This window comes from Salvia splendens, chromosome 19 (genome assembly GCF_004379255.2).
Source record: "Salvia splendens isolate huo1 chromosome 19, SspV2, whole genome shotgun sequence".
NCBI lineage: Eukaryota > Viridiplantae > Streptophyta > Magnoliopsida > Lamiales > Lamiaceae > Salvia > Salvia splendens.
The window spans coordinates 21,990,399-22,051,346 of NC_056050.1; the positions used below are offsets into that span (position 1 = coordinate 21,990,399).

Consider the following 60,948-nt stretch of genomic DNA (forward strand, 5'->3'; position numbering starts at 1 on the left):
TGCTTTACACTTTTCCATGATATGACTCCTCCAGCCATAAGAAGAATGTAATCAAAAGTCGATTTTCTAAAGTCAACACATCAATCATAATCTGAATCAGAATATCTAATCACTTCTAATTGATCAGATTTCCTAAATGTGAGCATATAATCTTTTGTCCCCTTTAAGTATCTCATTTTATCTTTGCAGCTCTCCAGTGTTCAATGTCAGGGTTACTTTGGTAACGACCAAGCATTTCGAGTGCAAAGCTAATGTCTGGTAGTACAGACTTGAGCATACATCAAACTTCCCACAATAGATGCATAAAAAATATTTTTCATCTCGTTACGTTCTAATTCAGTTTTTGGACATTGATTCAAACTGAATTTGCCACCTTTATGAATTGGAACAACATTTGGAGAACATGTACTCATCCTATATCTCTCTAAATTCGATCTATATAGTTTTTCTGAGACAATCCAAAAGTCCACGTGATTGGTCACGAGATATTTCTATCCCTATGACGTAGGATGTCTCACACATATCTTTTATGTTGGAATTTTTAGAGAGATAATTTTAGTGTCATGTAGTAATCCAATGTCACTACTAGCAAGCAATATATCATCAACATACAGAACGAAAAATATGAACTTGCTCCCACTAACCTTGAGGTATATACACCGATCAACGGTGTATTCTTTAAAACCAAAAGCAGTAATAGTGTCATGGAATTTAAAATACCATTGTCGAGAAGCTTGTTTCAGTCCATAAATTGATTTCTTAAGTTTGTAGACTAAATTTTCATTCCCTTTCTTAATGAAGCCTTTAGGTTGTTCCATGTAGACTTCTTCTTCCAAATCACCATTCAGAAAAAGAGTTTTCACATCCATTTTATGTAGTTCCAAGTCAAAATGGGCTACAAGTGCCAAAATAATTCTAAGTGAGTCCTTCTTTGATACAGGAGAGAAGGTCTCTTTATAATCAACACCATCTTTCTTAGTGTAACCTTTGGCAACAAATCTGGCTTTAAATCGTTCGATTAAACCGTTCATGTCGAATTTGGTCTTGAAGACCCATTTACACCCAATGCACTTGTGTCCATCAGGCAATGCGACAAGGTCCCAGACTTCATTAAAATCCATAGATTTCAACTCTTCTATCATGGCATCAACCCATTCATTAGAATTATGACTTTTAATGGCTAGTGAATATGAAATTGGATCGTTGCGTATTCCTATATCACATTCAGATTCTTGGAGATAAACCAAATATTCATCAGAAATGGCCGATCTTCGTTCTCGTTGAGAACGCCTTAGTGGCACTTCTGGAGGTGGCTCTACCACATCTGTTTCAATGATTTCGACATCATCATTAAGTGGTTGGTCATTCAAGTGTTCAGTATTGTTAGGTTGTTCAACAATATTTGGCACACTTGATTATTGAGGAATTAAGGGAAGAGGGAATTCTACCCTTATTTCACTAATGATCGCATTACTAGTGTTAGTACTCCCACTGATCTCACCATTCTCAAAGAATCTTGCATTTCTAGTTTCAACAATTCTCATGCTATGATCAGGACAATAAAACCTATACCCTTTGGATTTTTCTGGGTAACCAATAAAGTAACCACTAACTGTTCTAAAATCCAATTTATTTTCTTGCGGGGAGTACACTCTAGCTTCAGCTGGACAGCCCTAAACATGAAGGTGTTGTAAACTGGGTTTCCTACCTGTCCAAAGTTCAAAGGGAGTCTTTGACACAGCCTTACTAGGAACCCGGTTTAATATACACACTGCAGTTCTTAGAGCATACATCCACAACGATACGGGTAAGGTAGAATTGCTTAACATACTTCTAACCATTTCCATGAGGGTTCGGTTACGTCTTTCAGCAACACCATTCTGCTGAGGCGTACCAGGCATTGTGTATTGAGCACAAATGCCATGCTTTTCTAAGTATTTGGCAAACGGTCGAGGTAATTGACCCATTTTAGTGGTACGACCATAAAATTCACCACCTCTATCAGTTCGAACAATTTTCACCTTTCTATTTAATTGTCTTTCAACCTCAGTCACAAAATGTTCAAGTGTTTCTGCTGCCTGAGATTTTTCATGCAATAAATAAATATATCCATAACGCGAATAATCGTCAATAAAGGTGATAAAATACTTTTCTCCACCAAAAGTTGGGACATCAAAAGGTCCACAAATATCTATATGTATAATTCCAAGGAGCTCAGTGCTTCTTGTGGCATTTTTCTTATAGTGTTTGGTTTGTTTACCTTTAATACAATCCACACAATTAGTAAAGTCTGTAAAGTCTAAATTCGAAAGAATATTATCCTTTACAAGCCTCTTGATTCTTTCACTGGAAATGTGACCCATTCTTTTATGCCATAAGAATGATATTTGAATGAATATTATCCTTTAGACGCTCCTTTAGTTGCAATGTGAGCATGAGATGCACGCTCAAAGAAGTTAGTTCCATTAAGTTGGGGAACGAATGAGGTAAACATACTAGTAGAAAAAAAAGTTTTTACATTATAAGAGCAATTAAGAGATGAATGCTCACATATAAAAGCTTTGAATAATAACACGAACATTAATTTGAAAACCCATATCATGAGGCATTTATGAAAACTCCTTTGGGTAGTCTTCATACAATAATAAAAATCATGCTTTTAATATCCATATCTTAATTCAACAATTGAGTAATAATAAATCGGCGTTACCTTTGGGTAATCGACACCAATTTAAATTATTAACTCCATTAGTGTTCATTATGTCACGCCCGCATTTCCTAAGGATAGGAAGTACGGTGGACCGCGACTAGGGGAGGAATAAAGAAGCGGGGAAGAAAGGGGGGAACAAGAATACCTGACCCGAAAACGTTTAATTAGAGGAAGTTCACTTCAAAACAATGTACTGTAGCGACATTCCTAAAGTTAAAGTAAACAGAGTTTAAATGAAAACATTGTATCGGATTACAAAGCAGCGGAAAAGACCAAGAGATAGATAATGCCGGGTATGACGACACGACACCATCCAAAAGGCAAAGTAAAAACACAATTTTGACTTTAATTGCTCAACATCCGTCATCCCCATCGTCGCTCAACCTGCACATTAAGAAAAACAACATGCCGGGCTGAGTACTTATTGCACTCAGTGGACACACGCCAAAATCATAGTTTGTCATGCCATATCAGTGTAACCTTGGGGTTTTAAGTGTAAGAAAATAACCCAAGTACTCTAAAACATATTTCATAAATTCGACTGCGCAGTCATTTTCAGATATTGCCACCCTTATTCCCACCATCATACACTATCTGATCCAACGGGTGACAAGGGGCGTGGCCACACCCCAGGTCAATTAGACCGACCAACTTGCTCTCAGATGGCTCCCGATCTCGTGTACACTAGCCTGAGGGTTCGCAGCCCAACAGACCCGAATTCGATTAAACATATGTGGTAAACCACTTCAGATAGGTTTCAAAACAAAACAGTTGGCAAGACAAACAGTTCATCTCCATAAACATTTCCGGAACAGCGTCCGTATTAAAGATAACCCACAAAATAGTAGGGTAGAAAAGCCCACCTCGATTGCTTAGCTTTTAAACAGTTTCCTTCTTCAACCACAATTTCCTCGTAAAAGATCACCCTTTTGAAAGATAAATAAGTATCATAATTAGAATCAGGAAAGACGGGGTTTAAACGACAATGCATGAATCCTACGTGGATGACTTCGACATCTAGCACGTTACACGTACGCACACTTAACAACATCTTATAAGTCAATCACACAAAAACACACGTCCGAAACACACCCCGCACGCACCCGACACGCATACAACGTACTCAAGACGCGCACACGACACACACGCAACACTCATACCCCCGGCATACCCTCACTGTGCAAACGGCTCACTTGGCTCGGAAAAGGTTCGGAAAAAGGATCGGCGTCTCGGCCTGGCTCGGTGTCTCGGCCGCCTGGCTCGGCACCTCGGCCGGCTGTCTCGCCGCCTGGCTCGGTGTCTCGGCCGACCGTCTCGGCTGCCTGGCTCGGCACCCTCGGCCGACTGTCTCGGCCGCCTGGCTCGGCACCTCGGCCGACCGTCTCGGCCGCCTGGCTCGGCACCTCGGCCGACCGTCTCGGCCGCCTGGCTCGGCACCTCTGCCGACCGTCTCGGCCGCCTGGCTCGGCACCTCTGCCGACCGTCTCGGCCGCCTGGCTCGGCACCTCGGCCGACTGTCTCGGCCGCCTGGCTCGGCACCTCGGCCGACCGTCTCGGCCGCCTGGCTCGGCACCTCGGCCGACCGTCTCGGCCGCCTGGCTCGGCACTGGCTCGGCGTCTGTCTCGGCATCTGGCTCGGCACCTGGCGCGGCACCTGTCTCAGCATTGGCTCGGCACCTGTCTCGGCATCTGGCTCGGCACCTGGCGCGGCACCTGTCTCGGCACTGGCTCGGCACCTGGCCCGACATCTGGCTCGGCGTCTCGGCCGCTGGCTCGATCACGTGCACACAAACTTTCCCCCAAACAACGATTCTCAAACCTTATACGACAATCACAACACACATTCCACAACCCAAAACACACCGGAAAACATGAGATCAACCCTTCAAAACTCCCCACAACACTGCCCTAGGCCGAACCCCAAAACTCTCGGCCAACACACACAAACCACCCGAACCAAACGCTGTTTTCCCCGAGCCATCTCTTGGCCAAACACACCCACATACATCCCAAAGACCACACACTCAGATTCACACCCATTGCACATAAATACATCACCCAAAAACATACATCCATCAGAAAAGCGCAGTTCACTTACAAAAATCATTATAAAATCACCAGACCTCCAAAGAAGCTGAAATTTTAACACCACACAGAAGACACACCAAGGTTTATACAGTTAAAATTTCGTACCAAAAGGAGATCGTTTGCTCAGTCAAAAAGGGTTCGGAGCCCACTGTCGGTCACAACCAAAATCAAACTCACACCAACACATAGCCACAAGTCCTATACGGCATCTAAACAACTCAAAAACGTCCTATATGCATGTGTTTTCGAAATTAGCATGGGTTAGGGTCTTGGGTTACCTTTCCCGGAGAGTTCAAATAAGGGTCGAAAGCTTTCCCTTCTCCGACTCCGATTCAAAACGAGAGGAAGTAACACCTTGATGAAACCAAGAAACCGATGAGAGGGAGTGAATGGGGGGAAAGGTGAGAACCGAGAGGGAGAAAGAGAGAAACCTTACCGTGATGAGAGAACGATTGCGAGAGAGAAAAGAGAGAAACCGATGTGGGGGAGAGATTGGAAAGGAGAGAGTGTATCGGTTAAGTGGGAGTGGGGAGAGGTTGAGGAAGTAGTGGGGAGAGGGAGAGAAACCGAGAGAGAGAGGGAGAGAGAGAGAGAGAGATTTAATTGTTAATTAGGATTTTATTTTGTTTTTCAATTAATCATAAAAACTAAATATCCACACACATAAATAATATAAATCAATTAAGACTTTCCACACATATCTTAACCAAGATATTCACAAAATCAAACCTTAACTAACAAGAAATCAAAATTTTTTTTTTTTTTTCGGCTATTACATTCCTCCCACCTTAAAAGAAATTTCGTCCCGAAATTTTTCCTAGATTACTCAAACAGCTCCGGAAACTTCTCTCTCATCTTATCTTCTAATTCCCATGTTGCTTCTTCGACCCCATGATTCCTCCACCGTACTTTCACCGAAACAATTGACTTATTCCTCAATTCTTGCACCCTTCGATCCAAAATGGCCTCGGGCTTCTCCTCATAACTTAGATCGGAATTTAGGACCATCATCTCTTCTTGGTGAACTATGTGTGTGGGGTCAAACACGTACTTCCTCAATTGTGACACATGGAAGACGTTGTGCACATTCCCAAAGCTTGGTGGTAGGGCCAATCTGTATGCTACCACGCCGACTCTATCCAAAATCTCGTACGGCCCGATAAATCGGGGTCTCAGCTTTCCTTTCACTCCAAAACGAATTATTCCTTTAGAAGGGGAAACTTTCAGAAAGACCTTTTCTCCGACTTCAAATTGTAAATCGGTCCTCCGAACATCAGCATATGATTTATGTCGGTCCTGTGCTTCCTTGATCCTCCCACGGATTTGTCGGACAATCTCTATCATCTCTTCTACAGAGTCTGGTCCGAGAATTCTTCTCTCACCCACTTCATCCCAATAAAGTGGTGATCTACACCTCTTCCCATACAATGCCTCATATGGAGCCATGTTGATAGTCGCCTGGTAACTATTGTTGTAAGCGAACTCTACCAATGGCAACACTTCTTCCCAACCTACGCCTCGATCTAGCACCACGGCTCGCAGCATATCTTCTAAGGTCTGTATCGTTCTCTCTGACTGCCCATCGGTTTGTGGGTGGAAGGCAGTACTAAAATTCAACTTAGTCCCCAACTCGCGCTGCAGGCTCGTCCAAAATCTAGAAGTAAATTTGGCATCGCGATCGGATGTAATTGTCGCTGGTACTCCATGCAAGCGTATAATCTCCCGTACATATATCTTAGCCAACTCGTTGGATCCATAAGTAGCACGAACCGGTACAAAATGAGCAGATTTGGTGAGACGATCTATAATCACCCAAATCACAGTGTTTCCTCGCTGGGATTTTGGCAGTCCTGTCACAAAGTCCATTGCAATATGTTCCCACTTCCATTCTGGAATCTCAAGGGGTTGCAATCTCCCATAGGGCCGTTGGTGTAGCGCCTTTACTTGTTGATATGCTAGGCATCTCTCCACAAATGCCGCAACATGCTTTTTCATACCGTTCCACCAAAATTGCCTCTTCATGTCCTGATACATCTTGGTGCTTCCTGGGTGAGCAGCGTATGGGGTTTCATGTGCTTCTCTCATGATTTCAATCCTCAGGCCTTCATCCTTAGGCACACACAACTTTCCCTTGTATGTGAGACCATTATCCGCTGCCTCACGAAAGTTTTCGAGTTCACCCGCCCTCACTTCTGAGCGAATCTTCTCTAATAACGTATCTCGCCGTTGAGTTTCCACAATTCTGGCTCTTAAGTCGGGTTCCATCACCAACGTGGCTACTATTCCTTCCACAGTCTCGGGCATTCTCACTACTTCCAACCGCATCTTACTGAACTCTTGGATTAGACTCTCCTCGATAGTAAGAAAGGTGGCCAGCTGAGATTGAGACTTCCTACTAAGAGCATCGGCCACTACGTTTACTTTTCCCGGATGGTAGTTTATACCACAATCGTAGTCCTTCACCAACTCGAGCCATCTACGTTGGCGCATGTTCAACTCCTTTTGCTCAAAGAAGTACTTTAGACTCTTATGGTCCGTATATATCTCACAACGGACTCCATAGAGATGATGTCTCCAGATCTTCAGTGCATGTACCACGGCTGCCAGTTCTAAGTCATGTGTCGGATAGTTCAGCTCATGGGGCTTCAATTGCCTCGATGCATATGTAATCACTTTCCCCTTCTGCATAAGCACACATCCAAGTCCCACCTTCGACGCATCCGTATACACCGCATAGTCAGTCCCTGACTCCGGCACAGCTAGAATTGGTGCGGTGGTCAATTTCTCCTTCAACAACTGAAAGCTCGCCTCACATTCTGGTGTCCAATTCATCTTGACTCCCTTTTTCAGTTGTTGTGTCATTGGCCTTGCTATCTTCGAGAATCCCTCAATGAATCTTCGATAATAGCCTGCCAGTCCTAAGAAGCTTCGAATTTCATTTTGTGTAGAAGGTGACTTCCATTCCTGTACAGCTTCCACCTTGGCCGGGTCTACACGAATCCCATCTGAGGTTACTACATGTCCAAGAAAGTTCACTTCCTTGAGCCAAAACTCGCATTTACTGAACTTGGCATATAATTTCTCGTCCCTTAAAGTTGCTAGGACGGTTCTCAAGTGCTCTTTGTGCTCCTCCACGTTCTTCGAGTAAACGAGCACATCATCGATGAAAACTAGAACAAACCGATCCAAATACGGATGGAACACGCGGTTCATAAGGTCCATGAACACTGCCGGGGCGTTCGTCAGTCCAAAAGGCATCACAACGAACTCATAATGACCATACCTTGTTCGAAAAGCCGTCTTGGGTACATCTTCTCGCCGAACCCTCAGCTGATGGTACCCAGACCTCAAATCCATCTTAGAGAAGACTCCTGCCCCTCGAAGTTGGTCAAACAAGTCGTCTATCCTTGGTAGTGGATACTTGTTCTTCAGCGTCAGTTTGTTTAGCTCTCGATAGTCGATGCACATCCTCATCGTTCCATCCTTTTTCTTTACAAACAACACTGGTGCTCCCCATGGCGACACGCTAGGTCTAATGAATCCCAATTCCAGTAGCTCTTGTAGTTGCACCTTAAGCTCCTCCAACTCTTTTGGCGCCATCCTATAAGGTGCTTTGGATATTGGTGCCGATCCGGGCTCCAGATCGATCGTGAATTCTACCTGCCTGTCGGGTGGGGGTCCCGGCAAAGCATCGGGGAAGACATCGGGATATTCACTCACTATCGCCACATCTTCTATCTTCCTGTCTTTCTTCTCCTCCCCATTCAAATAAACAAGGTACGCTGGACATCCCTTCCTCATCATTGTAGTGGCTTGCAGCGCGGAGACAATGGACTTGCGTCGGCTCATTGAGAAACCGTAAAACTTCGTCGGCTCTTTTCCTGGGGTTTCAAACGAAATTTCCCTTTCTCTACAATGAAGGGTAACGTGGTTCTCCGCTAACCAATCCATACCCAAGATTATGTCTACGCTACCTATCGTCATTACTTGCAAATTATGAGCCAACAAACTGAGTTCACCTATTCCAAAGTTCACACACGCACAAGATCGGGATATATCTATAGTCCCGCCTACCGGTGAGGTCACACTCATAGTGGGTTCGGTCTTAACAGTAGGTAATCCTAATGTATCCACACAAGAAGTTGATATAAAGGAATGCGATGCACTCGTATCAAACAAGACAACTATAGGCATGTTGAGAAGGGTGCCCATACCTGCCAAGTTTCCTTGCCCAAAGGTTTCTTTCCCGTTTGCCGGCTGCTTCCCCTTCAAGGCGTAGGCTCTTGCTTGCGACGGCAGTCCTTGGCGGCGTTGTGGCGGTTGAGGTGCAGGTAGTGCCTGGGATGGTGGACGGATGCCTAACTGGTTCTGTCTCGTCCCCGTTCCCATGTTCTTATTTGGGCAACTTCGGAAGTAATGGCCACTTCCACCACAGCTGAAGCATCTAGGGTCTCGACACTCTCCGGTGTGGTACTTGAAGCATCTTCCACATTGAGGGTTCCTCGGCGGAAAGCTTGCCCTCGGGTGATAGGTATTCTGTCTCCCGCCATTGTAGGGTGGGTTCTTCATGTGTTGTGGCCTCTTGCCACCATACTGAGTGTGATCACCATCCCACCTCCTCTTCTCTTGATGACCTGACTGAGCTTGTAGGGGTGTCGCGTTTGTTGTCGCCACCACTTTTGGTTTAGGGAGTGCATCTTCCACGTCCAGTGCACAAGTCAAGATCTCCGAGTAGGAGAGTTCTCCTCGACAAGCCAATGCGGCCTTTATCTCATCCTTGAGCCCGGCCCGGAACTTCACCGCCCATTTCTCGTCGGTGTCCATCAACTCGGGCGCATATCGTGCCATCTGCGCGAGGGCTCGGTCGTACTCAGTTACAGTCATTCGGCCTTGGCTCAGCGTGTGGAATTCTACCACCTTGGCCCGTCTGTACGTCTTTGGGACATACTTGTTATCAATCTCCATTTTAAATTCCTCCCATGTTAACGCTTCCAAGCGTGCAAGATTCATAGTTCTTTGCCGAGTCTCCCACCAGTAATCGGCATCACCTGATAGTTGAAAGGTGGCGCAAGCAATGCGCTCCCTGTCTGTGCACTCCATGACCCTGAAAATACGCTCAAGGCCGCGTATCCACTCCTCAGCTTTTGATGGATCTCCTTGTCCCTCGAATTTAGGGGGGTTCTGCCTGGAGAACGTCACTATGAATCTTTCCTGCTGAGGCGGGGGTGGAGGTGGTGGTGGAGGCGGTGGTGGAGGTGGTGCCTCAGCGTTGGGTCCTTGTCGTGGTTGGCGTACACGTCTTGGCGGCATTCTGATTCAATATCCAAAAAGTGTTACTACAATTCTCATCCAAAATTACCACTTTCTCAAAATTTTCTCATAATCTTCATGTAGTAAGATGCAACACATAGGATATATATCAAAATCAAATTCTCATTAAAAGAAAGGAGGTCAAACGTTGTTTCCCAAGAGCAGATCGTACTAAAAACAAAACTAAAAAGACATCAACTATTCTATTTCTAGGCTACGACTCGATCATCCTCATCCATAGGCCCTTCCTCCGGGTCTTCGTCATCGTCCTCCTCGGGGTTCCCTTGCGGAGCCACCTCGAGTTCCTCCTCATAGTCTTCTTCAAACCCTTGCTCACCCTCGTACATGCTCACGTACTTGTCCTGATACACGATCCTCTCTTGCACATCCTGTGGGGGCTGCTCCTCTCGAGAGTCTACCAGTGCACAATACACGGCCTTCCGAAAGCCAGCCATGTCGCCCACCATGTCATCGGTAACGGGCTCATGCCACGTGTACCTCCTCGCCGTTCTTTCAGCCCACTCCTTCCAGCTGTCAGGGAGCAATTCTATTAGCTTCTCAATGCCGTCATGCTCTGTCACTCCGAACTCCTGAGCTGCCCTCCAGAGGGTATCGAAGTGCGCTACGAACTCAATCAACGGTATGTGATCCTTCTTCCGGCACACTCTATACTCCCTGAGCACCCTCTGTGCCCTAAGTCTATCACGATCACTCCGTCGCGGGGTTCGGAACATACGCGCCATCTATAGAAAAACAGAAACAATCGCCTCGCATATAAAAACAGGGTGCATAACCGAAGAAGAGAGAGATATGTGTATGCAGACGTATCGCTGTTCTAATTCCAAGCCCGCTGGTGTTCAAAGGCCATAAGTCCTTATCTACTATAGGTACAAGAAGCACTAGTGAAACCTCTCACGTCTAAGTTCAAACATTCAAAAGGCCAACACATTCACACGTAACAGCTCACATCAACATTCACGTCATCATAGCATCACACATCAGCCACATGCTTTCATATAAATTCAACACACAAAAACAGTTCATAACTCTCATAATTTCCAACTTTTCACATCACTTTGTACCCTTCCACATGCATCAATATTTACTTACTTTCCAAAAATCATTTTCAAAACCCAAAATCACAATTTCCTCCACTTCCATATACTTTCCAAAAATTCAAAATTTTCATTACCTCATTTCAGGTTGAGTGCGATGAGTCGGATGTTGAGCCAATGACACTTTTGAAAACTTACTCAAAACAGAAAAAGACTCTTGGATCCAGAGCAGAAAGAAAACCCCTGCTCTGATACCACTCTGTCACGCCCGCATTTCCTAAGGATAGGAAGTACGGTGGACCGCGACTAGGGGAGGAATAAAGAAGCGGGGAAGAAAGGGGGGAACAAGAATACCTGACCCGAAAACGTTTAATTAGAGGAAGTTCACTTCAAAACAAAGTACTGTAGCGACATTCCTAAAGTTAAAGTAAACAGAGTTTAAATGAAAACATTGTATCGGATTACAAAGTAGCGGAAAAGACCAAGAGATAGATAATGCCGGGTATGACGACACGACACCATCCAAAAGGCAAAGTAAAAACACAATTTTGACTTTAATTGCTCAACATCCGTCATCCCCATCGTCGCTCAACCTGCACATTAAGAAAAACAACATGCCGGGCTGAGTACTTATTGCACTCAGTGGACACACGCCAAAATCATAGTTTGTCATGCCATATCAGTGTAACCTTGGGGTTTTAAGTGTAAGAAAATAACCCAAGTACACTAAAACATATTTCATAAATTCGACTGCGCAGTCATTTTCAGATATTGCCACCCTAATTCCCACCATCATACACTATCTGATCCAACGGGTGACAAGGGGCGTGGCCACACCCCAGGTCAACTAGACCGGCCAACTTGCTCTCAGATGGCTCCCGATCTCGTGTACACTAGCCTGAGGGTTCGCAGCCCAACAGACCCGAATTCGATTAAACATATGTGGTAAACCACTTCAGATAGGTTTCAAAACAAAACAGTTGGCAAGACAAACAGTTCATCTCCATAAACATTTCCGGAACAGCGTCCGTATTAAAGATAACCCACAAAATAGTAGGGTAGAAAAGCCCACCTCGATTGCTTAGCTTTTAAACAGTTTCCTTCTTCAACCACAATTTCCTCGTAAAAGATCACCCTTTTGAAAGATAAATAAGTATCATAATTAGATTCAGGAAAGACGGGGTTTAAACGACAATGCATGAATCCTACGTGGATGACTTCGACATCTAGCACGTTACACGTACGCACACTTAACAACATCTTATAAGTCAATCACACAAAAACACACGTCCGAAACACACCCCGCACGCACCCGACACGCATACAACGTACTCAAGACGCGCACACGACACACACGCAACACTCATACCCCCGGCATACCCTCACTGTGCAAACGGCTCACTTGGCTCGGAAAAGGTTCAGAAAAAGGATCGGCGTCTCGGCCTGGCTCGGTGTCTCGGCCGCCTGGCTCGGCACCTCGGCCGGCTGTCTCGCCGCCTGGCTCGGTGTCTCGGCCGACTGTCTCGGCTGCCTGGCTCGGCACCTCGGCCGACTGTCTCGGCCGCCTGGCTCGGCACCTCGGCCGACCGTCTCGGCCGCCTGGCTCGGCACCTGGCGCGGCACCTGTCTCGGCATTGGCTCGGCACCTGTCTCGGCATCTGGCTCGGCACCTGGCGCGGCACCTGTCTCGGCACTGGCTCGGCACCTGGCCCGACATCTGGCTCTGCGTCTCGGCCGCTGGCTCGATCACGTGCACACAAACTTTCCCCCAACCAACGATTCTCAAACCTTATACGACAATCACAACACACATTCCACAACCCAAAACACACCCGAAAACATGAGATCAACCCTTCAAAACTCCCCACAACACTGCCCTAGGCCGAACCCCAAAACTCTCGGCCAACACACACAAACCACCCGAACCAAACGCTGTTTTCCCCGAGTCATCTCTTGGCCAAACACACCCACATACATCCCAAAGACCACACACTCAGATTCACACCCATTGCACATAAATACATCACCCAAAAACATACATCCATCAGAAAAGCGCAGTTCACTTACAAAAATCATTATAAAATCACCAGACCTCCAAAGAAGCTGAAATTTTAACACCACACAGAAGACACACCAAGGTTTATACAGTTAAAATTTCGTACCAAAAGGAGATCGTTTGCTCAGTCAAAAAGGGTTCGGAGCCCACTGTCGGTCACAACCAAAATCAAACTCACACCAACACATAGCCACAAGTCCTATACGGCATCTAAACAACTCAAAAACGTCCTATATGCATGTGTTTTCGAAATTAGCATGGGTTAGGGTCTTGGGTTACCTTTCCCGGAGAGTTCAAATAAGGGTCGAAAGCTTTCCCTTCTCCGACTCCGATTCAAAACGAGAGGAAGTAACACCTTGATGAAACCAAGAAACCGATGAGAGGGAGTGAATCGGGGAAAGGTGAGAACCGAGAGGGAGAAAGAGAGAAACCTTACCGTGATGAGAGAACGATTGCGAGAGAGAAAAGAGAGAAACCGATGTGGGGGAGAGATTGGAAAGGAGAGAGTGTATCGGTTAAGTGGGAGTGGGGAGAGGTTGAGGAAGTAGTGGGGAGAGGGAGAGAAACCGAGAGAGAGAGGGAGAGAGAGAGAGAGAGATTTAATTGTTAATTAGGATTTTATTTTGTTTTTCAATTAATCATAAAAACTAAATATCCACACACATAAATAATATAAATCAATTAAGACTTTCCACACATATCTTAACCAAGATATTCACAAAATCAAACCTTAACTAACAAGAAATCAAAATTTTTTTTTTTTTCGGCTATTACACATTATGTCACAAAGACTATTTCCTTTGGGAATCTAGACCTTTTATAACAAACTATTTAGATAATGAATAGCCACAACAAGCATGATGATTAATTGCATACATAGATTTTTCATATTAACTTGATTATAAACTCTTCTTATTTTACCTCACTTTGGGGATTGTAAAATAAATATTATATAATCAATAATGTATAATGATTAATTGTTTAAGCAGATTTTCACTTAGTTTGATTATAAACTTCTATTATTTTACCTCACTTTGGTGATTGTAAAATAAACATAATATAATCATAAATGTATAGTGATTAATTGCTTAAACAAATTTTCATATGAATTTAATTATAGACTTTACTTATTTTGCCTCACTTTGGTGATTGCAAAATAAACATAATATAATCATGATTGTATACATTAAAACACAAATTGAATTATGTAATCATTTATTCCACCGTCTCGATAGATTCATAATCATGAAACATTTAATTGAAATCTCAATTCACCCATACACACATTCAAACATAATTTACATGCAGTATACACAATCAATATACCCAAATCAATTCCATATAGATAAATAGAATCAATTTGGGAACAAATATTTCAAACATGGAAACCATTGATTCTCGGTAGTGAGCATACAAATATGAATTGACAATTCATCAATTAAAAAATATCCAAAACCTATGATGCCGTGCACAACAAAATTCAAAACATACACTTAATGTATAACATATTCTCTCGAAGAATCTATGGCATCAAATAACCATCATTCAGTTTAATAGCCATTTTTAATTGTAAGTATACACTACTACATACGCATATTTTATGTAATTTCATAATCACACAAAATAAACAACCTTTAATTAATAAAGTAATTAACTAGTTCAATTCACAAATATATTATGCGAACAAAATTAAATAAACTGAATTACCAATCCTTTCACCCACTGTCTCGATACTTGCATAAAATAAAAAAAAATCCATAAAGAGACAATCAAAACATAATTATTTAATTTGATAAGTGTGCGTAATTAGTCAATAGAATTAAATCCATAAAGGCGTAAATAATTAATACTCCCATAATATTAGGCATATGAATTCATTAGTCACGTTACACATGAATAACTGAATCAACAAATCTTGAATTTATAATATGCTGATCATATTAAAATAATCGATTCAATCCATAATAATTTATCAAAAAATAAATTCAAAAAAAAAATGGTTTCAATAATACGAAAATACATGAGTTATCAACCATGCTCTGATACCACATGTTGGAAATTATTTATCATAATATATTCAAGAATACATAATTGAATATGAATAAAACAAGATCTTTGAACATTATGTATTTCACGCATTAATCATAAACATAATGGATCGAAAACTTACCTTTATGATCCATAGCGGAAGCGATTGGGGAAGACGGAGAGAACTTCCTCGGACTTTGGTGTAGTGGCGCAACTCCAAGGATTTGTTTATCTCTCTTTCCCTCGTTTATGTGTTCTCTGTAATGTGTGCGTTTTGATGGGATCACTACACTTGTATTTATAGGCAGAGAGAGGACAAACCCTAATTATCAAACATTAATGCCCTTTCCATCAAAGTGGCTAATATGAACGTTTCTTATTGATCAAGAATATAAATTGATACTACTAATTAATCACAATCAATTCTAGTCAAATCATAAATATATGTACACACGTTCCTTTCCTTAATAACCAAGGGAATGAAATATTCATTCCAATTAATGGCAATCAACGACATACATATATATTCACATATATTCTCTTTAGGTATTAGTCAATTATATAATGACTAATCAAAATTGACAACGTCCCTTATTGATTAATGGCTAATTTCCATTCCAATTAATACAATAATTAATTGATAGCCAATTAATTAGGGTAAAATGTGTCTTATACCAAGTTAATATATTATATCAAAAATCCAATTCTATTTAGGATTCTATCACATGTCACATATGTGAGACATAAAACTTACACTTACAGGTTTGTGTTTAGGAGGAGGCAGCATAGGATGAGGCAAACTATCTGGGAAGAACGCGTTTTCTTCCGGTGATATGTAACGACCAGCCTACAAACGGAATCATCATAAGCTTAAGTAAAAAACCAGTGGTCCAGATATATCGACATAGTATATCTAGCCTAGACGTCACCACGGTTCAGGAACCGACGGTTCACGGTTCGGAACCGCCGGTTCCGGTTAAAAAAATAAGTGAACCTGAACCGGCCCGGCCAAGGTTCGGCGGTTCCGGTTCCTGAACCGTGAACCGCCGGTTCAAGTGAACCGCCGGAACCGTCGTTGCATGTCCGGTTCCGGGCTGATTCGTCCGGTTCGGCGGTTCAATTTTTTTTTATACATTGTGAATTTGTAATTCAAGTAAAAATGTAAATATATTTGTATAAATAAAATTAGAATAAAGCGATGTACAAATGCAATTTTATTGATACAAATTACAACTTTAAAATTGCAAATTCAACTTTAAAATTACAAATTACAACTAACAATTTACAAATTACAACTTTAAAACTACAAATTACAACTTAAAATTTACAAATTACAACTTAAAAATTATAAATTACAAAAGACTTAAAGTCTTGATTACAATTTACAAATTACATATTCGAAACAAAGGGGGAAAAAATAAAGGAAAAGGACTTGAGCTCAACTTAAATTTAAAATTTAAGTTGAGATGCATATGTATCCTCAATGCTCAATTGCATTTTGGAATCAAAGTCCACGTAGTTCTCTTACCTTGCTTACCTATTTGGCTTGATCGTAGGAATTGGCGGCGCGCCTACTCTTCTTCATCGGGGAAGTAGTCTTGGTCGGGTTGTACTACTTGATTGTTCCAATCCGGTTCTTGGTCTCTAATTTCGGCGGAGCACCAATCATCAAGTAACATGGTGGCTTCTATGTTTTGCCCGGTGAGTCTACTTCTTCTGTCGTCCAAGACGTTGCCTCCAACACTAAAGGCGGACTCGACGGCGACAGTTGAAGCCGGAACCGAAAAGATCTCCTTGGCCATTGATGCAAGGATGAGAAAATCTTTCTCGTGAGATCCCCACCAATCTAGGACGTCGATTTATTGGGGAACGGGACCTCCTTCTTCCTCATTGAATGAAAAGTGTGAGTCAAAATATAAGTCTAACTCACTTGTCGAATTTGCCGTCCTTCCTCCGCTGCTGAAGCCGTATAGGTCCGTCAATTGGGATTGGGCGTCGGGGTCATCAACTTGGAAGAAGCCAAAGTTATGTGTTTGACGGGGGGGTCTAGGTCTCACTTGGTGGGTACGGTTGTACTTGGCTTCGTAATCGTGAAAGAGAGCCCGCAAGTCGAACTCAAAACTTCTTTGGAGGCTTGGGAGGTGGGGGGTTTATTTGGAATGTTTGGGCTAGGTTTATGTAGTTGTCATCCTCGTCAGTTTGCAAAGCTCGGAGTGGTTCAAGATCAATAGAAGTCAAATTGTTGTAATAAAATTCTAAAATTTTGAAAGTACCAACTAGTTTCCACTTTGGATCCAAAACTTTGGCAAGCAAAAAAACCGTGGGGATCTCGTTGAAATACTTGAGCCATTTTTCAACCATGTAATATAAAACACACATTAACTCAAGATTGTTTGTGGAATTTTTCATTGCAGTTTTAAAACCAAGTGATATGATCATGCAATGTTCTAAAACACGAACGGATGTGCAATAATACACACCCGATAACTCAATAGTGGCATTTCGAAAACCTTTGAATAACTTAAACAAGCTCATGCATTGATCCCAACAAGAAGATGTTAGATATAAATCATCAACAGGGTAAGTTCTATAAAAATCAACTAAATATTCAATATGCTCCAATGTAGAATGCAACATATCATATGTAGAGTTCCATCTAGTAGACACGTCTAAAGTAAAAGTTGTGTAGCTTATTTTCTTCGTGTGGCAATACTTCTTCCACGCCTTGCCAATTTGAGGCTTCCAGTGGATCAAGGATACAGCTGTAGTAATAGGTTGAATATGTCTTTGCCATAAAGACAAAGCATCTTGTACACATAAGTTTAAAATATGACAAATACATCGTTGATGAAAATACTTACCACTTATCGCCGGGGAGCAAGCTCAATTAAATCGGATATACTTGCGGTGTTAGCGGTTGCGTTATCAAAACCAACCGAAAATATCTTGTTGCATAACTCATACTCATTCAAAACTTGAATAATTAAAGATGCAATTGCTTGTGCGGTGTGTGGGGAAGGAAATTGTCTAAAACCAATTAAACGTTTATTTAAAGACCAACTATTGTCTATAAAATGACATGAAATTCCCATGTAAGAATTTCGTTGGAAAGAATCCGTCCACACATCGGAGCAAATATTAACTTTGTGCCCCAAGGTGGATAGAAATTTTCCAACCTCTCTTTTTTTGTCAAAAAACTGACGGTTGTTAGATCTTTGAGCAGTAGAGGGGGGAATTCTCTTTGTAGCAACATTAAAAGCGGTTTGCATAGTAACTTCATATTTTTTGTCATTAAAAAAATTGAACGGCAAATGTTTCATTGCCGCCCATCTTACCATAGCATCGGTAACATTTTTCAGATCATATTTAAATAGCGGCGTACCTGTTTGAGACGATGAGCCGGCGGGGAAGTTTATTTGGCTTTGGGACTTAGAATGCCCATATTCCACGGGGTGTTTTGCCTTCAAATGGCGATGGAGAGTACCATATCCCCACCGATAACAAATGGATAGACTTTATCGCAATAGTTGCAATATGCTTTGAACTCACTTGTCTCAACGGTAGTGGTCGGATCATTAGGATTTGAAATTACCACCGGGACCTTCTTGAAATGTTTGGTGAAAATCTCGGATTTCAACTTGGGAGGCATCTTTTTCTTTTGTCGTCCTGCGGGAGGAGGAGCATCGGCCTCCTCCTCATCATTGTCGTCAACTTGGCCGGTGCTAGAAGGGGGAAATTGATGCGATCCATCATCGCCTTCGTCCGACGATAGATTCACATCGTACTCGAAATGCGAAGCCGAATGTGAATGCCCCCCTTGTTGGTCGTCGTCGGCGAGGGCAAGTAACAAGGCCGCATTTCGATCTTCTTCCTCCTACGAAAATTATGCAACTAAGTAAAAATACTAACACAAAAATAAAAACACATAGACACATAGATGTTGAAAAATGAAATTATGAATTGAATAAAAATGAATTAACAAAAAATTAAAACATATTATAACTTACTTGAGCTCGAAGAGCGGCTAGCCTTCCCACCTCCTCCGCAACTTGTGCTCTAGAAGGGGCACGTCGACGACGAGTATCACTTTGATCTTGGGCAATTCCCTTGCCCCGATCACCACCACGACGAGATGAAGACATGATATAAATATTTATGGAAATTGAAAGTGGAGAATAGAGAGTAGTGTGATTGTGTGAAGATGATAACGTGAACAACGTGAGTAAATTATGAGCGCAAATAACGTAAACAACTTGAGAGAATGAGGATGGAGAATAGAGAAATTGAGATTGATAGAGAAATTCTTATTAACACAAGATTGGGGCGAGTAGAAATGAAGAGGATGGGGGTATTTATAGGGAAAAATTGTGATTTAAAAAAAATTAATTTTTGAAAATAACGGCCGAACCGCCAGTTTACCGCCGGAACCGCCGATTTTCGGTGGAAACCAGCGGTTTTTCGTCAATTTCAAATTTTAAATTTTTAAAAACCACGGCGGAACGGCCGGTTTACTACCGGAACCACCGGTTTACCGCCGGAACCGCCGGTTTTTCGGTCGAAACTGGCGGTTTCGTCAACGGTTTCTGCCCAAACCGGCGGCCGCGGGAGCGGTTTCTGAAAAGGCTAGGAAGTAGGCCTGAAAAGGTGTCGGGAGTTGTCGGGAACCGCCGAACCGGCGTTTCCGGCGAGACCGGCGGTTCGGAACCGCCGGTTACGGTTCTTCAAAATTCGCAAACCTGAACCGGCCCGTCGGAACCGGCGGTTCCGGTCCCGGTTCGAACCACCGCCGACGGTTCCGGTTCAGAACCGCCGGTGACGGTTCCGGGCCGGTTCGTCCGATTCGGTTCGGTTTGGAGACCTCTAATCTAGCCGATCATAACGATGGAAAACTAGAGAAAAAAGGAGCAAAAAGCGGTTTCTACTCCTTATAATTGGTTGGACAAATCAGGTGTCAATATATATATATATATAGGGTTTTGATCTATGCAAAACTAGATTTAAATACAGAAACGCAGAACAATATCATAATTAGGTCACTTTTAGGTCATAATTAGGTAATTTTTAGGTCATGCTTTGTTAGCATGACCTAAAACGATCTTAGCATGACATTAAACCCAAATATTATAATATGACCTAAAATTGTTTAATTATGACTTTCCGTGTTTTTGGTTAATTATTGACCATTAGATCATCTAATCCTAGGGCCAAGATTTGGTCTGCATTTCTGGATTTAAACACATACTTATTTTGATCATCTCCATATATATATATATATATATATATATATAAAAGTAGTTATAGAAGTTATGTAACTAAATCACGAATACCAAATTTGTGCGACATTATAGTTTTAGGATATTTCAATTGGTTTTGCATAGAATATTTAATTTAGTTGTTTGAATGTTTATTTGATGTGAATTGGAGTAGTACTTATTCTAAGCTAATGCCATATATAACTCTACTATTTTTGAATAAATTTGATCAATTCATTAGGATATTGGGGACAACTAGAATTTGCAATAGATAATTTATAGGGTTAGGGTTGAAAATTTTTAGCCCGATAAAACTACAACCCGATTAGCCCGCACCCGATTAACCCGCAACCCATTAGGGTCAGACCCGAAAACCCGATAAAATTTCTATTATTCGATTTGTTTGACTCCTTATTGGACAATTTCATTAATTATTTTTATAATATAGATAACTAAAAAAATAACATTCAATTTTATATTATATATATAAATTATATATTAAATTTTTATTAATATAATAATAAATAAATAAATTAGAAACTTCTAATTCATTAACAAATATTTAAATTTGTAAAACATGCTTTAAAATATTTAAATTTATGTTTTATTTTACACAAATCTCAAATATTAGTATTTGATCATATTTGTGTTTGAGTTTAAGTATATATCTCAAATTTATCATAATTATATATTTATATTTTATAAATATAACTAATTTTCGTCATTATTTATTGGATTGATAGCATGTTAATTTTATCGGTAGCAACTCGATTAACCCGCTGGGCCAGCCCGAAACCCGAGCGTTTAGGGTTAGGGTTGAATGTTTATAACCTGAAAAATCTCAACCCGATTGACCCGCAACCCGAGTAGGGTTGGCCCAAAACCCGGTGGGGCGGCTCAATTGACATGCGCGTTGTGTTTGTGTAATGCATTGATTTTATTTGGTTATAATTGCAATTGTATCTTTCAATATTACTACACGTTATAAACATGGGACTTCCGCACTTGTTCTACGGTCGTATTTTGATATCATTTCATTGGTTTATATTTAATCTCATCCTTATTTTCCTCACTTAATGCATGGGAAAATTTGTGATATTACAAAGTCAACACTCAATGATCCGAGGTCTTTTATTTTAAATCCTGGTTCACAAGGTTTAATTCCAAAACTTGGGATGTCAATGTTCTACATTATATATAATATGAGATATTAGGAAGAGGTGGTTTTCCAAGGCCTCGGCCGAAAATGGGAGATAGAGAAAAAAGCTTTTATGGCGCCTCAGCATGTGGACACGAGGTGGTTTCACGATTTCCTCTTCTCGTCTGAGAAAATTCTTGATAATTTGAAGAAAATCAGGAAACGGTCATAATGATGTAACAAATTTTTGGGGTTGAATCCTTTGGTGATGAGTAAGGTCTTAGCGTTGGCTCTGAGCAACGACCACCATGAGATTGAATACTGTACTACCATTTAATTTAACACAATTGCTCATTTATAAATAAATAAATAAAAGAAATAAAATTGCTCAACTGAACAATTTAACACAACTAGTGTTATCACCCATGCTATGCACGGGCCATAAGATTTTCAAATAATGAAGATAAATTATAAGGTAAGTAGATTAAAATTTAAAAAAAAGGGACAAAAAGAGAATATAATTATGTTTATATATGTGCTAATTTAATTAATAAAATAAGTATTCATAAAATTATAAACAATTAAAAATATTATAAACAATAATAAAAAGAGAAATGTACTTCTCTCAACCCACTCTTTTGAAACATTTCATATTCAGCAAAACGATTTTATACAGTTTAAATTTTTGATATGAGTGAAATAAAATAAAATAAAATAAATGACAAAGAGGAGGTGTGCGACTAAGGATTAAGAATTTAGAATCGTATTATAAAGTAATTAAATTCATGTGTTAAAAGTAAATCCTTTGATGAACCAATTAAAATCCTTCTTCGACTTTAAAAATTAGAAATGTAGTTCAATTATGTGGATGTCAAACGAAAAAAATATACTCTATCTGTCTCACTATAAGTGAGACGTTTCTTTTCGGCCGTTGTTTTGTGAAAATAATGATAAATAGTTAGAGTGAAGAGAAAGTAATATAAGTAAGAGAATAATGTAGATATTACTCTCTTCTATATTATTCTCTCTCCTACTTTACTTTCACTTCCATTTTAACTATTTATTATTATCTTCGCAAAACAACGGCCGAAGCCGAAAAGAAACGTCTCACTTATAGAAGGACATAGAGTGTAGTAAATAATAGTAACATCTTATTAAACATATAAAAATATAAAACTAAATAAGTTGGAAATTAATATAGAAAAGACAAACGAATGTGTAAATTAACTATATACAATGGGAATATCAATGGATCCACCAATATCAACTACTCCAAAAAAAGTTTATTATCAGAAGAATAAAAGTAAATAACTATAATAAAATCACAAATCAATAATTATTTACAAATTTTAGAAAATTAGAGAGAATTAACACATTTACAAAACAACTACTACATAAAAGCACAATTTCATTACAAAAATCCAATTTACATAAGCCAAAATTTTTGGAATTAAGACATAAATTGACAAACGAGCCGATTTTTTTATTAAATTTAACTCACAATCCAATTCAATTATAAAGAAAACTCCACAAAAAATAAAATGGCAAGCCCAATCTCAGATACATTACAATCAGCATAAAATAAAAGCTGAAACGATTTTTAAACAAAAGCACCACTTTACCTTACACTGATTGAAATTAGTAAGCACAATTAATCATACTTAGTTCTAAAACATTATTAACTTAAAAATATGTAATGCTTTTGTCAAACCATTTGCGCCGCCAAAACAAACCCTAGTTCTATCCTTTTCCACGCCACGATAACTCCAAGTCGGCTGTTCTCGGGCGGTGGACGGCGGAAAGAAATCCACATCTCCACAAATCGCCGACGCCTCAACCTCCACGCCGGTCGGTGACGGCGATGAAACCCTAATCGCCGCCTCAGCGACAAAAACTATAATTCCTTTACTTTCTACCTGTCTCCACCGTCAAAAAAGGAGAAATATAGGAGTTTGACGATGCGCACAACTCCATTATCGAAATCCGTCGCTTCTAAACAGTGAGACGAGGGGTTGATTTCATTGAAACCCTATGAAAATCGCTGGCTTCGAAACATACCAAATCGGCAACAAAATTCCTCTACGAAACCAAAATAAGGTAAAAATTGTTCAATCTAGAATTATAAGTTTTGGTTTATAATTGCAAGTTCAGATATTGAACTAAATTAGATTTAAAAATGTTTGTTAGGAACAAATCTAAAATAATTCTAACACCTGCGTCAAATACAGAATCAGGTACATCTTCGACCCATTTTTTTAACATCAATAGATCCACCAATATTAACTACTCCAAAAAAAGTTTATTATTAGAAGAATAAAAGTAAATCAACTATAATAAAATTACAAATCAATAGTTATTTACAAATTTTAGAATATTAGAGAGAAATTAACACATTTACAATTTACAAAAGCCAAAATTTTCGAAATGAAGACATAAATTCAAAAGGGCCGATTTTTTTATTAAATTTAACTCACAATCCAATTCAATTATAAAGAAAAGTCCACAAAAAATAAAATGTCAAGCCCAATCTTAGATACATTACAACCAGCCCAAATAAAAGCCCAAACGATTTTTAAACAAAAGCTCCACTTAACATTACACTGATTTTAGTTATTAAGAATAATTAATCAAACTTAGTTCTAAAACATTAATAACTCAAAAAATATAATGATTTTGTCACACCATTTGCGCCGCCAACACAAACCCTAGTATTAATACACCTGCTATGCACGGGACATAAGAGTTTCAAAAAATGAATACAATTTATAATGAATTAGTAAAAAATAAGAACTTGAAGCAATGTGAAGATTTAAAAAAATAGAAATGTACTTATATTGTCCTATTCTAAAAAAAATTACTGCTGCCTAATGAATGAAACATTTCAAATTAAGCTGATAATTTATACAATTTTAATTTATGGTATAAATGGAGTAAAATAAAATAAAATAAATGATAAAAAGAAGATGTGTGACTAATGATCAAAGAGTATGAGTTAATTAGAATAAGATATACAAATAAAGAAAAAATGTGTTAGAAAAGATTAAAAAGTAAAAGTCATATAATTGGAATAAACAAAGAGCTCAACAAATCAAATGCAATCAACAAAATATAAATATTCAAATATAGGAACCAAAACTTAGAAAAACAACAACAACCTAATAGTTCCTAAGTTTTGAAACATTTCTTTATAAACAACATTAACAGTGGAATCACCACTATAATCATTATCATCTTTACAAACTAAAATCTTCAGATCTCCACGACTCGTACCTCTAGATAGCAATATACAATTGTTCATGACTGAAGACTGGTTTTCGTAAAAATAATCCAACATGTGAAAGATTGATCTTGACTTTTATTAATCGTCATTGCATATGACACATGCAAGTGAAATTGCCGCTGTTGAAATCTGATTGGCAACCTTGGATCAGATGGTATCAAAGACATTCGATGAATAAACACTTTGTGACCAATATTATGACCACCCAAAACTTCTGCTTCCAAATTATAGTCATCTAATCTTGTAATTGTCAATTGAGTGGTATTGCACAATCCATTACTCTCACTCAAATTACCTGAATATGTTGCTCAACGACATCTCCAACTATAACTATGAGACTCTCAATTGATCAATCCACATTAGCTACACAAAATAAAATTAAATATTATTAGAATAGAAAATTTTAAAAATAATTACAAATAAAATAGGATAACTTAAAAAATTACAAAGAAATTATATTAGACAAAATTACAATAGCCAAAAATATGATTTTTCAGATATAACAATGAATGGGCCAAAAATAAACTGAAAATCTATGCCAAATTCATACTCCAATATTACTACATGCCTGAAATGCTTTTTCTCAATTAAAATGGTCCAGCATAAAATAAATGTAAGCCCAAAAATAATAATTAGAATTGGCCTCATATAAAAAGTAAGCCCAAGAAAATAAATTATTTTTCTAAAACTGTTCAATGAAAATGGCCTAAGAAAATATAAAAGTAAGCCCAGTACCTAATAAATTCGATTTGGCCCAATAAAATGATTTAAAATTAATATGAGTAACTTATGATTAAACTATTTAACGTGATAATTATTAAATCATTAGGAATAATTATCACTTAAGATAGACCATATAAATTGACTTTTTCTCTCATTACATCCGCCGCCACCAACACCAAACCCTAACTCTTCCCACACCGACGAACACAAACGGCGACACCACGACCCCGTCACACTCCCACACGCTGACGACGAAATCCGCGACACGGTGGATGAAGCGGCGACACGGTGTATAAGGCGGCGATGTTGGTGACTTCGATTTCGTCAAACCCTACAGTAAATCGGAAGAAACTACCTCGCTCGCCGGAATCGGTCGAGAAAGGTAACAAATCTTCACCTTGGTTAAATTAATCGGCAAAAATTCATGAGTTCCAGATAGATTCTTCATTTTATGTAATTAAAGTTTTCGATTTCAGTTAACAATGGTTTTTGCCCCTAATTTCAGAAACAAATCTATGATTCGTGTCAACCACAGTCTCCAAAAAGGAAAAAGCTCAAACCCTAGTTAAAAACTGATACAAAAAATGGATAAACGTAAAGGGTTTTGGCCTGACATAGAATATGAAAATCAAACGTTTGCAATCAGACATAGTTTATAGAATGCCAGTCCAGCATTGTCTTCACTTAAGTAGCAGTTAATCTAAAAAGTGTCACAAAGCCCAAAAATACCTTTCATATACCCTAATTTTAAAATTAGGGTCCAGCATAGAGGTTTAATTGATCTTAAAATTGTTTGAAAACACATCTACAGTTAATTGTTGAGATATTACCTGCTGAATTAAAATCTGCTCATTTTGCCTTGAAATTATAACTAACTATGTTTTCTGACTGATATTATACCTCCGAAATGCAAAAAATGGTTTAGTCATAATTAGAGATCCTGGGTGAATATTATCAACCAAGGTGATAAAGGTGCCATTAATTCAGTTACTTCTGAATAATAAACATCTCAATGTCAATTTGTAATTCAACTTAACATTTACTAATTAAGAACTGTTTTTTGCAGTAATTCAGGAACAAAAATTGTAAATCAGCAAGAAAGGAACTCAGAAATTCTTTCAAATTCAAAACAAAATGTCACAGAAGGTAGACAACAATTTCATTATCCGTGCTTAGAACACTACATTAAGCTTCTAATAGAATCAGATAGTGACATGAGATATCACTACAATATAAAATGTAATCTTGTGTAGGATTCTACTTGATCGTTATTTCTATATTATGAGTCTTATTAAGCTGATCATATCATATATAGGTTATTTCTATATTATGAGTCTTATTAAGCTGATCATATCATATATAGGAAACAAATAGATAAAAAAACTCAACCTCTGACTTATATACTATGTTATAAAATTTTCATATTAGAATATATTTCCACACAAAATTTACTCATTACCATCTGTTATGCATGTATCCACATCCAAAATTTGAAAAATAAAGTAGCATGAAAGGACTTCACTGCAATATAAACTGACAAAGAAGGTAAACAACAATCTCATTACTGCAAATAGAAGTCAGCTTGCTGAGAAAATATTAGTAAAGTACTAAACAACAGTCTGTTTATGTTAAAAAGTGTAGTGGAATAGTTTAGATAAAAAAAGAACTACCTAAATTGTGAGAGGATTAGTTACAGTTGAGGATACTGCTAAGATATTTGAAGTAGTAAACGTAGATGAATGATTGTGGAATAGTTTAGAGAGGGTATTTATAGGATAAAAATGTGTCACCATGCCATTTTAAAAAATAATGAAGAAACCATTGCATGTTCCCAAAAAATCACAATCATTAATATGACCTTCTATATAACAAAAAAAATATATCACTAAAAACAATTTAGTTTCCAGGATATAATAAAACAATATGTACCACATAAATCGGCTAATTTTTTAGTATATACAGTTCTATTATTAAAATTAGGGAATATAGTTGGTCAAAGAAGACCCATTTAATTACTTTAGTTTATAACTACCAACCTTCATTTAAAGTCCACATTACTTGTCATATTATTAACCTATATTCATATAATATGTAAATGTTACTACTTATTTACTGAAAATAAAACAAAACCTAACCCTAGACAAATCTAATGTATCACCCTCCTATATGTGCAAAAAAGGGGAGGAAAAAAAGCCTAGGAAGATGAAAGCGCATAATCTACAAAATGATTACATATATTACATAGCACGCATGGGAGCTTGAAACCTACACTATGATTATAACATAAAGGAGTACGATTAAAGAGTATCACATCTTTCCTTCATTAGTTGTAGGAACTGTTGGTTATTTTAGTGTAATTGGATTAACTTGATTGATCAATATTGTCATAATGAGACATCATATAAGTTTGGAAGTGCGGAGTGCACGCTTGTTTAAATTCATTATGATTAGACGGGATTTCGGGGGCAGCGCCCCCGAGTAGCAGGGTCCAAGGGGCGGCAGCCCCTGGCTAGGGTCGAGGAAATATAATTTATGTGTAGAAAATTCATCAGGAAATATAATTTCTGTTAGTCGAAGGACTGATTTACAATTTTTGAAACTCCTTAAAAACTGTTAAAATCAGTTAAGAAAAACGAAGAGACGCAATGCTTCGTGAAGAGACGCGATGTTTCGTTTCAGGCCTCTTCTTATTGATTTTTTTCGGTTCAAAGATTGATCGAGAATTGACAGACGAAACTTCTAAAAACCTGAATTGTAACCGATCAAATATTGGTAGAACCACCAAATTGATTTGATCTGAAAGTGTTGTCCACGCCTTTCAGTATATCCATTTGTTCACGTTTCAGTAAATCTCCCTAACAAAGATCAAATCAATTTTTTTTTCCGAAGATGTCGAACAAGGAAACGGCGAAGAAAGCAACGAAGGGTTTCGCGAAGTTGGACAAGTTTGCTGGCCAGGATTTCAGACGCTGGCAAAAGAAGATGCATTTCATGTTGACAAATCTGAAGGTCGTGTATGTTCTGAGTACTCCCATGCCCGAGGCTGTTGAGAATGAAACTCTGGAACAAACGAGGAGGCGGATGAAGTGGGAGAACGACGACTACATATGTCATGGTCACATCTTAAACGGTATGTCTGATTCCCTATTTGATGTGTATCAAAACGTAGAGTCTGCTAAAGAGTTGTGGGATTCACTCGAAGCCAAATATATGGCAGAAGATGCATCTAACAAGAAATTTCTTGTTAGGAACTTTATTAACTATAAAATGGTGGATTTGAGGCCTGTTTTCCCAATATGATATGAAAATGGATGAATCCATTTTTGTTTCTAGTATTATCGATAATCTGCCATCCTCTTGGAAGGATTTTAAAAATAATCTGAAACATAAGGAGGAGTTGAATCTGGTCGAACTTGGAAGTGACTTCCATATCGAACAGTCTATACGTGATATGGAAAAAAGGCTTTGTCGGTAATGGTAAAACAATGGTTGGTTCTTCTGTGAACATGGTGGAAGAGGGTGAATCCTCCAAGGCTGGTAAAGAGAAACGAACATTTCAAGGAAAACGAAAGTTTCAAGGAAACAACAGTAAGACTGGGAATAAGAAGCCTAAACTGATGTACTGGAAGTGCGGTAAATCCGGGCACTTCAAGAGGGATTGTAAGTTTGGAAATGGTGGAGGTAAAGGAAAGAACGAGACTGGTACAAGTGGATCCAAGGATCATGGAAAACAATCAGGTTCATTTTCTGTACCTAATGATCATTCTGTTGAGAATTATTATGCATCAATAATCTCTGAAGCACTCTATGCGCAGGATGATGATCTTTCGTGGTGGGTTGATTCGGGTGCAACATGTCATGCGTGCAAGGATCGTCAATGGTTCAAGGATTTCAAACCAATTGAAGATGGATCTTCATTGAAGATGGGCAATGTTGCAACTGAACCAATCAAAGGAATAGGAACTGTTAGCCTAGTATTTACTTCTGGAAACTCTTTAGTTTTAAAAAATGTTGTGTATGTACCTGGTATTCGTAAGAACTTAGTTTCTGGTATTGTATTAAATAATTGTGGCTATAAACAAGTTTTAGAAAGTGACAAATACATTCTGTCAAGACATGGTACTTTTATTGGATTCGGTTATCTATGTGGTATGTTTAAGTTGAATCTAGATGTTTCTTTTGTTAATAATTCTGTTTGCATGAGTTCTATTAGTTCTAGTAATCATGTTAGTAAATCAGAATTGTGGCATGCTAGATTAGGACATATTCATTACAAGAGATTGAAAGATATGTCGAAAATGAGTTTAATACCAGCGTTTGAATTGAATGTTGAAAGGTGTAAAACTTGCATGTTAACTAAGATTACTCGACAACCTTTCAATAAAAATATCAGTAAAGATACTAAGGTATTAGAACTTATACACAGTGATTTGTGTGATTTTCATTCGACTCCATCACTTGGTAATAAATAGTATGTAGTTACTTTTATTGATGATACTTCTAGATATTGTCATGTCTATTTGTGCCATTCAAAAGATGAAGCTCTTGATAAATTTAAAATATTCAAAGAAAGTGTAGAGCTCATCATGGTGTGAAGGTTAAAGTTCTTCGCACTGATAGGGGAAGTGAGTATTATGATCCAATATATTTCGAATCTACTGGTATAGTACATCAGACTACTGCTCCATATACACCACAACAAAATGCTGTAACGGAAAGAAAGAATAGGACATTGAAAGAAATGGTTAATTCAATGTTGTGCTATGTTAACAGCCTGTTATTTATTGAACAAAGTTCCTAATAAAAGGAACAAGATAACCCCTTATGAACTTTGGCATAAGAAACCACCAAAACTGAGTTATCTCAGAGTTTGGGGTTGTTGGGCTGTGGTAAGACTAATTGACCCTAAAATAAAAACCATAGTTCAAAGAGGTATAGATTGTGTATTTCTTAGCTATCCTGAAAATTCTGTATGCTATAGATTCTATGTCATAGAACCTAATGACTACGTATCCGTGCACTCTATTATTGATTCAAGAGATGATGATTTTGGCAATGAGGATAGATTCACGTCTTTACCTAAACCTAGAGGCATGATTGCAAGCTCTAGTAACTGTGATGTGACTAATAAAGTGACTAATACACCTCCTGAGGCTAGGAAGAGTGGCAGAGCAAGAAAAACTAATTCTTTTGGTGATGATTTCCAATTGTACTTAGTAGAAGGATCAATGAATGAAATTAACTTTCAATATCAATATTGTTTTAATATTGGTGATGATCCAAGGACCTACAAAGAAGCTATGGCATCGAGGGATGCTGCATTTTGGAAAGAGGCAATCCAAGATGAGATGGATTCTATAATCCAAAATAATACTTGGAAACTGACTGATTTACCACCTGGGTGTGAACCTTTGGATAGTAAATGGATCTTCAAAACGAAGATGAAGGTGGATAGAAGCATAGACAAATATAAAGGCAGATTGGTTATCCAAGGATTTAGATAAAAGGAAGGAATTGATTTCTTTGACACCTATGCTCCTGTTGCTAGGATTTCCACCATTAGATTATTGTTAGCACTTGCTGTTATACATAATTTTATAATTCACCAAATGGATGTTAAGACTGCCTTTTTGAATGGTGAATTAGATGAAGAGATTTACATGAAACAACCAGAAGGCTTTGTCATGCCCCCAAACAATGGCATCAAAAGTTTGAAGACGTGGTGTTGTCTAATGGTTTTGTATTAAACCAAGCAGGCAAGTGTGTATATAGCAAATTTGATACTACTGGTAAAGGGGTGATCATTTGCCTATATGTAGATGACATGTTGATCTTTGGTACTGACCAAGATCAAGTTGATAAAATAAAGAAATTTTTGTCATCTAAGTTTGAGATGAAAGACATGGGGAAGGCTGATATGATTCTTGGAATTAAGATCACACATGGAGAACAATGAATTTCCATTTCTCAATCACATTATATTGAGAAGGTGTTGGAAAAATTTAATTTCAAAAATTGTTCTCCAGTTATGACTCTTTTTTTATCCTAGTGCAAAACTCGTGCCTAATAAAGGAGTTGTTGTGAATTAGCTTGAATATTCAAAGGCTATTGGATCACTCATGTATGCTATGATTAGTACTAGACCCGATATAGCCTTTGCAGTTGGAAAATTGAGTCGATATACTTACAATCCAAGTTTAATCCATTGGCAAGCAATGAATCGAGAATTTAGATACTTAAAAGGAACCATGGATTATAGTTTGTCTTATTCTGGATTTCCGTCTGTTCTTGAAGGTTATTCGGATGCAAGTTGGATTACCAATATGGAAGATCATTCTTCCACAAGTGGTTGGGTATTCCATCTTGGAGGTGGTGCTATATGTTGGGCATCAAAGAAACAAACTTGTATCACTAATTCAACAATGGAATCAGAGTTTGTGGCATTAGCAGCAGCTGGTAAAGAGGCTGAATGGCTAAGAAATTTAATTTATAAAATTCCATTGTGGCCTAAACCGATATCACCTATATCTATCAGATGTGATAGTGTAGCTACCTTGGCTAAGGCATATAGTCAAGTGTATAATGGAAAGTCAAGACACTTAGGTGTTAGACATAGCATGATTCGTGAACTTATTACGGATGGTGTGATATCTGTGGAGTTTGTGAGAACTCATAACAATTTAGCCGATCATTAAACCAAAGGGTTAAGTAGAGATCTTGTTCACAAGTCGGCTATAGGGATGGGATTAAAGTCCACTACAAATATCTGATATTAAGATACCCAATTCTCATTTGGTATGAAACTAAATGCTGAATTCAATGTGGAAGACATAATATTTGGAGATTGGAACACATTGAAGAATCATCCCAAGGTATGTGTTCAGACCTACAAGTTAAGGAGGTTGAATGTATATATTCTTAATAGTTCTTTTGAAAAATTGCATATGTAGGTGCAAGAATAAAAGAACTACCTATATAAGCATGAAGATTAGCCGCTTCAAGAAGCTAGGACTTGGTTTCGACATGTTTATGAAGGATAAGGACATAGGCTAGTAAATATAGTGCCAAGATAGAACATATTCATATGTAAACTTTTGTGTACATTATCTTCGTGTATTCAATATGAGTTCCCAGGGTTCAATCCTTAGAGACACCTTGGGTATTCGAATGTATGGAATGTGTAATGTACTAAGGTGCAATTCAATCGTTACGATATTTTATTTATGCAAAAGTTTGAATTTTGAGATTACTTGTTTTAATTAATCAAGGATTGCACTAAAATATGGGAGGATTGTTGGTTATTTTAGTGTAATTGGATTAACTTGATTAATCAATATTGTCATAATGAGACATCATATAAGTTTGGAAGTGCGGAGTGCACGCTTGTTTGAATTCATTATGATTAGACAGGAGTTCGGGGGCAGCGCCCCCGAGTAGCGGGGTCCAAGGGGCGGAAGCCCCTGGCTGGGGTCGAGGAAATATAATTTATGTGTAGAAAATTTATCAGGAAATATAATTTCTGTTAGTCGAAGGACTGATTTGCAATTTTCGAAACTCCTTAAAAACTGTTAAAATCAGTTAAGAAAAACGAAGAGACACAATGCTTCGTGAAGAGAAGCGATGTTTCGTTTCAGACCTCTTCTTATTGATTTTTTTTCGGTTCAAAGATTGATCGAGAATTAACATACGAAACTTCTAAAACCTGAATTGTATCCGATCAAATATTGGTAGAACCACCAAATTGATTTGATCTGAAAGTATTGTTCACGCCTTTCAGTATATCCATTTGTTCACGTTTCAGTAAATCTCCCTAACAGGAACTTCAAGAACCAAAATATGAATGAAAGGTAGCACTCAAGATTTGACAGATGAGGTGCATCACAGCAATGGAAAATACAGGTTAGAAAACTACAGTAGTTATAAAAACTTATATTAAAACAGAAGTAACATTAATATGAAACTAAAACATGAAGAAATAGTGAAATAGCAGAAATAACATGTTAGAGCACTCAAGATGTCAAAGATGCGGTGCATTACAACAATGGCAAATATAGGTTAGAAAACTACATTCGTAGTGTTGTGCTGAGTAGTTATATAAACTTATATAAAAAGTACTCCTATATTAATATTAAACAAAAAAAGAAATAAATAGTGATATAGCAGAAATAACAGTAACTGCAGATTAATAGAAGAAAGAAGCTGAACTATTCAGTTGATGATTATTCTGAATGATTTTGGTTGAGAGAGTTTAGCGAGTGATTGTTGGAGTAAGTGGGTAGAGGTATTTATAGTGCTCACCTCTTTAGCATGCTTGTTCGAAAACTGTGCATGTTAAAAAAAACAAAATCATGAGAGACCTTCCACATAATAACTATTTTCTGTTTACAAAAATATCTGATGATAATATTTTGTCCCACTCTTTCTGTCTCTATTTCTTTGTCTCTCTCTGTTTCTTATTTTTCATGTTAAAAAATTGTGATTTTATTCTCTTTTTCTTTCTCTTATTTTTCATGTTCTGAAATTGTGACTAATCTCTCTCCCTTAATTCACTTTATTGCTATTGCTTTGCTGAAAAGATTTTGGACATTTAATAGGTTCTCTCTCTGTCTCTCTCATGTTCCATGTTCTAAAATTCTCTGTCTCTCTTGATATCACAGGTACAACTTCATTCATAATTTCAAATATTTTTTACATGATAATAGGTTTTAAATATGAATACTAACATATTATTAATATAAATATTTTTTAACATATTATTAATATTTGTTTAGGGATTAATTGCACTGGAAGGAGTTAAAAAGATTATTCTTAGATTTGGAAAAATATTGCAGATATATTGTAATAGAATGTAGAGTTTTAGGATACAATTACTACGACCTAGTGATGATTAATCTCGCAGAACCTTTACCTTTATGTGTCTCTAGGATTATTAGGAAAGTCGCGATTCTAGGATAAGCCATCTCTCGAGTGCACTTATCCAGTAGATTAGACTCTAACTATCAAAGTCTGCTTCCAATAGATTAGATTCTAACTCCTTAAGTTCCTAAAATTCAAGCCCTCACAAAAGGTCCCCTCTCTCGAGTGCAAATAAACCTATGTGTTGTACTCGTTCATTTTACCACGTAAAACTAGCTATCTCTCGATTAATCTAGTTAAACTGACATAGTTCTAAAGTTGGCCAGACAAAAGAACAATAAAAGCACAAGAACAAGCAAAACAATCACAAGAGCTAGAAAAAGATTCAATTCAATAAATCAAAACATATTCATAATAGTTTTCACCAAAAAATCTACAAATGATGTTTAACTACTCATAGACAAGTAGTAAAAACAAAAATAAAAAGTACTAGACATGAAAGAAATTGATAAAACCCAAGGTTGAATCTTCAATCTTCAGTCTTTTCTTGCCTGGATCTGCAGAGCTCCGCTCCAATGAAGATGAATTATGTGTGGAAGATGGAATGGAAGAATGTGTATATGGGGAAGAATTGGAGGCTCTGAGATCAAGATTATGAATTAGGTTAAAGGTATTTATAGGTGGGAAAAAAGTTTATTTTTTGATAATTTTCGTGGCCTTCAAGAAATGGGAGGGATTTGGCTTCACAATATAATAATTTCTTTTCTTCCGTGAATTTCTGCCTAAATTCCCGCCAGGTTTGACTGCTCTGCGCAATGTTCGTAGAATAGTCATAATTTTCTCCATAGAACTCCGATTGAGACGCGCGAGATATCTACGCAAAGCTCTTTCGAAGACGAAGAGAATGGTATGCACTAAGCACTGATTGGACTTCACATTTGCTGGAAAAATCGGCTTGAACTGACGCTGCTTCACTTTGGCCTTTTTTCACCTTTTTCTATCTTTTCTATCATTTATCAACAAACACATCAAAAATACCAATTGTATAAAATGTGCAATTTAAGAACATAATTTCCATGATTGACATTTAAAACAAGTCAAATCTAGTCCTTAAAAACATGCAAAATCCGTGTTTGTCATTGTCAGAAATGAAATTATTTTTAACATGTTTATAATATTAACATAAAAGGCTGCAAAACTTATTAAAAAAGAAAAAGAAAAATAACCTCATTTTCCCACAAAAAATCATGCCACATTGCACTCCAAAAAACTGCCGCTTTATATATTGATAGATAGATTACTCATTTAATTTTACACAATTTGCTCGCCCTTGAGATGCCCTAGTTTTGAATTTAGGTAATGAGGAACCCAAGTTTCATGGGCCGATATAATAGTCAACTATATTTTGAAGCCCAATTTGTTCCGTTGGGCCCCCATATTTTAAAACAATTATCTGAAATTAAAGTTGATTTTATTTTAATTTTGTCGTAAAAAGTTAATTCACATTCATTTCGCAACAAAGCACAAGCACCGTAACTTTTTTCTATTTTTTTTTTTTCATTTTTAGTTGGAGTCTCTTGGCCTTGTATTCTACTAGATTATTTTATTTACTTTAACTTATTTTATTTACTTTACTTCTAAAGTTAAATAATTCCATAAAATTCGTATCATGTTGAAAAAGTTTTTAAATCACGGACAGAAGGAAGGAGTATATATTTTCCTTACCATTCGTAATGTGGTGAATCAATAATTATGCACTATATAGAGGATTTCGATTTTTAAATACAAATATCTTACAACAGGAAAAAGGAAACGACGGCCATCTAGAAGCACATTATATTGTTCACGTAGGCTAGGACTAGAACGTTAATTTTAAGTCTTCGAGAAGATTCATTTTATAATTAAAATCAAGGTAAGTTTATACTTTTAGGTCTAGTTATGTCTCTTCTCACTAGTCGTGAAATTCTTTTTTTTATTTAGGGTGTGTGGTATAATGAAATTGAAATTGTGCTAGAATTAAAATTAAATAATTAATACTACTACTTTTGTAGTATAAAATAGTAATATTTTTTTTGTATTCTTTTTTTAGTAAGTTTAATACTAGTACTACTACTTTTAAAATATTAGTACTTTATACTATTAATTATTTAATTTTAATTTTCAATTCCAATTTCATTATACCACACACCCTAAATTAAAAAAAAGGAAGTTAAACACTAGTATTACTACTTTTTAAATTTTGCATTGAATTTTAATTGAATGCTTATTTGTTTTAAGAGCATCTCCATCCGTGCTCTTGCCAACGAGCACGGATGTGGGCCCGGACCCACTTTTACTCCCTGCTCTTAGGCAAAAGCACAACACTCACATCCGTGCTCTTCCGCAAGGACAAGCTAAAGGGTCTCACCATTCTATTATTCAATTTAAATAAAAACATTTCCACAAAATTAAAATGCATTAAAAATATCCGAAATACAATTACAAATTACAAAAAAATTAAAAATTACATAATTAAAATCCTAAAATTAAAAAGTATATAATTAAAATCTTAAAAATTAAAAATTACATAATTAAATTCATAAAATTAAAAAAACCACTACTCGTGGCCGAATTTCGCCCAAATGTGTTTGATTAGGTCTTCTTGTTGCTCAATGTGGGCTCGGGTATCGCGCATTGTGTTCCTTGTTTCGATCCTCTCGCCCACCGTCGTATGCACACCTCGGCGTGAGAGAGACCTCGCGGTTGAGCTTCCGGCTTCATCCTCATCGTAAAAGCTAGCCGCCATAGGTTCTTCGTCAGCTATAATCATGTTGTGCAAGATAATACACGTGTACATGATGTCGGCGATATTTTTCACGTATCACAGCCGAGACGGGGCCTTCACAATGTTGAATCGGGCTTGAAGGACCCCAAAAGCTCTTTCGACATCTTTCCGAGCGGACTCTTGATGTTGCGCAAAAAGAACTCGTCTTGGGTCTTGTGGGTTGCTGAGCGTCTTCACGAAAATCGACCACCTTGGGTAGATACCATCGGTGAGATAGTAACTCATGTGGTATGCATTTCCGTTGACGGTGAAGTCGATCGCCGGTGCTACACCATTCAAAACATCATTGAAGAGTGGTGAAGAATAGAGCACGTTCAAGTCGTTGTTGGATCCGAAAATACCAAAATATGCATGTCAAATCCATAGGCGGTAGTCGGCGACCGCTTTAAGGATAAGTGTTGGGCCGCCGCCTTTGTGGCCGCTTAAGTGTTGTCCCCTCCAAGCAGTCGGACAATTCTTTCACCGCCAATGCATGCAGTCAATGCTGCCAAGCATACCGGAAAAACCATGGACTATTTCGTGAAGACGAAGCAACCGTTGGCAATCATCGGTGGTGGGTGCCCGAAGGAATTCCTTACCGAAAGCTGAACGAACGCCGTCGCAAAAATTTTGAAGGCAAAGGATTCCAGTTGACTCACCGACATGCAAATACTCGTCGAAGAGGTCAGCTGTTTACCCAGTAGCAAGTTGTCGGATGGCACACGTACACTTCTGCAACGCCGAGAGACTTTGCCGACCGGTTGCGTCTGTACTTGTTTGAAAGTATTCAACACGGGCGGATAATGCATTGACAATACACACAAATAAGCTTTTTGACATGTGAAAACCGCGGCTGGTCGGAAAAATAGTCGGCAACGAGCCTTTCGTTGGGTCCCTCCCGGTCACGATGGATGTAGCGGCGTGTTGATCTAGTTGGTCAAGGAAGAGGGGCGGGGGTATTCCCGGTGACATAGGCTTCATAGGCGGCACGGTATTGTTCATAGTATTCTTGTTCTTCGCGCTCCGCTTCCGCAATGAGATTAGTGAAATCCATTTGAGAGGGTTTGAGTGAGAGAGGAAGATGTAGATAAGTTGTATGGAAAAATATGAATGAGAGATGAATGGGAGATGATTTGATGTGAAAAATGGATGATAAATGTGTTTATTTATAGATGCTTTTGGGAATAAAAAATATAAAAAATCAAAAAAAATCTAGAAAAACGGTCATATTTTTGGGAATCTGATTTTTTTTTTAATTTTGGTATTATTTTCAATTTTAAAAAAAATAAAAAAATGAATTTCCAACGGAAATGTCGTTGGCCAATCAGAACACGCCACGTTAGCTGCTCGCTGGCACGGACGTGCTCGATGCATCGAGCAGCGCCGCGCCAGCGGCGAGAGCGCAGCGGCGGACAGCGGGTGCCGTGCCGCTGGCACGGGCGGATGGATGTCGTCCTTCAACCGTTGCGGATGCTCTAATGTGTAACGTGATGGATTTTTCAATTGAGATCTAGGTGGGAGATCATGCTATTATAAATTGATGACTTTATAGATGATTATTTAGACTTTCAAGTTTCTACTTCAACAATTTAATTGTGTGCCCACAATTCACAGCTGTAATTTAATTTCCAGTAGCGACATTAATTAATGATTTTCCGTCACCTCCTGCATATATGGTCCTATAGTTATGCATAAATAATGAATGGAACATATAATTATCGTGTCTGTGTCACCATCACATTAACAAAATAATTACTAGTCCAATTGGGTTGTACCATTGTCATGCTCGCTACGCCCCATAGAAATAAGTTAATTAGGGATACTGATTTTAATGCGTAATTAGTAAAGTAAGAGAGCAGAAAAAAAATAATTGAAATAATGTAGTGGATAATGAGACCCATAAATAATAAAGTAAAAGCAAGATAAAGTTGTCATACAAAGATATGCGTTATTTATATGAAACGAACGAAAAAAGAAATTCAGCCTATTTCTATGGGACGAATGAAGCAAAATAATTTTGTTTTATTTATTTTTGGAAGTCTTTATTAGACTAACAGCAGGAAACCGTAATAAATAAGAGTTTAATAACAAAGATAAAATATACTACTACTATTACATCTACATACATACGTCCGCTACTAATTATAGGGCTGCCACAAATTAAAAATGGCCTAACTCTGTGTTACCAATAATGCTGGTAAGTATTTAGTGGTAACACGCTGGTTAAAGAGCTAAGGGATAGAATTATAGGAGAGTGAGATTTTAAGGAAAAGTGAAAAATTAGATTGATCTTTGGTACATTAAGATATTGTTTGAAGTTGATTGCAACTTTTTATATATAGTAGTATATACACTACTATCATAACAATTAAAGATTTACGTTGCACTTTCACGCAGGTGAGATTACTACACCATTATAGTGTTCGAAAAATACACTGTATGCAACCAGAGTCATCACACTGGAAAATACTACACATTAGACTGCTATGAGGGCATCAGTAACCCCGTCCCCATTTCCGGCCCCAAGTCCCATCCACGTCATCATTCCTCTACAGTTGCGGCCCAGGCCCTAACTGCTGTAACCCTGCAGGTTGCGGTCCGGGCCGCAACTAATAAATGACACTATTCACAACTCCAACCTATTTTGAAAGTAAAATAAAAAACGCTGTAAATTTATAACACGGAAAATTTAATTTCATCGAATACTGCAAAATTACAACATATAAATTTTCAAACTGAAAATAATATACATGAAAACATAACGTCAATGCTGGAAAACGTTGTTGCGAGTCCAAATTTCTTCGATTAGATCGGCTTGGAGGCGAGTGTGTTGTTCCTCTTGGCGCATCGCAGCTGAACGAGCCATGACATTGCGGATGTCGTGAGGAAGGCCCTGCACGGGCGGCTCGGTGACAACGTAGTTACTCCCGGTGCTGGCGAGCGGATCGTCGCTCCACAAAGTGACGTTATCTTGTTCGTCCTCAACGATCATGTTATGCATTATGATACATGCATACATTGTGTCGGCGATGTTTGACCGCTGCCAACCACGGGCCGCTCCCTTCACGATAGCCCACCGCGCTTGGAGGACTCCGAATGCACGCTCGACATCTTTCCGAGCCGCCTCTTGCCTTTGGGCAAACATTGCCCTCCGATCGGTTGTCGGAGCTGTGATAGTCTTCACGAACACGGGTCATCGAGGGTAGATCCCGTCTGCCAGATAGTACCCCATACTATACCGACGGTGGTTGGCCGTGAACTCTACGTTCGGTGCTCGCCCAGCACACAAGTCGTTGAACAATGGAGACTCGTTCAACACATTGAGGTCGTTGTTGGACCCCGCGACACCAAAGTAGGCATGCCAGATCCACAATCTGCAATCGGCAACGGCCTCCAACACAATCGTGGGATGTGTGCCCTTGTGCCCGCTAGTGTATTGTCCTCTCCAAGCCGTTGGACAATTCTTCCACTGCCAGTGCATACAGTCGATGCTTCCAAGCATCCCCGGGAAGCCGTGGGCCCGCTCGTGCATGTCGACCAACTTGCTAACGTCGTCGGTCGTTGGCTTTCTCAAGTACGTATCCTTGAATGCTTCGACGACTGCCCGACAGAATCTAGCGAGGGACTCCCGTCCAGTAGGCTCGCTTACATGGAGATACTCATCGAACATATCTGATGTAGTTCCGTAAGCGAGTTGACGAGTGGCAGACGTGCATTTCTGCAACGTCGATATACTTTCCCGGCCCACAGCATCGGTAGTTTGGCAGAAATACGGGTCACGAGCTACAACGGCGTTGACAATGCGTATGAACAAAGGCCTCCGCATCCGGAACCGGCGACGGAACATCTGATCACTCCATCGCGGATCTCTAGAGAAATAATCCGTGAAAAGCCGCAAGGCAGCTTGTTCACGGTCTCGGTGAATATACATCCGGGTACGTGGTACCCGGGTTCGTTGTTCGTTCCGAGCTTGAATAGCAGCTTGGAAGCGTTCAACTTCGTTGTTCATTTCTTCTTGGATTGCCGGTACCGCCTCTCCTAACACTCGGGTCAATTGATCTTCGAATATTCTTTGACGAGGAGGCATTTTTTCGAATTCTAGGAAGAGATTTGAAGTTGAATGTGAAGTTGAATGTGTATGAAAATGGTGTAGTATTTATAGAAAAAAAATTCGAATTTAAAACTTCAAAAAAAAAAAATTTGGTTGCGGCCCGGCCCGTCACCGTGCAACGCTGGGCTGGGACGCGGGACTTGCGGCCCGTCTCCGTGCAACCCCGTCCCGGGCCGGGACTCGGGACGCTCCCCAGGCCGGTCACACGTCACCGGGACGGGCCTGAGCCGTGCCGCCCTTCCGTGTAATGCATGGGACGGGCCGGGACTCGCAATTTGCGGCCCGACCCCAAGGGTTACAGATGCTCTGATGTGATAAAATACTACTACATCAAACACAAGCAATATTTCAAACTAAACATCTTATGTGACTCAAATTAGAAATATCTAATCTTTCTTCGAATCACTAGAGTGGAGGTCAAAATTCAAAACCCTTAATAGAAAGAAAGAGACACTACAATGAAAGAAAACTTACATCCCTATATATAGATTATTAAAAAATGCTATGAAACTTTGCTTTCAAATAGTGAAAAAATCAACCCGTGCAATTAAACTAAGGTTCACCAAATTAAATCCTACTCATTTAGCATGTTATGTCAACATTCTATTAATTACACCTCAACTGTCAAGCGATCCAAAGAGATTTTATTATTTTGAAAACAACAACTATAGTCTATAGTAGATCATTATGTCCTACATAAATTTATCATTTATGATATATACTGCTTACTCGTAGAGAATGACGTATATACATATAGGAATGTGATCAAATGCAAACTCTAAATATTGTACAAACTTCAAATTATGATCTTGACCGTTAGAAAATATCAACAGATGACAAAATAATGACAATAGATAATATCAACAGTTGATGTTGTGTTGACATTATGTTGATATTGTATTGACATTGTGCTGACATCAAAATCTTGAAATTTTACACTGTGTTGACAGTGTGTTGACGTTGTGTTAACACTCTGTTGAAAAGTTTAGTGTTTGTACAATGTATGAGTTTGCATTTTATCACTACCCTCATGTATATATCCATCCACTTAATTAACCCACATATATGTGATTAATTTGTGCTAATTAATGTCTAAGGTCCTATTTTGTAATAGTGGAAGCGCCTAATCGCTACTAGCTCTTGCTTTTGTAAGTTTATTTGGTCGTAATTTTGAAGCTATTTATTTCTTGCCAACTTATTATGGCTAGTACATCATACAAGAAGCTAAAGGTCTCATTCTGTTTATTTGCCAAGAAGAAAAGGTTAGGACAAACACCATATGTCCGCACGTACTCTCGGTGCGGGCGTCCGCACGATTCTATGCTATGTATGTCTTCTTTTTGGAACATAAAGATATAATCGGTCCAGAAAATAAATAAAAAACAAAACAAAACGAATCATCATGTTGAAATACTTATCATGGCATTGTCATAGTTAATACTATATGGTTGACAATAGTTTCTATTTTGAACAAGTTTATTAGTCATTTAAAAGCACATTCTTACCCCGCCACCCGCTGAAAGACTTTCGGCCTTAATTCGCAAGCCCGGTCGAGCATGATTAGTCGGATTCCGCCAAAAGGCGGGTTTGGTACACCTGTGGTTAAACCAAAAAAAATAAAAGCACATTCTTCAATGCAATAAAATTTAATAAATATCACAAAATTAAGAACAAAAATTCTAATATGGGAAGGATGAATTTCTGTATGTTAGGAAGTCTTATTTATGAGTTGTTTAGTACACATTCTAGAGGCTGAAAACATTTAACAAAGTCGGATAATCTACAAAATAGGCATTCATTTTTGAAAAAAAATAATTAAAAATCTAGAAGGAAATCATTAATTACAGTTTCATTTAAAAGTAGCATTTTCAAACTATAAGGCTATATAAAAAATTCATAACTCTAAATTTCCAAAACAAAGTAGCCCCAGTTTCCAGCATGCAGATGTGTAACAATACAAGAAGACCATAATGTTTATGAAACAAAACAAGTAGAAACACATCTTCAACTCAATCGAGTAAACATCCTATCATCACCACCCAAAAAGAAAAAAAAAACTAGACTTGAGAATGGAGATTGGAAGCATGAGAGCGAACAACAGGCCGAGCTCGACCTTGAGCATGAGCTTGAGGGAAGACAGCAAGCGGATATGGAGGGAAACGGCCGATGGAGTGTTTAGGCGCTCAACACATGAAGAAGACGACGAAGAAGCCTTGAAATGGGCTGCCCTGGAGAAACTGCCAACTGTTGCTCGTCTCAGGAGAGGGATTCTTGTAGGATCAAAGGGCGCGCAGGACGTTGATGTTCATGATCTCGGACACGAGGACAAGAAGAAGCTGGTGGAGAGGTTGGTCAGGAACGTGGAAATTGATAATGAGATGTTCTTGAGAAGGCTCAGGAGCAGAATTGATAGGTAAAGAGATGAGTTTTGAATAATCTTGGTTGGTTCAGAGTCATGACGTATTTCATTCTACAGAGTGGGAATTGAATTACCAACAATTGAAGTGAGGTACGAGCATCTGAATATCGATGCAGAAGCATACGTAGCAAGCAGGGCTCTGCCTACTTTCATCAACTTCTACATCAACTCTTTCGAGGTAATATATGCCTTTCTTACAATCTTACCTTATTTCTGAATCTTCAAGTGTCTGAATTTGATCTGTGCTCCTCTTCATTCTTAGGGGATTCTGAGCTTTCTCCGTATAATTCCCAGCAGAAAGAAACCGTTTAGCATTTTGAAAGATGTCAGTGGGATCATCAAGCCCAGCAGATTGACCTTGCTTTTAGGCCCTCCGAGTTCTGGAAAGACGACCTACTTGCTGGCTTTGGCGGGAAGGCTTGATTCTGATCTAAAAGTAAATCAAACTTTTTCATGAATGCCAATTTAAAACAAACATGATTCTAATTGATATACATGACCAGGTTTCAGGAAGAGTGACTTACAATGGCCATGAAATGAATGAATTTGTGCCCCAAAAAACTGCAGCGTATATCAGCCAACATGATCTGCATTTAGGAGAATTGACGGTTAGAGAAACCTTAGCATTTTCGGCCAGATGCCAGGGAGTTGGCTCACGATATGGTTTGTAAAATCTCATATATAGTCAAGGTTCTGAAATCAAAATTTTCGTTATTTACTGTCGACTTACTGTCTTTGTGGCTCGGGCAGAGATGTTGGCAGAACTGGCAAGAAGAGAGAAAGTAGCAAACATTAAACCAGATCCTAGCATTGATATGTTCATGAAGGTAAACCAAATTTACAATACATGGAAATCAATCCATAACACTTGAATTTACTCTGCCAGTGTCAACGCAGAAACTTTCTAATGTTACTATTTGTGATAGCGTAGGCGGCTGCCACAGAAGGAGATGAAGCAAATGTTGTTACAGAATACGTTCTTAAAGTTTTGGGGCTTGATATATGCGCTGATACTTTAGTTGGAAATGACATGTTAAGGGGGATTTCCGGAGGGCAGAGAAAACGCGTCACAACAGGTAAACTAACCAAACAAAGTGATCCACTAACTAACACAAAGTAATACAGAAAGCTATGCAGGAGAAATGCTTGTTGGACCATCTAATGCACTTTTCATGGATGAGATATCAACTGGACTGGACAGTTCTACAACATATCAGATAATCAATATGCTTCGACAATATGTTCACATCATGGAGGGAACTGCTTGTATCTCACTCCTGCAGCCAGCGCCTGAGACATATGACCTGTTCGATGACATTGTGCTTTTGTCTGAGGGGCATGTTGTCTATCAAGGTCCTAGAGAATATGTGCTTGAATTCTTTGAATCCATGGGTTTCAAATGCCCTGATAGAAAAGGAGTGGCTGATTTCTTGCAAGAAGTAAGAAATGCAAAAATGTTATACACCACAAAAAACGTAGGAAAGATTGATAATAAATCTACTAATATTATGCAGGTAACCTCAAAAAAGGATCAGCAACAATATTGGGTAGATAAGGAAAAGCCATACCAGTTCGTTTCAGGTAGAGAATTCGCAGAGGCATTTCAATCATCTGTTGTTGGTCGGAGGCTTGGGGAAGAGCTTGCAGTTCCGTATGATAGGAGCAAGAACCATCCTGCTGCATTGACAACTAAAAAGTACACTCTCGGGAATAAGGAACTCCTGAAAGCCTGTGCTCAAAGAGAAATCTTGTGGACGAGAAGAAACTCATTTGTCTATCGCTACAAAATCTTCCAGGCAAGCATTTTCAAGCTAGACAGTAGTTTTACAATGGATTATATCAAATCAAATACTTCACTGAAATCGCCTTCCTGATAATTGTTTCTTCAGCTCCTCAGCATGGCAGTTATATCCATGGGAATGTTCTTCCGAACTAGAATGTCTAAAGACAACATCACTGACGGAGGCATATACACCGGGGTACAATTTTTCACTGTCATTATAGTCATGTTCAACGGAATGTCAGAGCTTGCGATGACAATTAGAAAGCTTCCAGTCTTCTACAAACAAAAGGATATGTTCCTCTTCCCCCCATGGATATATGGTCTTCCACCATGGTTACTGAGCATTCCAATGGCCCTTTTTGAAGTTGGTCTATGGACAGGTTTAACTTACTATGTATATGGACTTGATCCAAATGTAGGAAGGTAACCAACCATACACAAATAAATTACTTTTGTCATCTCCTTCAACTAAGATCAATGATCCAGAATTTATAATGCAGATTTGTGAAGCAGTACCTCTTGCTCTTTTTCGTAAACCAGCTAGCAGGAGGACTATTCAGATTTATCGCAGTAGCAGCAAGGAATATGATTGTAGCAAACACAATTGGCATGTTCTCTATGCTCATGCTTTTTGCACTAGGCGGATTTGTCCTGTCACGAAGTATGAATTATAGATGAATTGTTCATTCACATCCATCTCACGTGAAATAGTGGGTTGTTGTCTCATTACGTTTATTTTGATTGGAAACACAGACAGTGTAAAGAAATGGTGGTTATGGGGTTACTGGTCCTCACCATTGATGTATGCTCAAAATGCAATTCTTGTTAACGAATTCACAGCACACAGTTGGAGTAAGGTTAGCCAACACATCAATCATTGCATACTAGCATTTGGTAAGAAAACTACTCACAATGATATGATGATTTTGCAGAAGATTAATGGGACTAAATTAGGTGTCCTTGTGCTGGAGTCTAGAGGTTTCTTCCCAGAATCTTACTGGTATTGGATAGGATTGGGAGCTTGCATTGGATTCATGTTTTTATTCAACTTCGGCCACTTGATCTGTCTTACATATCTCGATGGTAAGTTCTTTCCACTGTGTTTTCCTGATATTACACTCCAGCAACTAAAATATGGCCATAAAAAATACTGCAGCATATGACAAGAAACAAGCTGTATTACCAGAAGAAGATGAAGTTAGGGCTCGGGCTCGGGCTCGGGCTCGGGCTCGGGCTCAGGTTGGTGGAACCTCATCCACAGAAATAGAAGCCAATGTGAACCAGAGTAGGGGAATGATCCTGCCATTTGAACCGCATTCCCTTACATTTAATAACATCAGCTACGCAGTTGACATGCCAGCAGTATGTTTGACTTCTAATGAAGATATCCATGTTTCCTTGAGAAAATAGTATGCTTATAGATCATTTTGCAGCAAATGAAAGCTTTAGGAGCAAATGAAGCTAAACTGGTACTCCTGAAGGAAGTAAGTGGGGCGTTCAGGCCAGGTGTTCTTACAGCTCTAATGGGCGTTAGTGGAGCTGGTAAAACTACCTTGATGGATGTATTAGCTGGGAGAAAAACAGGAGGATATATTGAAGGAGACATCAAAATCTCTGGTTATCCGAAGAAACAGGAAACGTTTGCCCGGATTTCTGGATATTGTGAGCAGAACGACATCCATTCTCCAAATGTCACTGTCCATGAGTCACTCACTTACTCAGCTTGGCTGCGCTTGCCTGCAGAAGTGGATGCAAAAACTAGAAAGGTCAACAGTTATACTTTTACGCATAGTTCTATAGATTATACTTAAACGATTCTTTTATGAGGCTTATGAGTAGATCAACTATCCAACAGATGTTCGTTGAAGAGGTGATGGAACTTATAGAACTTAACTCGCTGAGAGGAGCACTAGTTGGGTTGCATGGGGTTACTGGTCTCTCAACTGAGCAGAGAAAACGGCTGACAATCGCAGTTGAACTTGTAGCTAATCCTTCAATCATATTTATGGATGAGCCAACATCTGGGCTTGATGCAAGGGCTGCTGCAATTGTGATGAGAACAGTCAGAAACACGGTGAACACAGGAAGAACAGTGGTATGCACTATCCATCAGCCAAGCATCGACATATTTGAAGCATTTGATGAGGTATGCCCCATATGAAAAGCTAAACCTACAACTTCAATTTCTCTCATTCACTTTTACATATATATAACGGTGAGAAGACACTGTTTTGTTTACATGAACTCATCCCATGGTTTTGGCAGCTGTTTTTGCTGAAAAGGGGAGGTGAAGAGATATATGTCGGGCCACTGGGCCGCAACTCGAGCCATATGATCAACTACTTTGAAGCAATACAAGGAGTAGCAAAGATTAAAAATGGATACAATCCAGCTACCTGGATGCTGGAAGTCACTTCTTCTGCACAAGAGCTTCAATCGGGATCTAATTTTGCAGATCTTTACAAAAATTCAGACTTATACATGTACTAAAAAATATGAATATATTTGGGGCCTATTGTTGCTATGACAAGCTAATAATCTCTACTGTACCAATACTGTAGGAGGAATAAAGCCCTGATCAATGAATTGAGCGTCCCTCGCCCTGGCACAAAAGATCTATATTTCTCCTCGCAGTTTTCTCGATCCTTCCTCACTCAATGCAAGGCTTGCTTATGGAAACAACAATGGTCCTACTGGAGAAATACCCCATACACAGCAGTCAGATTTGCTTTCACAGCCTTCATAGCCCTTATGTTCGGCTCAATGTTCTGGGATCTCGGCTCAAAAACGTAATAACTTTTGATATTTTCAGAAAACTATGCCATTATTTTCATGCTCGTTATACCATATATGGGGTCATGAATTGCAGGGAGAATCAACAAGACCTCTTCAATGCCATGGGTGCAATGTACGCTAGCATCAGCTTCTTGGGGTTCCAGTACGGCTCGACAGTCCAGCCAGTAGTTTCCATTGAACGGACAGTCTTTTACAGAGAAAAGGCAGCAGGAATGTACTCAGATCTACCATACGCACTCTCGCAAGTGAGTATTCACAAACATGAGTTACCTCTGAAGTTTGGAGATACTTAAGAGCCCCTTTTTTCTGTTGCAGGTCCTCATTGAGATTCCATATGTCCTTGTTCAATCCACTGTATATGGCCTTACTATCTATGCAATGATTGGATTCGATTGGAGTGCTGAGAAATTCTTCTGGCTCTTGTATTTCCTTTTCATCACATTGCAATTCTATGTTCTATACGGCATGGTGGCTGTGGCAGTATCTCCTAATCAAACTGTAGCCAACATTAGCTCTTCTTTCTTCTATGGACTGTGGAATATCTTCTCGGGCTTCATCATCCCACGCCCTGTAAGTTACAGAAATGTTTTTCAGTTATTCTGAATGTTAACGGATAACTAACTGCTTCTGCAAATGACAGACTATGCCTGTGTATTTTCGATGGTACTACTGGTTATGCCCCCCGGCTTATAGCTTGTATGGTATGCTTGTTACTCAATTCGGGAAAAACCAGAATGTGATGGCTTCTGGGGAAACTGTTGAACAATTCTTGAGAAACTACTTCGACTTCAAATATAGTATGGTGGGATTCGTGGCATCCATGCTTCTCGTGTTCGTCATCACTTTCACTCTCATATTTGCATATGCCATCAAGATGCTCAACTTCCAGAAAAGATAAACAACAACTTTGTATCAGAGTCCTCAAATACTATGTTTGTTGCACTATTTGTTAGACCTTAAGTATTAGTATTAGTATTTCAACAAAACTTTTCTTGGTTAAAGCTGCATTTCCTTCTATATATCTTCAATTTCACTACTATCCACCCTAGTACAAATAAAAACATTGCAGACAAGACTTATTCAAACAAATCTACAAGCTTGATTCTTTATTTGTTGGTTCAGTTTTAAGACCAACATGATAACACATTTTTACAGCAATAATCTATTCAAAATCGAAACCTAACTTCCCAAATCACCTATTGCAGCTCAAACCTAGTTGGCACGAGTTATAATGCAATTAAAAAATGCAAGAAATCATCACCCCAAACATTATGCAATAAAACTGTTATTTACTCGCTAATAAAAAAAACAAACTTACTGTAATGGAGCCACAGATTCACTATTTGTCGTCGCCTGCTAAAAGAATTGAAAATTTACCCAATTGGGGAATTGCGGGCGGTAATTAGGGCATACAAACTACAATTTGAGAATTAGGGCAGACCAAACGGCGTCGTTCCATACCTTTGAAGTAGTACTAAATTCAAAGAGCCTAGTATTGGTGTGGGCTTTTAGTCAGACCTCAAGCCCAACATAATTTTCAGGAGCTCAAATAAGTTGATAAAAGTATAATAAGTGACGTCAATATAATCAAATGCAAACTCTAAATATTATACAAACTTAAAACTATGATTTGGACGGTTAAAAAATATCAACAAATGACAAAATAACAGCAACAGAAAATATCAACACAATGTCAACGATTGACATCGTGTTGACATTGTGTTAATATTGTGTTGACATCAAAATCTTGAAATTTTACAGTGTTGATATTGTGTTGACACTGCGTTGAAAAGTTTGAAGTTTGTACAATATATAGAGTTTGTATTTTATCACTACCCTCCCACAACAATCGGTAATTTCTATCATCTGAACTAATCTTGATTAGATTCATATCTCAAGAGTGAAATTGGAGAAATTACCGTAACGAAAAAAAAAGTCATTCGTTTATCTTATCAATCATGAAAGGTATGCAGTCAGTAATACTTTTGAAATCCATATCTTACCAAAATAGCAAAATGTGACTTATATACTGAGACACAGAATATCTACCATTAGAATTGCACTTAGCACTTGCATTTTCGAGGGAGCCAATTTTTTCGATCAATTTCGTTTATGCACATTTCATTTTACTTTGTCATTATTCACATGTCAAGACCACCACCGCCGGAACAAAACACATTTAACATGACATATGTAAAAACTAAGGTTGTTTTTAATAGTGGTCGGCAAAATTTAGGCAAAGTAGGTGTAGAATAAATGCAACTAAAGACGAATAAAATGGAATCTATATTTAGTGCTTTTTTAGTTGTGAATTGACTAATAAAAATCTCTTGTTACGTAAAAATTATCACTTGGATGTCTTTGATAAAAAAAAAAATCTCCACAAACGACGTCGTTTGCAAGGTTTTGATGGACTCAGTATCTTACATGAATTTGGGCTGGATTAGTAGAAGTTCTAAAAGAAAATTGGCTTTTAATTTGGTCGGCCCATATATACCGTACTCCTTCTAGAATGTGAAAAAGATTCCATAGATTTTCAAACCCAAAAGTCCAAACTTATTTCAAGAGAATGCTCAAATAAAAATCTTTCTATACACATTTGACAAGTTAGTTTCCATAGTGTGCTGTCTTAAACTTTACTCTAGAAAATCTTTCTATCTTTCACTATTCCATCAAATGTCTCCAACTTTCAGCATTTTCCATAAAATATCTATTTATATAAAATTTGTTGATGAAAATCTGATTCATCTCGTTGTATTTTGTGGTGATTTTTTTCTTTTCTAACACATTAAACAACGTTGTTTTAGCGGCAAATAAAAAAATAATATTGTTTTGTGTCCTTAATTTTTACCGTATTTCAAAAAAATCCTAAACTTTTGTTTCGTACTTAAATTAGTGTTCCTCGGTTTATTTTGTGATAAAGTGATATAGTTTAATATGTTGAGGTGAAATTTTTATATCACATGACATTTTGTAAAATATGTTGAAAGTTTGTGATATTTGATGAAAAATTTTGAAATATTTTTTTACATAAAATAAAATTAGGGATATAAAAAACTATTAACCTGTTTTTTTACTTTAGTTTTTTTTTTACTATAAATGAACTTCAATGCGTAGGAGGATACTAGGAATATAATTTTTTTTTACTATTATTACTTGAATGAAACGTTTATGCGTTGGGTTCTAGAAGAATTAAAGTCAAACACAACCAAATTCACAAAATGAAGAATTAAAGACAAAGCCAAAAGGAGAATTCACCCGCAAAAGACAGTTTGACGATAAAGTGCAAGTTAATTACTAAGATCCTTCTCTTCTATTTGATGAGTTAGGGATTCAAGTCATAAACAGATAAATAGATAATCAGTGTTAATTTTTTTTATATAGAAAAAAATAGGATATTTAATTTTAGGAAAGCCCGAGTTATTTTAGCTTATGTTATCCTATTTATAGTATAATAATCAAGTCTTAACAGATTATTATAATATACTCCATAAAATTGAGAGTTGGTTTTGGAAGCTTGTAGGAAATGGTGATGGCTGGGGTCCCTTACCTCATTTAATAATCCAATATAATCTAAAACATAATCTATGAAGATTTTATTAATAATTATATTTTAGGATATATAATAATGAACAATAGACCGTCAAAAAGATACTACTTCTTTGTAGGTTCTTTGTTTAACATTAGCATATCAACAGAGACCAGAAACTTCTTTCAAATATAAAAATTGAAGTGATTTGCACGCATATGTAGTCATAGCTCGACTCCAATAATTTCCACTAAATTTGCGTTTCCAAATTCCGTAATTTGCATAAAATGTTACGTCATAAGAGAAATTGTCTTAATTAGTTTATTTTGTTTTAGATTTTTTATTATGAATACGCATAACTATTTTTAAAATATTCAAATAACAACATACTTAGTACTAGTATTTTCACGTATATAGGGCAATTTAGTATTTTTCATATAGTCCATAGGATGCAAGCATTGAACCCAAACCATAACAGTCTAATGGATATAAATAATCTTATTTAAATAATTTTAACTTAAATATATTTTAATCGTTTTAACATAAAATCAACTTTGATGATTCCATTTTTTATCAGAGTATGAAATATAATTATTTGGAAACTATTTTCTTTAAAATAACTTCAAATTTTAAATGTTGTAGTATAAATTTCTTAATATAAACTATTTTTCACAAAATATATGTCATACTAGAGGTGCGTTAAAATGCTAATTTTTCTTAAAATGTTAAGTTGTTAACTCATCAACGTAGTGTATTAAAAATGTCAACACGATCACCTTAAAATATCAGCACATATTTGTGTTGACATTTTAATAAATTGTGTTGATATTTAAATATCAATGTCAATATAATGTATTAAAATATCAACTTAAGTTTATGTTTATATTTCAGTATCATCGTGTTGATATTTTTAATACACTGCGTTGATGAGTTAGCAATTTAAGAAAAGTTAGCAACGAATCGCACCCCTGTCATACTAAATGTAATTTCATTAGAATTCTAACTAAATCTTTATTAATCTTATTTACATGGGTTCATACATGGAGTATAATTTACATGGTCATTATAAATACGATTTCTGTTAAGAGTTATGATGGTATTTATTGATTTTTATGATGATAATATACAATTAATGTGAAGACATTGTATAATGGTGTAATGGCATTTTACAGCTGGTGTTACGATATTGTATAATTGGCGTGATAACCTTTATAATTAGTGTGACAACATTATAAACATATACAATTAAAGTATCATTAGAATCCTTATAAAATTACATTAGATTTGATATATATTTTTTAAATATTTTAAATAAAGAGATTTGCACAAAATGGAAATTATCTACGTACCCAAATTTGGTAACACACTGTTCACTAACCCAATTTTGGGGTAATGATTTATCAATTATCAATTATTTATTTCATTCTTTTATCGTCTCTTTCTTGAATCCCACGGCTAGGATGCGAATTATCAGAAGGGAGTTACGCACTTAATGACGATCGATTTATTAAATATTTAAATAACACTACTTCACACTTATATAATCAATTAATTGAACGATACTAAATTATTATCAGCACTACTGACACATGCAATATTAAGTTATTATAACTATAAAATGGCTCCACATAATTTATTTCCACAAGTGTAGATTTAGGCCTATTTTGGTTGACCAAGCGCCTCAGCAGCCAATCAGAAGCTGGCAACCTCAGGAGCAAACTATTGACCAAAATTTCAATTTTACTAGAAGGGATGGTCACAAGTTTCGTCAGTAATCAAAAAATAAAATTCAGACTTTTCAAATGAGAAACTCATGACTTTAAAGACCAAAAACCGCATTCAATTATGCATAGACCATACCTTATCTACCTCTATATATATAAATGATACAATCCCCCAACAATTAACAATCTAAACAATATCTTCATTCTTTCATTGCAACAAAAGTTCAAAAAAAAAATACTGAATTTGCTTCCCATTCATTTATTTATCAAAAAATCATCTCTAAATTCCAAGAAAAGGAAAAGAAAAAACAGAGGCTTGTTTTGAGAGGTTTTGTGGTGAGAAATGGATGCAGGGGAGCTGTTTAAAGCTAGTAATAGTTTGAGAGCAACGAGTTCGAGAGCAAGCGCGAGCTACAGAGCAAACAGCTCCAACATATGGAGGAACACCGGAATGGAGGTCTTCTCTCGCTCTTCGCGTGAGGAAGATGATGAAGAAGCATTGAGATGGGCGGCCCTCGAGAAACTTCCCACCTTCGATCGCCTCAGGAAAGGCCTCATCTTCGGATCAAAAGGCGCCAACGAGGTTGAGATCGAGAATCTTGGCTATGAAGACAAGAGGAAGTTGGTTGAGAGGTTGGTTGCCAATGTGGAGGATGATAATGAGAAGTTCTTGCTCAAGCACAGAAACAGAATTGATAGGTACTATAGTAGTATTTTTTTTTATCTTTATGCTTTGTATGTGTATGTGGAGGTGTGATCTAACTCTAATGGTTTTTGTATTGTTTCTAGGGTTGGGATTGATATACCAACAATTGAGGTGAGATATGAGAATCTCAACATTGATGCTCATGCATATAGTGCAAAGAGATCTCTTCCTACTTTTATCAACTTCAACGTCAACATAATAGAGGTAACAAGTTGTTTCTTCGCCGTATATAGTGACATCATCAGTATACACATGACACGTGATTAACTGTTTATTCATAATTTTTTTCTAGGGGTTTTTGAATTTCCTTCACATACTTCCTAGCCAAAAGAAGCCCTTCACCATTTTGAAAGATGTTAGTGGGGTCATCAAACCAAGTAGGATGACTCTACTTTTAGGCCCTCCAAGCTCTGGGAAAACAACCCTTTTGCTTGCTTTGGCTGGAAAGCTTGATCAATCACTACAAGTAAGACTAACTACATACATATTTAATTACAACAAATTTCATAAAATAAACACTATTTTAATCTATTATTCAATTTATTGCATTAGGTGTCCGGCAAGGTGACTTATAACGGACACGGGATGGACGAGTTCATCCCGCAGAAAACGGCAGCATACATAAGCCAACATGATCTGCATATTGGAGAAATGACCGTTAGAGAAACCTTAGCGTTTTCTGCCAGATGCCAAGGAGTTGGCTCACGCTACGGTTTGTACAATTACAAATATAGAATATTACAATTTCGATTATGATCATGTGTGAAATTTTATGACTTTGTAGTTATTGAATTATTGTTGTTTATTAATTTTACTAGAGATGCTGGCTGAATTATCAAGAAGAGAGAAAGCAGCCAACATTAAACCAGATCCTGATATTGATATCTACATGAAGGTATTTTTGTCTGATAATTATGTTTAGCCAAGTCAATTATTGTGTGCCATGTTCAATTGTTTCGCTTTTTCTGTACATTAATGTGATGGCAAAATATAATATAGTACACATAATATTTTACTATATAATTCTACTGGAATATAATAAGCAAGATTTCATATGTAAAAATAGATTTGACACAAATTGCATTTGTAGTAGTATTTAATTGTTAGACCATGATGTTGTTTCTTGTTCAAGAAAAAATAAAATAAAATACTCTCTCTATCCATCATTAATCATCTCAATTTGCCATTTTTATTAGTACGTAAATAATTGTTTCCTTTGCATTTTACTAATTTAGGTAATAAACCTTAAATTCTAATTATTTTTCAATATAAAACTAGTAGTAATATACTATAAAAGTAACTTTCCATGAGATTTCTTAAAATCCCAGACGAGCTGAGTATCATAATCATAAAAATGAATGCAGGCGACAGCAACAGAAGGAGACGCAGCAAATGTCATCACCGATTACGTACTCAAAGTCCTCGGACTCGACATCTGCGCCGACACACTGGTCGGCGATGAAATGGTCCGAGGAATCTCAGGGGGGCAGAAAAAGCGCGTCACGACCGGAGAAATGCTCGTGGGGCCCGCCCGGGCTCTCTTCATGGACGAGATCTCGACCGGCCTCGACAGCTCCACCACCTTCCAAATCGTGAACATGCTCCGACAGCAAGTCCACATCATGAAGGGCACCGCATTCATCTCCCTCCTCCAGCCGGCTCCTGAAACCTACGCCCTCTTCGACGACATCGTCCTCCTATCCGACGGCCAGGTCGTCTACCAAGGCCCCCGTGACGAAGTCCTCGGATTCTTCGAATCAATGGGCTTCAAATGCCCGGAGAGAAAAGGAGTCGCCGATTTCTTACAAGAGGTCACCTCCAAAAAAGACCAGCAACAATACTGGGCCCACCGCGACCAGCCTTACCGCTACATACCGGTTAAGGAGTTCGCGGCGGCGTTCAAGTCCTCTGTCAGCGGCCAGAGAGTCTCCCAGGAGCTTGCTGTCCCGTTCGACAGAAGCAAGAGCCACCCCGCCGCCTTGACTACGGAGAAGTACGGCTTGGGGAGTAAGGATATGTTGAAAGCATGCACTGATAGAGAGTATTTGTTGATGAAGAGGAACTCGTTTGTTTACTTCTTCAAGTTGTTCCAAATAACCATCATTTCACTTGTTACCTTGGCGGTTTTCTTCCGGACTGAGATGAGTAAAGATGATGTGGCAGACGGTGGCGTCTACACAGGCGCTCTCTTTTTCACCGTTATTATGGTTATGTTTAACGGGATGTCGGAGCTGGCGATGACGATTTACAAGCTCCCTGTTTTTTACAAGCAGAGGGATATGTTTTTCTTCCCGCCGTGGGCCTATGCTATTCCATCGTGGGTGTTGAAGATTCCGATCACCTTTGTTGAAGTCGGTATATGGGTTTTTCTGACCTACTACGTCATCGGATTTGATCCAAATGTGTCAAGGTATGTTTAACAATTGTTTCGGCTTACATCGGGAAATGATTCAATGAATGAGGTATTGATTGAGAAATTTATGATGTAGGTTTCTGAAGCAGTATTTGTTGTTGTTGGTTGTGCATCAAGCGGCATCCGCGCTGTTCAGATTCATTGGAGCTGCAGGGAGGAACATGATTGTTGCAAACACGTTTGGTTTGTTTGCGTTGCTTCTGCTCTTTGCATTAGGTGGATTTGTGTTGTCACGAGGTATGAATGAAGATCATGTTTTTACAGACGTTTTTCGTATTCTCGAGCATTACTTATATATATTTGGAAAATCTGCAGAGGATGTGAAGTCATGGTGGATATGGGGATACTATGCCTCACCCTTGATGTACTTCCAGAATGCTATTATGGTCAATGAGTTCACAGGACACAGTTGGAGCAGAGTAAGATATTATTGTTAATTACTATTACTATTACTATTATCTTTTGATGTATACTAAATGTTGATGGTTTATGTTATGATCATTCTTGTAGATGGTAAACGGTACAAAATTAGGAGTTATTCTCATGGAAAGCCGGGGATTCTACCCGCAAACGTATTGGTATTGGATCGGAGTAGGGGCTTCCGTTGGATTCATATGGCTATTCAACATTCTTTACCTTGTTTCACTCACTTATCTCAATGGTGAGTGTTAACATCATTAAATGTATTCATTTTTTTTAGTGTTGAATACATGAGTGTTAATATTGGTTTTTAAACAAATGGTGCAGCATTCGACAAGCCTCAAGCTGTCTTACCCGAAGCAGAAGATGAAGGTGTCGCTGTTGTTGCGACTGGAAACAGCAACAGAGGAATGGTGCTCCCATTTGAGCCACATTCCATCACATTTGATGACATTAGATACTCAGTTGACATGCCACCAGTAAGTTGAAGAGTTAGAAATTAATCAATATAGTGATGATGTACATTTGATAAAATGAAGTAACTTGTTTTGGTTTGTAGGAAATGAAAGCCCAAGGAGCCACTGAAGATAGATTGGAATTGTTGAAGGGTGTAAGTGGAGCTTTTAGGCCTGGTGTTCTCACAGCTTTGATGGGAGTTAGTGGAGCTGGTAAAACCACACTTATGGACGTGTTGGCTGGAAGGAAAACGGGTGGCTACATTGATGGGGAAATCACAATCTCCGGGTATCCAAAGAACCAAGCAACATTCGCTCGGATTTCTGGATACTGTGAGCAGAACGACATCCACTCTCCGAATGTCACTGTGTACGAGTCCCTTGTCTACTCAGCGTGGTTGCGTCTGCCCAAAGAAGTGGAGTCTGAGACTAGAAAGGTTCCTATTCATACATTAAACTTCTTTTAATTTATGATAAGATTTCAAGAATCAGATTGATGATAATCTGTTGTGCTCAATCACAGATGTTCATTGAGGAGGTGATGGAACTTGTAGAGCTCACCAGTTTGAGAGGGGCATTAGTAGGATTGCCAGGGGTCAACGGCCTCTCAACCGAGCAACGAAAGAGGCTAACAATTGCAGTTGAGCTTGTGGCGAACCCTTCGATCATATTCATGGATGAGCCGACTTCAGGGCTTGACGCAAGAGCTGCTGCAATTGTGATGAGAACTGTCAGGAACACTGTCAACACCGGAAGAACTGTGGTCTGCACGATCCATCAGCCTAGCATCGACATCTTTGAAGCATTCGATGAGGTACCCTACTTACCTATATATACTATACGCTCGCTCTACCAAATAACCAACAACACATATATAATAACTTCGGATGTCTTTGGCAGCTATTCCTGATGAAACGAGGAGGAGAAGAAATCTACGTGGGACCTCTAGGACGCCAATCAACCCATCTAATCAAATACTTCGAATCAGTTGAAGGAGTATCGAAGATCAAAGATGGCTACAACCCGGCTACATGGATGCTCGAAGCCACCACTTCAGCACAAGAGCTATTGCTAGGAGTAGACTTTGTTGATCACTACAAGAAATCAGACTTATACCAGTAAGTCACTCAACAAATGTTGTACTATATCATACACTAGCTTTCTTCATATACGCTTATAAACTCGAGTTTTTGCAGGAGGAACAAAGCATTGATCAAGGAACTAAACGTCCCACGCCCTGGCACGAAAGATTTATACTTCCCCACACAATACTCCCAATCATTCCTCACACAATGCATTGCTTGCCTGTGGAAACAACACTGGTCTTATTGGAGGAATCCTCCTTACACGGCCGTGAGATTCCTGTTCACGACCTTCATTGCCCTCATCTTCGGGACCATGTTCTGGGACCTCGGCTCTAAATGGTAACTAAAACTCAAACTCAAAACTCAGTCACACATGTACCTACTCAAATACTAAATTTAGAAACATGCGAATAACAGGAAGACGCAACAAGATCTGTTGAACGCAATGGGCTCAATGTATGCTTCCATCAACTTCTTGGGATTCCAATATGGTTCAACGGTCCAGCCCGTGGTGGCTATTGAGAGAACCGTGTTTTACAGAGAAAGAGCGGCCGGAATGTACTCGGCCTTACCCTATGCATTCTCACAAGTAAGCAAGCAACAATCAAATTCTCCATAAAGTTTCTACTAAATCTCATCAAGTTCATTATCAAACAAACTAATTTTTGGTGCAGTTTCTGATTGAGATCCCTTACGTCTTCGTCCAATCCGTCGTCTACGGCCTCATCGTCTACTCAATGATGGGATTCGACTGGACCGCCGAAAAATTCTTCTGGTTCTTGTTCTTCTTCTTCTTCTCGCTGCTCTACTTCGTCCTCTACGGGATGATGACCGTCGCCGTCACCCCCAACCACAACGTCGCCGCCATCATCTCCTCCTTCTTCTACGGAATCTGGAATCTCTTCTCAGGATTCGTCATCCCTCGTCCGGTAAGATTTCTCCATTACAGGAGTAGTAAATTAATGATCAAAATATTGAGTAAAAATACATGGCTTTGTGTAACAGAGGATGCCAATATGGGTGAGATGGTACTACTGGGCAACGCCAATGGCGTACACATTGTACGGCATGATTGTGACACAGTTCGGGGAGATTGAGGATTTCATGTCCGACCAAGCAGACACGACCGTGAAACAGTTCTTGAAAGACTACTTCGGTTTCGAGAGGAGCCAGCTGGGATTGGTGGCAGGGGTGCTTCTCGGATTCGTGGCTCTTTTCACTTTCATCTTCGCCTTCTCCATTCGGACCTTCAACTTCCAGAGAAGATGATCAAAACCATTTCTCATCCATTTATTTTCATTTTTGCCAATTTGTATTAGTGTGTACTATATCAGATGATGAAACCATTTCTGATCAAGGCCGTAGCCATTTTATTTTTATTTTTATTAAATAGTTTTGTATACCATAGTTTTGCTTTATCGAATCAATATATACTCCTATAATTTTTGTTCACTTCTTTATGCAGTATGCACTGTCCATAACTTGATGTGTGCGTTCTACACATTTTTGGTTTAGTAAATTTAATTTTATTTATTCATTTTTTATTAACATTTTAAAACTAACACTATCTATCGTAAAATGCATCTTCTTGATAGTATTTTAATTAATAATTTCTGGAGTAAAACAAATTAAGTAGATCTGAACTTAACCCAATAACTAATTTCATACAAGGCCTATAAGACATGTTTATTTGTCACAATTTTTCCATAAAAAATAGTCTGATTTCTCATTTTCTCACTTTCAATTTGTTTGTTTGTTTATTTTTTGTCTTACAAGTAAAAAGAATTATGAAAAACAAGAAAAATAGCATTACTATAACTTTTTAAAGATTCGTGTTTCATACTTTTTCTTAGATATTTTTTCTTAGTTTTAGAATTCTTAAATAGATAGTATATAATATTGGTCCCTTCGCCCACTATTAGGATTTCTATACTTACATTTTATTATAAAATAAAATCTAGTGCAATCTTACATTTTATTATAAAATCTAGTGCAATAGTTTATAAAAAGGGATCACATATTACACTCTCTTTTTCCTCTTCACTATCTTTTATTTTTCTTAAAAGGGACTCCTAATGCCAGAAGAAGGGAATAGTTAATAGCTTTTATTATTATTATAGTAGTTATTATTGTTATAAGTAATAATCAATTTATTACTAATTTTTTACTTATAGTATTAAAATTTGCTTGATAATATAATTTTTTAAA

General features: G+C 38.1%; 2 protein-coding genes and 1 long non-coding RNA gene across 5 annotated transcripts; 2 read left to right on the top strand and 1 right to left on the bottom strand.

Annotated features, from left to right (window-relative positions):
- Positions 1–42,827: 42,827 nt before the first annotated feature.
- LOC121778263 lies at positions 42,828–44,722 on the bottom strand. 3 transcript variants are annotated; one of them, XR_006045644.1, is made up of 4 exons: positions 44,560–44,722; positions 44,354–44,416; positions 44,036–44,259; positions 42,828–43,006 (listed from the first exon to the last, which is right to left on the bottom strand). It is a non-coding gene; the product is annotated as an uncharacterized LOC121778263 (long non-coding RNA). The 3 variants fall into 3 exon arrangements; XR_006045645.1 differs by lacking the exon at positions 42,828–43,006 and adding an exon at positions 43,614–43,746; XR_006045643.1 differs by lacking the exon at positions 42,828–43,006 and adding an exon at positions 43,741–43,880.
- LOC121778262 (pleiotropic drug resistance protein 1-like) lies at positions 43,283–49,447 on the top strand. The gene is made up of 20 exons (XM_042175582.1): positions 43,283–43,823; positions 43,887–44,007; positions 44,092–44,265; positions 44,333–44,492; positions 44,580–44,656; positions 44,761–44,905; positions 44,967–45,268; positions 45,344–45,625; positions 45,719–46,035; positions 46,113–46,273; positions 46,366–46,469; positions 46,545–46,695; positions 46,769–46,974; positions 47,046–47,378; positions 47,468–47,758; positions 47,878–48,095; positions 48,174–48,401; positions 48,482–48,653; positions 48,724–48,978; positions 49,049–49,447. The coding sequence occupies exons 1-20, from the start codon at positions 43,480–43,482 to the stop codon at positions 49,304–49,306; spliced, it is 4,299 nt and encodes a 1,432-aa protein (XP_042031516.1). The 5' UTR covers positions 43,283–43,479; the 3' UTR covers positions 49,307–49,447.
- Positions 49,448–53,865: 4,418 nt separating this feature from the next.
- On the top strand, positions 53,866–60,192 carry LOC121779687 (pleiotropic drug resistance protein 1-like). Its single transcript, XM_042177061.1, has 17 exons — positions 53,866–54,360; positions 54,451–54,571; positions 54,660–54,833; positions 54,920–55,079; positions 55,186–55,262; positions 55,732–56,777; positions 56,857–57,017; positions 57,096–57,199; positions 57,291–57,441; positions 57,528–57,679; positions 57,760–58,092; positions 58,179–58,469; positions 58,556–58,773; positions 58,852–59,079; positions 59,158–59,329; positions 59,415–59,669; positions 59,746–60,192. Exons 1-17 carry the CDS (start codon positions 54,005–54,007, stop codon positions 60,007–60,009), a joined length of 4,263 nt encoding a protein of 1,420 aa, XP_042032995.1. The 5' UTR covers positions 53,866–54,004; the 3' UTR covers positions 60,010–60,192.
- Positions 60,193–60,948: the final 756 nt, after the last annotated feature.

Excerpts from the sequence above, each read along its gene's own strand:
- LOC121779687 (XM_042177061.1), top strand. The coding sequence starts at position 54,005 with ATGGATGCAGGGGAGCTGTTTAAAGCTAGTAATAGTTTGAGAGCAACG. Across the intron at positions 54,572-54,659 it reads TCAACGTCAACATAATAGAG|GGGTTTTTGAATTTCCTTCA; the intron begins GTAACAAGTTGT and ends ATTTTTTTCTAG. Across the intron at positions 55,263-55,731 it reads ATATTGATATCTACATGAAG|GCGACAGCAACAGAAGGAGA; the intron begins GTATTTTTGTCT and ends AAATGAATGCAG.
- LOC121778262 (XM_042175582.1), top strand. The coding sequence starts at position 43,480 with ATGGAGATTGGAAGCATGAGAGCGAACAACAGGCCGAGCTCGACCTTG. Across the intron at positions 46,036-46,112 it reads CTTGATCCAAATGTAGGAAG|ATTTGTGAAGCAGTACCTCT; the intron begins GTAACCAACCAT and ends TTTATAATGCAG. Across the intron at positions 48,979-49,048 it reads GCTTCATCATCCCACGCCCT|ACTATGCCTGTGTATTTTCG; the intron begins GTAAGTTACAGA and ends TGCAAATGACAG.